The sequence below is a fragment of the Homo sapiens genome, chromosome 1 (assembly GCF_000001405.40).
Source record: "Homo sapiens chromosome 1, GRCh38.p14 Primary Assembly".
Lineage (NCBI taxonomy): Eukaryota > Metazoa > Chordata > Mammalia > Primates > Hominidae > Homo > Homo sapiens.
In genome coordinates this window covers 116,094,971-116,145,484 of record NC_000001.11, presented here as the reverse complement: position 1 = coordinate 116,145,484, position 50,514 = coordinate 116,094,971, and the positions used below count along the sequence as shown (strand labels likewise).

At 40.9% G+C, this 50,514-nt stretch overlaps 1 protein-coding gene and 1 long non-coding RNA gene across 4 annotated transcripts, besides 4 other annotated features; one reads left to right on the top strand and one right to left on the bottom strand.

Moving 5' to 3' along the window:
• Positions 6,083 to 6,377: an enhancer, noted in NCBI's record as "tiled region #11424; K562 Activating DNase unmatched - State 5:Enh". NCBI's record gives its function as "activates a minimal TATA promoter and a strong SV40 promoter by Sharpr-MPRA in K562 cells {active_cell/tissue: K562}" and the evidence as "EXISTENCE:reporter gene assay evidence [ECO:0000049][PMID:27701403]".
• Positions 6,476 to 6,525: an enhancer, noted in NCBI's record as "active region_1557". NCBI's record gives its function as "activates an Ori minimal core promoter by ATAC-STARR-seq in GM12878 lymphoblastoid cells {active_cell/tissue: GM12878}" and the evidence as "EXISTENCE:reporter gene assay evidence [ECO:0000049][PMID:35858748]".
• On the bottom strand, positions 7,336 to 34,086 carry MAB21L3 (mab-21 like 3). 2 transcript variants are annotated; one of them, NM_152367.3, is made up of 8 exons: positions 33,975 to 34,086; positions 33,675 to 33,856; positions 32,822 to 33,078; positions 24,413 to 24,553; positions 21,128 to 21,419; positions 17,841 to 18,019; positions 17,146 to 17,340; positions 7,336 to 12,353 (listed from the first exon to the last, which is right to left on the bottom strand). In NM_152367.3, exons 3-8 carry the CDS (start codon positions 32,867 to 32,869, stop codon positions 12,120 to 12,122), a joined length of 1,089 nt encoding a protein of 362 aa, NP_689580.2. In that variant the 5' UTR covers positions 32,870 to 33,078; positions 33,675 to 33,856; positions 33,975 to 34,086; the 3' UTR covers positions 7,336 to 12,119. The 2 variants fall into 2 exon arrangements, with proteins under 2 accessions (NP_689580.2, XP_047300779.1); XM_047444823.1 differs by having other exon boundaries at positions 33,675 to 34,086.
• On the top strand, positions 21,324 to 24,165 carry LOC105378918 (uncharacterized). 2 transcript variants are annotated; one of them, XR_947726.2, is made up of 3 exons: positions 21,324 to 21,811; positions 23,270 to 23,354; positions 24,127 to 24,165. It is a non-coding gene; the product is annotated as an uncharacterized LOC105378918 (long non-coding RNA). The 2 variants fall into 2 exon arrangements; XR_947725.2 differs by having other exon boundaries at positions 21,324 to 21,890.
• Positions 29,164 to 29,313: an enhancer, noted in NCBI's record as "active region_1556". NCBI's record gives its function as "activates an Ori minimal core promoter by ATAC-STARR-seq in GM12878 lymphoblastoid cells {active_cell/tissue: GM12878}" and the evidence as "EXISTENCE:reporter gene assay evidence [ECO:0000049][PMID:35858748]".
• Positions 40,620 to 40,679: a silencer, noted in NCBI's record as "silent region_1226". NCBI's record gives its function as "represses an Ori minimal core promoter by ATAC-STARR-seq in GM12878 lymphoblastoid cells {active_cell/tissue: GM12878}" and the evidence as "EXISTENCE:reporter gene assay evidence [ECO:0000049][PMID:35858748]".

The following is a 50,514-nucleotide window of genomic DNA, read 5'->3' as shown; positions in this document are numbered from 1 at the left end:
AGCACTTGATTTTGCATATAAGGTGGGAAGAGTTTATGTTTGAATGAAGTTTCTAGCTGGCTTGAGGTTTTGTTTGGATGAAATTTCCTGTGTACCCAGCAGTATAGCAGATTAGGCACTCTGGATGACCTCCGAACTGAAAGAGCTAAAATGCTATTAAATATATGGACTCCAAAACCTTTACAAATATGTCTCTGAGGTAGAAGGAAAAATATCAGAAGGAAAGAAATCCACAGACTCCAAAAATGAAATAAAACTAAGAACCCTAGATGAGGAGAGAGCAAAACTAGGTTTTGCTCTGACAGGTTTTCTGATCCTAGAAATCTGGAACTTTTCATGGTCAGCCGTACTAGTCTAGGGAACAGATGAGAATGCCTATGGCCTGCAAAGGGTAGGGAATCGACTAAGATTCCCCTGCCTGAATTTGGCTCAAATGCCCATGCTCTCAGAATAAGGGTTAATGAGGAATAAACCTGCTATAAAGAAGTCATCTTGCTTACCTTGACCTTAGCACTGGAAGGAGGGGGAAAAAAATCCCCTAAGGATTTTTAACCACAAGATAGCCTCAAATGTTTTCTATCTGGATTCATTTACCTATTGGCCTGAAAAACCACAAACATCAAGTTTAATTTAAATGGTCTCGAGTTGGTATGCTCTTGGGTAACTGGCAGAATTAAAAGCAAATCCTTTTAGATACCTCAACTTCAAATCAAATGTCAAACAAATTCCTACTGATAAAGTTTTAAGGAAAATAAACAGAATTTTCAGATATGGAATGTAGAACAATTGTATCTATTATGTTTAAACAGAAGATATATGTTTTATATCTTTTGTTTAGATATATGTAAAAGATATATGTAAAACATATATGTAAAAGATATATGTAAAACAATATGTTTTGTATTATGTTTAAACAAAACATAAACATCTATTATGTTTATGTACAAACATAAGCAGGAACATGAGACCTTAAAGAACAAATAGGCAGGTTTAAGAAATAACCAAACAGACTTCCTAAAAATGAGAACTGAAACGTTAGAAATTTAACATTCAGTGGACAGATTAAACAATAGATTAGAGGCAGCTGAAGAGAGAATTAGTCAATTGGAAGCTATATCCAAAGAAATTACTGAGAATGCAGGTCTGAGAGATAAAAAAAAGATGCCAATTCTAAAAAGAGAAGGTAAAAGAGAGGGTAGAATGATAGAATGTGTTATACATGTAAATTGAGTTTCCTTCTACAATGGAATACTGAGAGAATGAGGAAGAGACAATATTTAAAGTTAAGGGCTGATAATTCCCCAGAATTACTGGAAATAGTTCCCCAGATTCAGGAGGCCTAATAAATCCAAAAAAAAGAGAAAGAGGTACAGAGACAGAGAGAAAGAGTATTAAAAGAGCCCAGATAGAATAACGCAGGTACTCTACAAAGAAACAACAAATAGTCTAATGACTGACTTGTAAAAAGCAACAAAAGAAGCCAGAAGACAGTGAAAGAATTTTTAATATGCTGAAAAAATTGTTTTTCAACATAAAATTGAAATTACCTTTCAAGAATACAGGTGAATAAGAACAGTTTCAAACAAATAAAAACTGTTTACTTTTGTATACTGTTACTATAGAAAACGGTAGAGCATCTACTCCAGGCAGAAGGAAAATGATCCCTAATAGAAAATCCGAGATGCAAGAAAGAGTAGTGAGTTAACATAGTGGCTAATATGTGCATAAAATAAGAAATATAAAATAATGTAATAAAAATATCTATTTTATTTATGTGTATGTGTGTAGGGGTGTGGTAAATAGTCTAGAACCAAAATCCAGGATGACAACAGCAGAAAATGTGGTAGGGAGATTGATAGCAGCCAAAGCCTTTGAGTCCTTGTCAGAAAGGAAAATGAAGGTATTGATTAGCTTTAGATTTTAATCTACACAATTTAGTCGGTATGTGTAAATAGTCTTGGTAACCATTAAAAGGACAGAGATAGGGTATGGACTTTCCAAGCCAATAAGAAAAAAAAGAAATTTAAAAAGAAGAAACAAACCTCTTAATTTTAAAAAGATGAAAAGTGGGGGGCAGAGGATTTATAAAATAGGTCAAATAGAAAGTAAATAATAAAAGAATAGAAATGAATCCATATGTATTTTCAATTCGAATAAATATAAATGGACTAAACATAGAGTCAAAAGACCTCAACTATCAGATGGGATTTTTAAAAAATCAGCCATTTATAAAGAATGCAGTTATCAACAACATAAAGTATACAAACAGATAGAAAGTTAAAGGATGGAAAAATATATACCAGGCAACTACTAGCCAAAATAAAGTGATATTATTGTATTAATAACTGACAAAAATCAATATTTACGCAAAATGTTTACAAGAGTTTAAAAAGGTCACTTTATAGTGAAAAAGCTTCAATTAATTGGGAAGATATAAAAATTCTAAACCATACAGCCCTAATAATATAATTTCAATGTACATTAAACACAATTTTGACAAAACCATACACAAAAATTGAAAAGTCCATTATCATAATGAGAGATTTTAAAACAACTCTCTCAGTAAATGTTAGGAAATACAGCCCCCCCCAATAAATCTATAAAATATAGAAAATTTGAGCACTGTAGGATATAACTGACATTTATTAGACATTACATCTAAACTTGTGTATCTTCTTTGTATGTACATAGAACAATGAAGAAGTGCTAAGCTAAAAAGCTGGCCTCAATTAATGTCAAGGGATTGGGGTCATTCAGATCACTTGTTGTTATTACAGTGCAATTGAGTGATAAATCAATAACAAAAACATAACTAGGAAGCCCAACAGGTTTGGAAACAATTTTCTTAAAATTAGTGTAGAAACTAGAAAATAAATAGAACTTGAAGACAATAAAAATAAATTATAAAAAAAACCTGTGGAATTGCACTAAAATGGCGTTTAAAAATTTCTATACTTAGAAAAGAAGAAAGGGTAGGAATTTCTCTTTTTAAATTTTATTTATTTATTTTATTAATATAGAGATGAGGTCACACTACGTTGCCTAGGCTGGTCTCCAACTCCTGAGCTCAAGTGATCTTCCCACCTCAGCCTCCCAAAGTGTTGGGATTACAGGCGTGAGTGGGTAATTACAGGTGGGTGAATCACAAGGTCAGGAGTTTGAGACCAGCCTGACCAACATGGTGAAACCCCATCTCACTAAAAATATAAAAACTAGCTGGGCGTGGTGGCGTGCACCTGTAATCCCAGCTACTCAGGAGGCTGAGGCAGGAGAATCGCTTGAACCTGGGAGGCGGAGATTGCAGCGAGCCAAGACCACGCCACTGCACTCCAGCCTAGGCGACAGAGCGAGATTCCGTACCCTCCTCCGCCCCCCTACCACAAAAAAAAAAAGATTAATAGTAAAATATCTCCTGGCAATAAAACTGAAGGTCCAGCCAGTTCTTTACATGAGTTAAACCAAACTTTCCAGCAAAGAGATTACCCCAATATTATTGGAATAGAATAGGAAAAATAAGGAACAGCTACTTCTCCTAAAAGCCATAGCTATAAAATTCTAGAGAATATAGGAGCACTCCCATGACCTGAAAAGAGAGAAGGATTCCTTAAACAAGATGCAAAATGTGCTCCATTATAATGGAGAAAGTTGCTGAAAATCCACCCATATTAAAATGGAGAATTTAGATTGGCGTAATCACTTTGGAAATATTTTGACAATATTTAGTAAATTTAAACATTCATGTATTCTGTGAACCTACATTTTATTCTTATGTGTACACCCTTAAAAGACTTGTGTGCATCTGAAGATGTATAAGAATGAGCATAAAAACATCATTCAAATCACAAAAACTGGAAACAATGCAAATGTCCAATTACAGTAACAAGAATATATAAAGTGTAGCAGCAGATTCCCACAGTGGAATATTATTTATTGGTGAAAAGGAATAAACGACTGCTACATGAAGACACACATGGGAGTCTCAAAAGCATAAAAACAATCTCAAAAGATTGTTTCTCTGTGGCCATGAGAAACAATCACAGACGACTTTATACAGTATGATTTCATGTATGTAAAGCCTTTAGATAAATGAAACAGTCAAAACTAAAAACACAATTTGGGATGCATGCAGATCATATTTTGTTGATTCTAAGCCATGTCTCTTTTTTTGACATTTCAAACACTTCAAAATTGAGATTCATTTTGTAACCAAAATTTTGTAACCAAACCATTCATTTTGTGAGTCTCTTTCTTAGAGGTGAAATAATAATGCATCTTACAATGTCGGGAGCTTAAGTTCAATGAAATATGGTAGGAAGTAGAACTATAAAGAAAAACATGAGAATGATTAACATAAAATGTGGGATACCTACGATTACCTATGTCTGGGAGGAAGGAGGCTGCTGGAAGGAAGGGGAAGCAAGGAGAATTCCGTATACTGACAATGTGCTATTTTTCACCAAGGTACAGTATATTGGTGTATTATTATTATTATTATTATTATTATTATTATTATTATTATTATTTTGAGGCAGAGTCTCACTCTGTTGCCCAGGCTGGAGTGCCGTGGCACAATCTCGGCTCACTGCAACCTCTGCTTCCCAGATTCAAGCTATTCTTCCACCTCAGCCTCCCCGAGTAGCTGGGACTGCAGATGTGCACTACCACGCCTGGATAATTTTTTGTATTTTTGGTAGAGACGGGGCTTTGCCATGTTGGACAGGCTGGTCTCACACTCCTGGCCTCACGTGACTCCCCCCGCCTCAGCCTCCCAAAGTGCTGAGATTACAAGTGTGAGCCACCGCGCCCAGCCTGCTTTATTATTCTTCTTTAAATAGGTTAGATTCTCACATGTATAAATATATTTCACAATTTAAAAAAACAAAAAGAGTGAATGAGGCGAGTAGGTGGAGATACACGTATAGTAACTCAGGAAGCTGGACAGTAAAGGGGAGAAGAGAGTGAAGCGGCCATTGCGGGAGGATGTGGAGGAAACTACAAGAAATAAATGGAAAGACTGAAGAGCTGGGAGGCATCTGAGCTGTCACATGTGGAGAAATTGGCCTTTCAGGGAGATACCTTCTATATTTTAGCAAGAGGGACGAAGGGGAGAATGGGCTTGCAGAATTTGCAGTGAAATTTTCTCATGTTTCCTCTGTGATGGTTTATATTTTCTTTACAAAGAATTTATCTGTGGTCTGGTATAGTTATCAGGAATGGTAGAGATGGGCAAATAGCACGAGGGGTAGGCATCTAAAATGAAAACATTTGTTCAGCAGTTATCCCATGCCAGGTACTCAACTAAGAGCCTTTTACATCCATCATTCCATTCGTTGCTCTCATTAACACTATGAGGTATATATTCTTTCATGATGCCTGTAACAGTTTCCTAGGGCCATAGGAAAATAACCAAATACCACAGACTAGGTGACTTAAATAACAGAAATGTATTTTCTCCCAGTTCTGGAGGCTGGTGGTCCAAGAGCAGGTGTGGACAGGCTGGTTTCTCCTGAGGCCTTTCTCCTTGGTCTGTGGGTGGCTGCCCTCTGCGCATGCACATCCCTGGCATCTCTCTGTGTGCTTAATCTCCTCTCCTTTAAGGATACCCGTCAGACTGAATCAGCTAATCACCTCTTTATTATTAACTTAATCACCTCTTTAAATACAGTCACATTCTGAGGTGCTGGGGGTTGGAGCTTGAACTTATGAATTGTGGTGGACACAATTCTGGCCATCACAATGCCCATTTTGGAGAGAAGGAACTAGAGACACAGAAAGGCCAAACAGCTTGCCAAGGTCATGCAGCTCCTCGGCATCAGAACTGGGATGCAGACGCAGGCAGGTCAACTGCGGTGGCTGAAAACCAACCATTCCTCTACACGCCTAGTCTTGGGCCTGGAAGAGTGAAGAAGGATTGAACGGTCTTTTGGAGAATTAAAAAAAAAAAAGAACAGAATAAAGGAGTAATATTCTCTGGCTTTTCTTAGCTGTGCAATCTGTCCCAGGAAACAGAATGGAGCTGAATGCCCCGGGAGCCTGGATGGACGGTCCTCTCATAGGCTCCCTTTTAAAATCTGAGTTTTAAGGAGAAAGATGTAAATCTCGGCTAAAATGGCAGGAAAGGTCAACAATTTGGCATGAGCTGGAATCCACTCATCCTTGCTCTGGAGGGACCAGGTGTAAGTTACGGGCTGAGAAGTGTGACACCTGCTGGGCTCCGAGGACGAGAATGGGTGGGACCTGGCTCCTTTCATATGTGTTCCCTTGCTGCCCTCTGCTGGCAAGAATTGGGAATACGCAGGAAGCTGCTGGTAGCCCTGCTTCCTGCAAAACCCTCAGATCTCAGGGGAAAGACGGAAAGAATCTACCGGAATCAGACTGTGGCGCACGTCAGTTCCTCCCTTTCCACACACGTACACACATATTGAACCAATGTTACAGTCAATTTTCACTTTTTAGCATTCCGTGACTGTGTAGCTGTTTTAAAAGTTGCTTAAGATGGTTTTTGTTTTGTTTTGAGACAGAGTCCCGCTCTGTAGCCCAGCCCAGGCTGGAGAGCAGTGGCCAGATCTCAGCTCACTGCAAGCTCTGCCTCCCAGGTTCAAGCGATTCTCCTGCCTCAGCCTCCCAAGTAGCTGGGATTACAGGTGCCCACCACCATGCCTGGCTAATTTTTGCATTTTTAGTAGAGACGGGATTTCACCACGTTGGCCAGGCTGGTCTGGAACTCCTGGCCTCAAGGGATCCGCCCACCTAGGCCTCCCAAAGTTCTGGGATTACAGGCCTCAGCCACCCTGCCCGGCCGAAATTAAATTTAAAACCTTATTACATTTGCCACCTTTTCAAAAATGATGTTTCCTAAGATACAAGAATATGAGAATTAGAATACAAATTTTTGATGATTTAACAAAATGTTAGTTTGTTCACCATTTTATATGCTCTTTTTAAATTTTTTTTTTAGAGACAGGGTCTCCCTTCCGGTGACTCCGTCACCCAGGCTAGAGTGCAGTGGTACAATCAAAGCTCACTGCAGCCTCAGACTCCTGGTCTCAAGGAATCCTCTCATCTCAGCCTCCTGAGCACCACATCCGGCTAATTTTTAAATTTTTTGTAGAGACGGGGTGTCAGTGTCTGGCTATGTTGCCCAGGCTGGTCTTGAACTCCTGGTCTCAAGTGACCCTCCTGTCTCAGCCTCCCACAGTGCTGGGATTACAGGCATGAGCCACTGCACCAAGCCTTCATGTTTTCAAAAATTGTAAACTCATTGTTGGTTTGGAAATTTTTTTTTCAATATTTTAAAATCATTACTTATTAAACGATAGCCTAGGGACCCCACCATTTGGTTACAGTACTTTTTTTTTTTAATCATACTTTAAGTTTTAGGGTACATGTGCACAATGTGCAGGTTAGTTACATATGTATACATGTGCCATGCTGGTGCGCTGCACCCACTAACTCGTCATCTAGCATTAGGTATATCTCCCAATGCTATCCCTCCCCCCTCCCCCCACCCCACAACAGTCCCCAGAGTGTGATGTTACCCTTAATGTGTCCATGTGTTCTCATTGTTCAATTCCCACCTATGAGTGAGAATATGCAGTGTTTGGTTTTTTGTTCTTGCGATAGTTTACTGAGAATGATGATTTCCAATTTCACCCATGTCCCTACAAAGGACATGAACTCATCATTTTTTATGGCTGCATAGTATTCCATGGTGTATATGTGCCACATTTTCTTAATCCACTCTATCATTGTTGGATATTTGGGTTGGTTCCAAGTCTGCTATTGTGAATAATGCCGCAATAAACATACGTGTGCATGTGTCTTTATAGCAGCATGATTTATAGTCCTTTGGGTATATACCCAGTAATGGGATGGCTGGGTCAAATGGTATTTCTAGTTCTAGATCCCTGAGGAATCGCCACACTGACTTCCATAATGGTTGAACTAGTTTACAGTCCCACCAACAGTGTAAAAGTTTTCCTATTTCTCCACATCCTCTCCAGCACCTGTTGTTTCCTGACTTTTTAATGATTGCCATTCTAACTGGTGTGAGATGGTATCTCACTGTGGTTTTGATTTGCATTTCTCTGATGGCCAGTGATGATGAGCATTTTTCATGTGATTTTTGGCTGCATAAATGTCTTCTTTTGAGAAGTGTCTGTTCATGTCCTTCACCCACTTTTTGTTGGGGTTGTTTGTTTTTTTCTTGTAAATTTGTTTGAGTTCATTGTAGATTCTGGATATTAGCCCTTTGTCAGATGAGTAGGTTGTGAAAATTTTCTCCCATTTTGTAGGTTGCCTGTTCACTCTGATGGTAGTTTCTTTTGCTGTGCAGAAGCTCTTTAGTTTAATTAGATCCCATTTGTCAATTTTGGCTTTTGTTGCCATTGCTTTTGGTGTTTTAGACATGAAGTCCTTGCCCATGCCTATGTCCTGAATGGTAATGCCTAGGTTTTCTTCTAGGGTTTTTATGGTTTTAGGTCTAACGTTTAAGTCTTTAATCCATCTTGAATTAATTTTTGTATAAGGTGTAAGGAAGGGATCCAGTTTCAGCTTTCTACATATGGCTAGCCAGTTTTCCCAGCACCATTTATTAAATAGGGAATCCTTTCCCCATTGCTTGTTTTTCTCAGGTTTGTCAAAGATCAGATAGTTGTAGATATGCGGCGTTATTTCTGAGGGCTCTGTTCTGTTCCATTGATCTATATCCCTGTTTTGGTACCAGTACCATGCTGTTTTGGTTACTGTAGCCTTGTAGTATAGTTTGAAGTCAGGTAGTGTGATGCCTCCAGCTTTGTTCTTTTGGCTTAGAATTGACTTGGCAATGCAGGCTCTTTTTTGGTTCCATATGAACTTTAAAGTAGTTTTTTCCAATTCTGTGAAGAAAGTCATTGGTAGCTTGATGGGGATGGCATTGAATCTGTAAATTACCTTGGGCAGTCTGGCCATTTTGACGATATTGATTCTTCCTACCCATGAGCATGGAATGTTCTTCCATTTGTTTGTATCCTCTTTTATTTCATTGAGCAGTGGTTTGTAGTTCTCCTTGAAGAGGTCCTTCACGTCCCTTGTAAGTTGGATTCCTAAGTATTTTATTCTCTTTGAAGCAATTGTGAATGGGAGTTCACTCATGATTTGGCTCTCTGTCTGTTATTGGTGTATAAGAATGCTTGTGATTTTTGTACTTTGATTTTGTATCCTGAGACTTTGCTGAAGTTGCTTATCAGCTTAAGGAGATTTTGGGCTGAGACAATGGGGTTTTCTAGATATACAATCATGTTGTCTGCAAACAGGGACAATTTGACTTCCTCTTTTCCTAATTGAATACCCTTTATTTCCTTCTCCTGCCTAATTGCCCTGGCCAGAACTTCCAACACTATGTTGAATAGGAGTGGTGAGAGAGGGCATCCCTGTCTTGTGCCAGTTTTCAAAGGGAATGCTTCCAGTTTTTGCCCATTCAGTATGATATTGCCTGTGGGTTTGTCATAGATAGCTCTTATTATTTTGAAATACGTCCCATCAATACCTAATTTATTGAGAGTTTTTAGCATGAAGGTTGTTGAATTTTGTCAAAGGCCTTTTCTGCATCTATTGAGATAATCATGTGGTTTTTGTCTTTGGTTCTGTTTATATGCTGGATTACATTTATTGATTTGCGTATATTGAACCAGCCTTGCATCCCAGGGATGAAGCCCACTTGATCATGGTGGATAAGCTTTTTGATGTGCTGCTGGATTCGGTTTGCCAGAATTTTACTGAGGATTTTTGCATCAATGTTCAACAAGGATATTGGTCTAAAATTCTCTTTTTTAGTTGTGTCTCTGCCCGGCTTTGGTATCAGGATGATGCTGGCCTCATAAAATGAGTTAGGGAGGATTCCCTCTTTTTCAATTGATTGGAATAGTTTCAGAAGGAATGGTACTAGTTCCTCCTTGTACCTCTGGTAGAATTCGGCTGTGAATCCATCTGGTCCTGGACTCTTTTTGGTTGGTAAGCTATTGATTATTGCCACAATTTCAGATCCTGTTATTGGTCTATTCAGAGATTCAACTTCTTCCTGGTTTAGTCTTGGGAGAGTGTATGTGTTGAGGAATTTATCCATTTCTTCTAGATTTTCTAGTTTATTTGCGTAGAGGAGTTTGTAGTATTCTCTGATGGTAGTTTGTATTTCTGTGGGATCGGTGGTGATATCCCCTTTATCATTTTTTATTGCATCTATTTGATTCTTCTCTCTTTTTTTCTTTATTAGTCTTGCTAGCAGTCTATCAATTTTGTTGATCCTTTCAAAAAACCAGCTCCTGGATCTATTAATTTTTTGAAGGGTTTTTTGTGTCTCTATTTCCTTCAGTTCTGCTCTGATTTTAGTTATTTCTTGCCTTCTGCTAGCTTTTGAATGTGTTTGCTCTTGCTTTTCTAGTTCTTTTAATTGTGATGTTAGGGTGTCAATTTTGGATCTTTCCTGCCGTTTACAGTACTTTTGAAAAGTAATCATTTTCATTTTCAAATGTGAATTTTCATGAAAACAAAATCAGTAGTTCATGCTTTAGAAATTTATCTTTGGTATAGACATTTGGGCAAAAACATTCAAAAGTAATAAAGGAGCCCCTTGAGTTGAGAAGCATTACATAAACGCCAGAAAAAAACCATTGATCTCACCGAGAACTCCTAGAATTCCTGATCGGTTGTGCCACACAGAATATGTTGCCTTGTGGGCCTCTGTGAAATTCCAAATGGGTGGCTCAAGAGCACTCAGTGCCCAGCTCCTGTGTGAGTCCCCAGACCTTCTTCATGCAGTTACCAGAACAATTGTTTAAAATGCAGTCAGATCGTGATACTCTTCTGCTTCTGGAGAGGCCAAATGTCACACCTTTGATCTTAGAATAAAATACTGATTCCTTCCTGGCTTTACAAGGCCAGGTGCTCTGACTCATGCCAGCCCCACCATGCCTGCCTTTGGTCACTTTTCCTTCCCCTTCAGCTATTTGCATTTTCATCCTTCGGGGACCTTTCTGTGGACTCTACTTCAACATTCTGTTTATTTCCTTTGAAGCACTTGCTTCCATCTGTAATAACTGTGCGTGTTTATCTGTCGTTCATTTCTTGTCTCCACCATTAGGTGGCATCCCCAGGGGGAGGTCCTCATCCACTTTGCTCTTTGCTGTGTTCCCGGTGCCTAATGAGCATTATTTGTCAATGAGTGAGTGAGTGAATGAAGTGAGCAAAGGAACACACTGAGCAGTGACAGACACCTAAGGTCACTCCATGCAGATCATAGTACTAGGTTATTTACATAAATATATAAGGAAGTTCCATCCATGGCCCATGGCATGGGAAGCAAAGAGAGGGCTATGGTTGGGATCAGGCCAAGAGTTGTACTTTCATCTTTGACTTACACTTATCATCAAAACCATTCCCCTCCCTGCTTAGAGAATACCAGCGAAGCAGACAGAACATCAGGAGCCACTGACCCACATGCTAAGGAAGCTGGAGGGCAGCAAGGAAGCACAGGCTCACTAACTCATCAGGTGCAATTTTGCGTCAGTGCTGTGGGTACCGATCCAGGATGCAAACACCAGCTACTCAACCAACCAGGAACACTTTGTGTTGATCCAATGCCTTCCCCTTGAAAAGGCGCCAGCACAGTTTCATAGGCACACAGCCCTGCTCAGAGGTAGGCACGTTAACATTCCCATTTTACAAATGGCAGGAGAATGTGCCCATGATCAGTGGGCTGGGCACAGTATTGGCCAGCAGGCTCATGTCCAGACTTCCAGGGGTTCTGTCTCCATCTTCACTGTGAGACGATCACAGCCTGAACAAGGGAAACTAAGTTCAGAACTGTCACCAGTTCCAAATCTGTGCCTGGGGAAGCCTGATGAGAGCTGTCTCCAGGAGAATTAGCTAGGGCAGAAATGCTTGCTGGGCTCCAGGGAGGCCTGGGCCAGACATCCTGGGGCACAGTTTTCCCCCTGCTGAAGTGTTTCTGGTTTGATGTAATTTCCGCTGCCATTCGTGGCCTTTCTCCTAGGCAGGATCCTGGCACCTGACTGAGGAACCATCCAAAGAACAATGTTAAGCCAGAATAAAATGTCCAAGAGCCTCCCAGGCCGGGGCAACCATCAGGGCGGGCCGATCTGGGGGTTCTTCAGGAAGGTGGCCAGCTTTTGGGCCACAGTGTCCAGTTCAGTCGGGTTGGTGCACTGAAAGAGGTTGCTGTTCCGGACGAAATAGTGTTTCAGGAAGTGCTGGCTCACGCACTTGTGCAGTTTCCTCACCAGGCGCAGAAATGCTTTGCTGAAGACCTGCCAGTCTTTAAAGTGGGGATATTTCTCGCAGGTCCAAAAGAGCACAGTCTGTGGAAGGGAGAAGTGCTGTCAGACATTGTTTCGGGCAATTGAGGAGGATAGCTTGGAAACAATTATTGAGCTTATGTGGCCTTGGAAGGAGGGAGAAAAGAGTTGCCTGGGCAGACTGGATCTACCATGAATTCACAATCCCCAACTTCAGGTGGGCCTTCAGTTTACCAGCTGGTCTCCCGCACCTCTTCCCTAATCTATTCCCTCACTCTCCTCCAACATTTCCAATGTTCACTAATCCAGGCAATGTCTTTGCCTCCTACTTTACGGGGAAAATGGAACCCCTCATCCTCCCAAACCAGACAGATCTTGCCTACTGCGGCACCCACCTCTCTTCCTCCCTGCTTCTGCCTCTTCTGCCTGTGGGGCTGATCCCTCCACAGGGCCCTGGATCCCATCTTCCAGGAACTGTATATGACTGATTACCCTCTTCCTCAACTGCTTTTCACAAGTTGAGAGCTCTCCTGCAACCCCAACCCCACATCTGCCTCCTGCCCTCACTCTTCCCTCTGCAAATCCAGGCTTCTCTGGAGAGTCGGCTCTATTATTTGTGGTCATTTCCTCTCCTCCCATTTCTTGCCTCAGTCTGCTCCAATATGGATTCTTCTCTCATTAATCCTCAAAGGCTCCTCTCGTCAAGGCCCAGTGATCTCCACTTTTCTAAATCTAATAGGCCTTTGTCAGCCTGCACCTTACCTGACCTTTCAGCAGACCTGGTTCTCTCGCCCACACCCTCCCTCCTGAGCCATCCTTCACTTGACTTCCAAGCAATCTGCTCTCTGGGTTTTTTCTCCTAGCATTACAGCGCCTCCCTGGCAGGCTTTTACTCCTTGGCCTGCCTTTGAGAAGTGGAGTTTCTGGAGGCTCAATTCTAGGCCCTCTTCTCCTCTCAGTCTACATTCATTCCTCAGCTCTATGTTGCCTCCACCACAGCAGCTCTAATTCTCACTACATATGAATGACTTGCAAATTTGTGTCTCCAGCCCAGACTTCTCCTCTGACCTGCTTATCGTGTATCTCTTGAGTATCTGAAAGTTATCTCAGTCCCAACATGCCCAAACTGAACCCCTGCTCTTCCTGCACAAACCTGATCTGCCTCCAGAGTTGCTTAACTAGCTAGTTGTGCAACACGAAAACCTAGGAGTCGCCCTTCTCCCTTACCGTCCCCAGTCAAGTCCTGTAATCCTCTTGTCTAAGTATTTCTCGAGTCTACCCATTTACCTTCACCTCCAGTATTATTCTACCATCCCCCTCCACACTGCCTCCACATCTCACTGGACCTCTGCAGTAGCGATCTCATCAGCCCATCCCTGTTCTTGCCACCATCCAAATTATCACCATCCATACTGCTGCCAATATACATCTACTTCCCTTCTCATCTAAAATACTTCAAGGTCCCATCCTGGCTAACACGGTGAAACCCCATCTCTACTAAAAATACAAAAAATTAGCCAGGCGTGGTGGCGGGTGCCTGTAGTCCCAGCTACTTGGGAGGCTAAGGCAGGAGAATGGCGTGAACCCAGAAGGTGGAGCTTGCAGTGAGCCAAGATCATGCCGCTGCACTCCAGCCTGGGCAACAAAGCGAGACTCCGTCTCAAAAACAAAAAAAAAATTAATAAAATAAAATACTTCAAGGTCTTCCCATTGTTTGTTAGCTAAAAACATCATCCTTAATGTGGTGTGGTTTATAAGGTTTGGTCCCTGCCTTCCTTTCCAGACTCATCTTGACCTGTGTCCTCCCTTGCTCTCTTCATGTAGCCACACCAGCCATTTCATGCTCCCTTCTACCACAGAGCCTTTGCACATCCTGCTTCGGCTGCATAGGGCACACTTCTTTCCCTTCTTTGTCCATCAGATCAAATTTCCCTAGTACACCCATTGCACACTCTCTTAGTCATGTACTTCTCATAAGAAGCAGCGACAACAGTAGTAGTTTTTATATTTATGTGATTAATTTTATCATTTCCCCTACTGGATTATAAACTTTATGAGAGCAGTGAATGATGCCTATTTTTATTCACTATTAAGCTACCCAGTACCCAGCAAAGGCTAGCCCATGAGAGGAAGTTAATAAACATTTATTGAATAAGTGAATTAATGAATTATCCATTAATGTTATGGTTTAGATATTGGGTTATTTTTATACAGTCTTTATTTTTTAGAGCAGTTGTAAGTTCATAGCAACTATGTATTTAGATTACGTTATTATGAATAAATGAGTTAGAGATAATTTCATGCAAGCGAAGATAACCTAGATACCAGAAAAAATGTTAATTCCTCTTGTTAATTAAGCTTTTATCTCCCTAAGCAAACTGGGGCAGTTAAGCTCATTATAAGCAAGCCAATGTATTTTGAGTGGGTTTTAGGAATAAATAAGGCAATAAAAGATAAGCTTTTGCTTCACATGAAATAGTCTTGGGGCAGAGCCTTTTTGGGGAGAAGGTGAGGGCCTTGTAAGAGAGTGTCAGACTTAAGGTGAGGCAAGGCTGAGTGCCACAGCTTCCTAATGCTGTTTTGCAACCCAACCTCTTCCACTTTCCTCAAAATGAAGATTTGGCAAGGATCCAGCACACTCAAGTCATCATCTGGGATGGTGTCTAGCACCACATTTATCACCAGCCACATTCATTTCAAGGGCAGGGATGCCTAAATGGGAGATAATTCTGTCTGTGGACTAAGGATGGAAGACCAGAGAAAAAGGCAGTTAGCACTTTCTGTTTATCTTACTCCAGAAATAGCCCACTTAAAAAAAATGCCCATCCTTGAGGATGCCCTATTGTGCCACACAGGTGGGTCAGGGAGGATTGAAACAGAGAATCCTTAAGGAGTTGCCTTAAAATCCACCAGGTGACTTAGGAGCCATCAGAATAGAAGTCAGCCCTTGTGGGGAGTACAGATTTGCAAGCAGCCATGGCTGGGAGATCCATGGTGGCCCCATTCAATCCTGCCTGAAATATTCATGTCACCGAATGGTATTTCCATCCATCTTAATTGAGAGGTAATGAAGTCAATCGTTAAGGTTATGAGGTTTTGATATGAGATAGACTTGAGTTTGCGTCTCAGCTCTGCCTCTTCTAGTGTGGCCTGTATAAAGGAAAGCAAGAGAAGCTAAATCCACAGAAAGAATCAAAGTATCTTCTGCAAGCACATGCCCTCCATCCAGGAGAACAGCCTGCGTGTTTTTAGGGAAGTGTGCTTGGGACACGTTGAGAATGTTGGAACTCCAGAGAAAAGCCCCAGTGCATGTGAATGAGATGTTAACAGATTCTTCCGCAGGTCAAAATGGACAGGTTATTGGAAAGATAAGAAGGTGAAGCAAGGTTAGTGATTTTGTGCGAAAAAAAGAGAAAAGTTGAGTAAGATGTGAAGCCACTCATTCATTTGCTCAACAAATATTTAATGCGCTACTATGTACAAAGCATTGGGAGAGATAATGGGGGTTTTGTTCACCTTCTCCCAATGAATAAGAACATCGAGTTAGGTCAGCATGCCAGCTGGACAAGATCAATGTGGTATCTGTCCTTCAATAAGTTACTTTAGAGCAGACAGAGTAACATGGGGCTGGAAGACAGTTTTGTCCATCGAATGAGAGAAGGAAGAGGTATGTGAGGAAGGCACCTCACAGATAGGTGACTGCCCCAGGGACTTGTGCTTACCTGAGTAGAAAGGGAGTCCATCCTTTCTGGGGCCAGGGAGGAGGGCTGAAGCTAGGCTTCACAGCCCACACTAGCTAGGCTGGGCTGGGGTGTCCTGCAAGAGTCTCCTACCTCCCTACTCCAGCAGGCTGCACAGAGCTGCTACATGAGAGTACACTTCACTCTGTGTGGTTCACAATTTGAGAAAGAGGGAGTCGGGAGGGTGGTCAAAGGCCCCCTCTCCAGGGAGGCCCCCTGACTGCCCAGTCCAGGTCAGGCTCTGCTGCTCTGAGCCTTCACAGAGCCATACTCCTCCCTTTCCAGTGCTTCCTCACTGTGTGATTGTACACGCACCCACTGGCTTGCCTGACCCATGTCTATCTCCCATGCTAGACCAGAAGTGCCATGAGTGAGGAAACACATCTGTGTCTGTTCACCTTTGTGCCTGCAGAGGTTGAGCCCACAGCAGGTACTGGGGCAGGCCTCTGGCCCAGAGTAATCTCAATAAACACTTGCTGAATGAGTGAGTGAAGGCATGAATGAATGTGTACTGTTGGGTTTAGGGCAAGGAGAGGCAGGGGCTGGCAGAGCAAGGGAAGATCCTTGCCTGGTGATTTGGACCCTGGAAAGAAGTGTGTGGCACTACGTGTGTGGTAACCTCTGTGTTGCATTTCCTGGTCCCCTCTGTGTTAGTGGGTCTGTGTGCATGAGGAGGTGTGCGTAGGCTGCAGTGGGTTTAAAGACTGGCGCAAACATAAAGCCATCAAAGTGTGAGGCACAAACCACATTTTGTGATTCATTTCTGAACCTCAGCAGGGTTTCTGGCACCTAGTGAGCACTCAGGTTGGTTTGGTGGGTAAAATAAAAGTGAGAGGGGAGGAAAAGTGGGATAGAAGAGAATTGGAAAAGGGAAGGGAGGGAGGAAATTTTACCCTGGGCAGGGGTGTTGTGGACTCCCATATGGTGCTAGTTTACATATTTCCATAATACGTAGTAATTTGTTGGATGGCAAATATAGATACTAGAACCTCATCCTGAATTTTTCACACATGCTACCCCTTCTGAGTGGCTCTGGCCAGGCCCTACAGAGGCCACAGGAAGAATGACCTATCCAAAGCTGCCCCTGGGTCTTCTCCAACCTGCCCCACACTCACCTGCAGATGGTGGGACGTGATAACCGGCCTGTTCCCTGGGCACCAGATGTCCTCCTTCAGGTGCCTCATGACCTGAAAACACTTCCTACGGCAGCCCCCATCTTCATCCAGCTGTTCCAGTAACACCTGCTCAGCACGGAGGAAGCTCAGCTGCCAGTGATAATTTGAACAGGCCAACAAGTTAAATCCAAACGACTGGAAGAAAGAGAAAAATATTGGGAAATAAGAAGAACAATGCTCACTGGTGTAGAAAGCCATTTCTGAAGCAGTCTGCTGGTCTGGGGAACTTGTCACCAGGCAGACAGCACATCCTACGTGGGGATGAGAAGGGGGTGCCAGGGAGACCACAAGCCACCTTGGATGTGGACAGTTAGAAGATGGTGCCCACTTCCTCTCCTACAGCAGTTCTCCAACTTGAGCATACATCAGAATCACATCACCCAGAGGGCTTCTTAAAACACAGATTGCTGGGCCCTGTTCACAGGGTCTCATTCAGCAGGTCCAGAGTGGGGGCTCGGGAAGCTGCATTTCTAACAAGTTCTCAGGTGACGCTGCTGCAGGGCCCACACTTTGAGAACTGCTGATCTAGTAACACCTCAACTTTCCTTCGGAAACTCATTGGCAGTCAGTAATGCTGTGACTGGTTAAGCTGTTGGCATCACTGCTCTGGCAAGCTGGGTCCCGCCCACTGATACCTTGATGCACTCCACTCTCTCTTGGGAAGGCCAGCGCTGCAGACATCGAGGCCACCGGGCTTTCTTGGACCAGGTGGTGGGGATCTCCACTGCGGGGACCAGCTCCAGTTCCACCTGATATGCAGATGTTTCCACAGCAACCCAAACTGCAGAGCGGTTTCCTAGCAGGCTGACCTTACCTGGTGGGAAATGACCAAATGGATAAGGAGAAGAGAAAGGTTTGCACATTACAAGCGTTCAAACAAGAAATTTGTGAGCAGTTGCTCTGACCAGCACCTTGCAACTGGTGTGGCAACTTTCACAATGTCTGTAGCACGTGAAGGATCACAATGCCTGTAGCACGTCAAGGTTTTGACATCAAAACCAGATGGTTAGTCAGCTAGCCAGCATCGGAACATTACTAAGAAGTCTCATTGCTGGTGAGTTTTTCTTTCTCCCCCAACCCCAAGGCATTTGGGGTACCTTTTCTTTTAAATTAATAGATTCTTTTCAGGAGGATCAACTGAAAGTAAAAGCCATAGAATAAAAAGAAAAAGTGTAGTATAGATGCTCCTTGACTTACGATGAGGTCACATCCTGATGAAGCTGAAAATATTCTAAGTTGAAAATGTATTAATACACCGAACCTACCAAACATCATAGCTTAGCCTACCCTACCTTAAAAGTGCTCAGAACACTTACATTAACTTACAGTTGGGCAAAATCATCTAACACAAAGCCTATTTTATAATAAAGTGTTGAATATCTCATGGAATTCATTGAATGGTTGTATGGGTACTCGAAGTATGGGTTCTACTAAACATGTATCACTTTCGCACCCTTGTAAAGTAAAAAAATCATATGTTGAGCCATGGCAAGTTGGGGAACTTCTGTATTTGCTACTGTAAAAATGAAACCTAACTATTTTTCTATATCCTTCTCCATTCCACCCAAATATCTAAATGTTGGTTTTCAGAGTAATGCAAACATAGGGAAGGCTAATGCCATTTTTTTTCCCTCTTCACCTAGATATTCTGACACTGGTTAGGGACAGCATCAGCCTCCTTATTTATGCATATGCCTTTGGTGAAATTTGGCTTCACCTTTCTTTTATCTGAGCCTCAGTCTCTTAGATGGTATTTGTTTTTACCATCCATTCAGCCAGCCGAGCCTCAGAGGTATCTATCATCAGAAACCCCTGTAACCACAAAATACATCAAAGCACGTCACAGCCACTGTTTCAGAGGATTGAGTGATTTGAAAGAAGTCTCCATTGCCTCGTTTTCCAACCAGGCAAAGAGAAGAAGAGAAAACTAACGCATCTAGTAGTTTTCCAGCTCACATACTATAATTTCCTCATTTCCAATTTGCTCCTTCTTCTTTCAAAAGGTACAGTTTTTGTTTGTTTGCCTTCATTGCAGATAAAGATAAGCAGTCTTGAATAGATCAGGATCTATTCATCCTTATTTGCTCATCCCAATTCTTGAAATAGATTGGAATCTATTATTTTGCATTTCCTTGCACAGAGAAGAAAATGGAAGCACATTAATTGTGTTAGGCTGTTCAAAAGGGAAACATTCCCTGGCCAGGGTGGGATAAAGGGCTTGTCTGCATCTCATCAGAGCTGCCCAGACAGGAACATGACAACTGGCACTTTAGCATTATTTACTAAAAGCGCCTCATAAACCTTGCCCATTCTGAATCTCTGCTTTGCACTTTCACCATGAATAATGTCGCACAGCATAAGAGGTGAGCCGATGCTGCAGCCAGCCTGCCGGCCCACACCCTGCCGGCCCACACCCTGCCCTGCAGCTGGCTCTGCTTATGAGGTGTGTGAACTTCAGAAGTGACTTAATCTCTCTAAGTCTCAGTTTCCTCATCTCTAAAACAGGTAGGAAAAGAATTCTTACTGTATTGTGTGGTTATGAGGATTAAATTAAATAACCCATGAAACTTATTCTACTTAGTAAAAAAATCTATTAAACATAAACTATTACCATTATGGAAATTTTCAGAACTATTCTGTCTAGACAAACAAATGTATGTATGAATACATCCTTTTATTTTCACACAGATGGAATCTCATATTGTTTAGCAGTTTGGTTTTTCACTTAACTATTTAGCACATGCATTTTTCATAGCTCTGTATGTATGCATGGGCATATGCCTGTTCTTTTTAAAGGCTGCATAGTAGTCCAGTAGGCAGAGATAGCATAATTTAATTTAGCCAATTTTCCTTTGTTAGCCATTTAGATTACTTCTAGCTATTTACTATTATAAAACCTATGGCAGAGAATATCCTGGTGCACAATTCTTTGTGTATTTGTAGAAATATATTTCTAGAACTGGAATTGTTGAATTGTCAAGTAAGCACATTATAAAAATAAAATATAGACAACTTGCCCTTTAAAAAGGAGACACCAATTTACACTTCTAATAACAACATGAGAATACCCATTTCACCATGCCCACTCGACACTAAGCATGATCAAACTTTTCATTTCTTTTAGCTTGCTAGGTATTTTAATGCACCCAACATTAGGTATATTCTAATATACGTTGAAATATACATTAGATGGAATGCCTTTTCTTATTTTTGCAAGCCATTTGTATTCTTTTTCTGTGATTCCTTTTTTTTTTTTGGTAATTATCTCTATTGGTCAGCTCATCTTTTTTCTTATTGATTTATAAATTAAGAAAATTAGCCATTTCTTTCCAGTTTGAAATTCACCTTTTCGCTTTGTGTGAACAAAAAGGGAGTGTGTGTGTGTGTGTATGTGTGTGTGTGTGTGTGTATGCATATGCTGTACAGTAGCTTAAGACTTTGGAGTTGTCAAACTTAGTCAGTTCTTTATGGCTCCTGGATTTTGTGCTTTGGTACAAGTTAGTGGTTTCCAAATGTGGAATCTCAGCACCCTGTGGTACTGCAGTCAGATGGAGGTGCTGCAGTAGAAATGTGCTAATAAAGAAGACCTGGGGTTTGTGAATAATTTGCTTTTTTAAAAAACAATACGCTTAAGTTTTTAAGCCTGGTTAAGGTGCATAATCCACAGCATTTTATATCTATGCCAGCACAGTAACTTTCTTAAAGCCACAAGACTATTTTGTTAGTATGAATTCCAATCTTCTGTGCATCAACAGCAGGAAAAAAAGCTGATTCATATTATGAAGATTAAATAAATGTGAAGAGCACATGATTATTTTCTCAAATGTAGGCTGTGAGCTGCAGGTAACACCCAAACAGAGGTTTTATAGAGTGAAAGGGGAATGCCAGCAATTACCCTTGCACTTGTTCCTGATCAGCTCACCTGAGAGGTGACAGGTTCTAACTGCATTTTCCACCAGCTTCCGGAACACTAGGAGGACCTTGGCAGGCACAATGTCTCCGTCGATGTTCACATCTGTCTCATGCCACTGCCACAGGCTCTTCATAAACTGTTCCACCTCCAGCCACTGCTGCAGACCCTCAGGGTCCCGCAACGGGCAGGGCAGCCTGGTGCCCTGCAGTGTGTAGTACCGCCAGTGCTGCTCCCTGGCCTCCCTGTACCCGGCCAGGCCTTTTATTGGGACTGTGACGAGGAACTGACTGGGAGCCAAAACCTAGGGTCAGGAAAGGATTGAAAACAAGCATGAATTCACAGATTCGGGAGGTAACGGAAGTCCTGGGAACCAACCTGTCTCGTCAGGCAGCTCTGTTAACCACTCCACCCTCAGCAGAGTGACCAGATACACGGAGACCTCGACCTGGGTGTTACAAGTGGATTACCTCTTTGTTCTGCTACTGAATCATTGTAAATACTTCGGGCAAGTAAATTAACCTGCTGAGTTTATTATCTCATGAATATACAAGTAAAGACAGTGAACTAAACCAGGAACTCCAGAGGAGACCTAAGGTTTGAGAAAGAAGAATGAGTATGCATTCAGTTCCATGCAGACGCAACACCGTAATTCTAATGCATTTGACCATTTCAACTTCACAGTCACACAGTAAGGTGAGCTTTCTTGCCATTTTCCAGATAAGGAATTCAAGATGCAGAGGGGCTTGGAGATCTCCTCAGGGACACACAACCAGTAAGTAGAAGAGTCAGAATTTGAATTTAGGTCTTTGGACAGCTTGTTCAGTTATTATTTCTCTACCCTGGGCTGGCACTCAGCCAACAATGAATGACATGGAATGGTGAATGTTTTGACACAAATTAAAGGTGGGAAGTAACAGGAGGGGACGTAACAGATTTTGTAAAATATCTCCTTTTTTTTTTGGCCTGTACTGATGACCTATGGTCAGTGTTCATGACTAACCCTTCCAAAATAAAGGCAAAATGAAAGCTTATTTGTTGAGACAATGTGAGCTGTTGAGATGATTCTAAGCTTAAAGAAAAAAGCAAACAATCAGAATTTACCTAGCCCCTTTCTCCAGGAACCAGTGAAGCAACGACTGGGGGAAAGCAGGCAGACCGGCAGCCGAGAGGTAGAACAAGTGGGTAAACAGAGCAGCCAAAGGAGCTTGAACTATGACCATGTCCCACTGCATGCACGCCTTCGGCTGTGAGTCAGCTGCCTCCTCCTCCTGGAAAGCTCTGACCATGGAATTTGGTTAACTCTTGCCCAGGGCCAGTCATTGACCCATTGAGTGGGGAAAGCCCTAATCAGCTCCAGCTGGTTCTGTCTAACTCTAAGAAAACAATAGTTTGATGTTTTAGATGATGTATCCACATGACTTCTGGTACCCATAGAAAGGCAGCTGGATTTAAAAAGAGGAAAAACATCTAAAGTCCCTGGAATTTCAGATCTGTACATTATTTCAATTCACTTTCATGTGAATTCAAAAGCACAACTATCATGTTATTAGTCATATAAGTGGTGCTTAGTAGATATTTGTTGAGCAGCTTGGGCAATATGATGAAATCCATCTCTACAAAAAATAAAAATAAAAAAATTAACCAGGCATGGTGGCATTTGCACTTGTAGTCCCAGCTGCTCAGGTGGCTGAGGTGGGAAAATCACTTAAGCCTGGGAGGTTGAGGCTGCAGTGAGCCATGATCGCAGCACTGCACTCCGGCCTGGGTGACAGAATGAGACCCTATCTTTAAAAAACAGGCAAAAAAGCAAAACAAACAAAAACTTGTTGATTTTGATCTAAGTTAAAAGCAATTTTATATGCTATGCTGTAGCTATTTTCAAAACTTAATATGTGAGACATGACATATATAAATGCAAGATATATTTTAAGCTATGAATTCTAAGTGGGACCACTGAAGGAAATTTCCTTGGGTATAGTGCTAAGAAAAGTAATGTAATATCTCTATTTCTAGTCACTGGTCTATGTGTGTCCAAGTTAGATTGGCTTGGGTGGTAGAGTTGGGCAAGTGATATTCTAGCATTCCAGGATTCAGTCTGGTTTTATAATTTTCACCCTGGGATTAATTTCCTACAATCTGAGTCTGTTTCAGAATCCACAAATCCCAGAATCTCTTAGGTGGTTCCTGCGTCCACCAACCTTGAGATGTAATGGGCCAGCAATGGTCTTTTGCTCAGGTACTAATTCTTTTACTCATTCATTTATTCATTCATTCCACATATGTTAAGTGTCTACCATGTGCCACATACCATGCTGGGTGCTAGGAACAAAACGAATAGTAAACTTGGTCCTTACAATCGAGGGATGTGCAGTCTGTTGTGAGAAATGGGCCATGAATACATACAAATTTAATACAAAGTGAAAGAGGTAGGTGGCATAATAAAAATCGAGATAAAGAATAATGGAGATTCAGAATGATTCAGGATCTCACTTCTCTTACCTCTAAAATGGAAATGAACAGATTGTCTTTTCCACAAGGTGGTTTACAGGTTTAAGTAAGGTCGTTTCTCTGTGTACAGCTCTGCCCTCACTACTGTGTTGCCTGAATGCTGGTGTTACCCATTGGCTTACACTGGGTGGGATTCTTTAGCAGGGAGAGGGGTTGCCAGTCTGCTCCTGCAGCTTCTCAGTGGCACCTCTTCTACTTTCTTCCTTCCCCATCTGCAACCCACAGACTGACTTTCAACTGTCTTCTTATGGATGCCCTCAGTTCCCTCCACCCCACCCCCAATCTATTAAGTAGGTGCTTAATAAATGAATGTGTATTTAACTGAGCTTTGATTGTGACAGCGGAATGTGCTTTGGAATCAAAAGCCTCTGTGTGAGTTCTGGCTTTAGTGCCTGATATGACTTGATCAAGTCATTTGACTTCTCTGAGCCTAGTTTTTCTCATCTAGGAATGTGGGGGCTCAAAGGAAATAACATCTATCTTTTTTTCTTTTTCTATAGAGACAGAATCTCACTACATTGCCCAGGCTGGTCTCAAACTCTTGGCCTCAAGCCATCCTCCCACCTTGGCCTCCCAAAGAGCTGGGATTATAGGCATAAGGCACCCTGCTGGCTGAAATGACATGTATAAAATGAGACTGTAAATAGTAAAAACTAAGAATACCTATGAAAACAAGAATTGTTATGAGTATTCTGAGTGAGGCAAGCATCTGTCACACACTGAGATTCACCTGCCCAAGTGTCCTGGCTCTGTTGGTGGCACTTAGAGACAGCAAGACTTGCTTACCTTAATATTTTCATTGTACGTGTCAGAGTAAGGCACAGCTTGAAATCTAATGTCTTGGTTGCTGATGTTTGTGGTCAAATGATGAACGACTTTCTGCACCTCCTCCACAGCCTGGGAAATCTGCTGGCGCCTCAAGTCCACCTGGGTGTGAGAGGGACCAGCAATGGTGGTTATTTCCTCTGTGGGCCCCAAGATACCAGCATAAGAGAGTGAGGAGACAAGGGTACAGCAAGGGGTGACTGAGGGAGTTCAGCTCAAAAATCCTGCCTTCCCAAGATGCCGGGGAGATGAATTTAGGTCTGACTCCATTGAGAAGACACTTGGTGGTGCCTCAATGTTCTTTTCTGTAACAGATGCATTCATTTGATATTTATCTAGGACCTACTATGTAGCAGGTGCCAGGCTGGGTGCTGGGGACACAACAGTGATTAAGACAACAGTGAACAATGTAGATACTTGCCCTCTAGCTGAAAATATAGGAATAAATGTAGATATAATACATACTATATTATATATAATTGTAATGTATAATATCAATATTATAATATATAGTGTCATATCTGATATTATACACACAGACACACATATAAATGTGTATATATATGTATTCCTGTATATATATATGTGTGTGTGTGTGTGTTTGTGTGTGTGTGTGTGTGTGTGTGTGTGTATAATGTAATATCAAGTATGATAAGTCCCATGAAGAAAAATAAAATATGATAAGGGACTAGAGAATAAAGGGGCAGCTATTTTAGTTAGGGTGGGCAATGGACAAAGAAGACTTCTCTAAAGAGGTGACATTTGAGTGAGGCTGAAGACAGCTTAGGAGAGCAGATTCCATGTTCCTCCTCTGACGTAGGCAATGCTCTAAGGCTAGCAGTGAGGCCATTGTGGTTGGATCTGGCAAAAGGAAAGTGATAGGAGGTGAGTTTGGAAAGGAAAGCAGGGACCAGATCATCACACAGGGTTTTGTGAACCATGGTGAGACTCTACCATGGTATTGTCACGCCTGCTGCCCATGGTGTGAATATTAAACCACTTAACTTGTATCAGCACCCAGCAGCCTGCTTCCCACTGATGTCATCAGTAAATGATGGTTCTCTTTGCCTCCGTACTCACCCCTGCCTTTTGCTTCTAGACCCTTAAGAAAAGGCATGTTTCTGCTGACAGAAAGTTACCACAGTGAGTTATGAAGAATTGGGAAATTCTCATAGAAAACTCAACACTAATCAGATACTTAAAGTTTAGGGAAATAGATGTTTGTGGGAAACACAAAGGAACTTTTAGTAAACTCCAGAAGAGACACAGAAAAATCCAAATAAGATACGGAAGGGTCTGCAAGTTTTTTCTGAAATGGAGGGGGCACTTTGTCATCTTGCTCAGGAGGCACCTACAAGCTGCTGTCATGACAGCAAGACTCTCCTTCAGAGGCTCCTTCAGCCAGGGGCCAGTTTCAAGCAATATCTGATACATCTCAATCTAATGCCCATCTATGAATCTTTATACTCTCTCTGAATTTGGTATAATGGCTGTTTCTACATATTCTAGAGTCATTTTGAGACACCCATAAACTGATCACGACAGCCAGAAAAAAAAAGTCCAAGTCAAAGAGATTCCTGTTTTCCTAAACTAAGTCATCAACTAGGCCAGTCACCTGAGACCTCACTCATACTTCTCATCAACCAGCAAGCCAACTTCATATGTTCATAGTATAAGAATGTGACTGTGCACCTATTGTTAGACACGTTGTATATCACATATAGGGTCAGTTCATCAGTAAGTATTTGTTTAGCATGTCCTCTGTGGTGGGCACTGTTACATGCTGGAACACAGCAATGCACAAGATAGACCCGGCCATGCATTCACAGTAGTGAGGAAGACAAATGTAAGCACAGAATACAATTGTGGGATGCTATTATGGGAAAAATAACAAATGACAAAAATAAAGGTTTTAGAAGCCAAAACTTAAGGGTCCTCTCCAGCATAGGACTTCCCATCTGTGTTGTGATTCAATTCCATTTGAGTAATTTGAGTGGAACATCCATTTTATGCTGTGCTTTGTGCATACATGTTGCCACGAGGTTTATAGATAACTTGACAAAGCAAGACAGATGACCTGGAAATTAAAATCACTGCAATCTAGTGCAAGGTAGAGGTTTGCACAGATGCTATGGATACATAGAAAACGGATACTTCATCCAGTTTGGAGGTTGGGAGGCCTTTCTGGAGGCACAGTGTGTTGGAGTTGTATCTTGAAAGCTTACTAGGCGTTAGCTAGGAAAAAGGGGGCATGAAAGTTGTTCTAGAATGAGAAAATAGCAGGTATTGAGCCAGGCCTGAGGCGCACAAAGAGAGAATTTGTGCTCCTCATGCCTGTGCAATTGTTCCTGTGATATTTTTAGAACACAATTGCCCTAGAAGAGGTGGTGAAGTGGGAGAATAAACCGTGAGAGGTCCTGAAAGTAAAGGAAGAATTTCAAGAACAAAGTCAACAGTAAGTGCTTGAGTGAGTTAAGGCCCCCAAATGTCCATGGAGTCTGACAGCTAGAATAGGATTGCTGCATTGGGGGAACACTGGGCACTAGCATTAATGGTGGGGAAGAGGTGCACATTAAATGTGGATTAAGGGTGAATGGAAGAAAACCAAGTGAAGACAGAGGTAAGCAACTCCTCCAAGAATTTTTTTTTTTTTTTGATGGATTCTCGCTCTGTCGCCAGGCTGGAGTGCAGTGGTGTGACCTTGGCTCACTGCAAACTCTGCCTCCTCGGTTCAAGTGATTGTCCTGCCTCAGCCTCCCGAGTAGCTGGGACTACAGGCACGTGCCACCACACCTGGCTAATTTTTGTATTTTTAGTAGAGACGGGGTTTCACCATGTTAGCTAGGATGGTGTCAATCTCCTGACCTCTTGCTGTGCCCACCTTGGCCTCCCAAAGTGCTGGGATTACAGGTGTGAGCCACCGTGCCTGGCCCCAAGAACTTTTACCATGGGGAAAACCAAAACAACAGGGATGCGAACAGTTTTTTTTTTCCTTGCAAAATGACACACAGGTGTAAACATGTTTAAATGCTGAGAGAAAAGAGTCAGTGGTGAAAGAAGAGGTAGCAGAGAGCAAAACCAGTTTGTAAGGATTTCCCACCCAAAAGGAGTCATGCACATCCAGAGGCCTGAGTGAGGAATTCATCTTGGTGTGGCAGAAAGAAAGAAGGGGAAAAGGGTGCATGCAGATACAGATAAAAGGGTAGGGGGCAGTGAAAATCAGAGAGATTTCCAGTCTGACGTCTATGTTCTTTATAGAGTGGGAGATGTTAATGAGCTAAGAGTGAAGTGGAAGGCAAGAGATTTCAGGCGATAGACTGCTGAGATAGCTGCTATAAGGAATGAGAGACTGTTTAGGTGCATGAGTAAAGATAACCAGACAGTGTCAAGACTTGGCTGAGGCTGAGTCCCTGAGGCTGTGGGATATCAGTAAGTTCAGTTAGTGAGATCTGCTCCACCACCTCTTAGCCCTCCAAAGGTAAGAGTTGAGGTGCTAAGATTGGAGTTTGCTGGGCAAGAGATGGATAAAGATAAAAAAGCAACAGAGGGTTTCAGCAGTGGGCTATATCTTCCAGCCGGAATAAAGAACGGATAAAGCTAGTGGTAGAATAGGGAACATTAGGCCACTTCAGGGACCTGAAGTCTGAGCAGGTACAGTGGAGAAAAGTAATAAAAGTGTTAATTAGATAGAACATTGCAGGCAGAGTGGTTGAGAAATAGTATTCTCTAATAGTTAAGTTCTCAGAACGTGTTGAAGGCCAAGACTAGCCTCCTGAATCTGCCAGCCCCACGGATGTAATTCCATAGAACTTGAATGTTAGTAACATAGCAGTGACTATACATATATATATATATATATATATATATATATGTATGTATATTTTGATTCCTGAGTTAATAAACTAATGAAAAATTCATCACCATCAAATCATTTTTAAATAGAAGCTTAAGAGTGTGTGTGCATGTGTGTATGTATGTACATGTGTGTATGTATGCACATAACACACGTGAAGAGTAGCCTATTGGAAAAAGTACTTCATTGTAAATCTATTCTACAAATTGTGCCCTCATTTGATGGTGAAATTCTTACCGAGCAGGACAAGATCACGCACTCCTGGAAAACAACTATAATCTCTCACTTGTTACACAGGTTATTAGTTCACCCTTATGACCTGTTTTGATTACCAAAGGTGAAAGTCAGAATAAGATAATGCTTTTTGAGACCTAGAACCACAAATTCCAGTTTTAATTTTCTTCCTCCATCACTTCTGCTGCAACTTAGATTCAGGATCTTAGAAATGGAAGAGACCTCAGAAATTGCCTCGTCTGGTGTGACTTTATGGAGGACCAGAGTGACAAGGCAGCTTTCCTAACATCACACCGGCAGTTAGATGTAGAATTAGACAGGCTCTCCAACACTTCTTTCCATCACACTTTGCCACACCCTTAAGTACTGATGTACCAGAAGTACGGCCTACCCTTTATCCTCTTCCTGAACCTAAAAATGCCTTCAATTTAAAGTCAAGACTCATGAAATAAGGAGTCCTAGGTCTCCATGTATTTAGGCATCAGCAACTGTTCTGGCATCTAACAAGCACAAAGGGTCATGCAGCAAGGGCCAGACAGTGATGCTCCTGCTGTGGGACCTGAGCAGAAGCCTCTTTCTCTAGGTGGCGGGCAGCCTTGTCCCTCCCCACATCTCTGGCTACACTTCCTGCAATAAGTTCTTACCCACACAGCATCACCGTGCTATTTGGTAGCCCCAGAAGTGATTTGTGCTGGGGGTTTCCAGGCTTAGTGCCAGACACCTCTTGTCACCCTCATGGTGTGACAACACAGAACCCCCAGACTGTTTCTCTCCACTTATTCTGGCCACACCCTAGACAGATACAGCAAGAAGTTCATTTCAGGGTGTGGAAAAGCAGGCAGTGGGGTTGGGGCAGCTGTACAGTGATCTAAAGAAGGAGGCTCTAACACAAGTAGACACCCATTGCAAGCCCAACCCTGGAAATCCTTTACTGCCTCTCAAACTTTAGGAAGCCAGCAAGATACCAGTTGCAGCTTCAAGGCAGCCTTGAGGCAACCTTGTCACCAAACTTAGTTCATGGCAAAACATGGAAACAAATGTTGTTTGGGCCTTGCTCTTCCCAGGCATGTCTCCATGCTGTCAAGGTCCTTGTCCCATCTTGGGCTGCTTTCCCCTCCTCCTCCTTAACCACAGCATCAGGTTCATTGTTGCCCCACAAGTCATTTGCTGCTATTAATAGCTCAAGTTCATGAATAATTTACTGCTTCAAATATAAATTATGGGGATTTAAGGTTATCCCCTATAATAATATCACTCTGACTCACTTGCATTCCGATACGCTTCCTTGCAATGGAGACAGAGTGGTGGTGCTAAGTAGCATGCCAGGAATGTCACACAGGCCTGATCACACCCATGACCATGCAGACTATGTGTATGTCATTCCCAATGAGTGTTACTGAGAAGAAAAGGCTGAGGACTTCCTTCCAGAAAACAAGAAGTCAGACCTTTAATTCCAGAATTGCATGAAATCCAATCATCAGTTAGAAAAATTTCAACAAAACAAAAACTGGCATCATCTCTGTCTTTCAGGGGCTAATAATGTAAAGAAATGGAAAGTTAAATCCAGTGATAGATACGCACGAGACCATAGGCTTTCCACCATCATATCCCTTCCTTTGTAGACTAATTCTTCCATGAATCAAATGCTTGGGTCACGCAGAATATTTGCAGCCCCCAAATGTAGCAGAAGCTGTAGCAGCAGCATTACCGTGAAACTAAGATTATTTAGTCCTTCCTGTGTGCAAGGCATTTTATAAGAGTAGGCTCATTCCTGCCTACCCATCATTCTTTAAGGTGGATGCTATGATTATCCCCATTTTATAGATGAGGAAACCAAAGTTCAGAATATTTAAGTAATTTGCCCAGGTTCCCAAAGTTAGTAAGTTACAGAACACAGGTAGCAGCCTTCCAAAGCCCATATTTGTAACCACTGCCCTGTTCTGCTCCCCAAAAGAAAAAGGTGACTGGGAATGAAATACACCTTGAATGTTTGAACGGGGTTCCCTTAGCCTGGAAGACCTTTCCTATACTTCTCCACTTATTAAAACCCTACACTTCCTCCAAGGCTTTGTCTCTACTCTTCTTTCTGTAAGACACCTTTCCCATCACAACTAATGCACCGTGCTCCTCCAGCAATCTGTTGAAATCTCTACTGCATCCCTTACGGTCTACCATGCATTCTATTAAGCACTTGCCTGACTGCATGTGAAATTCCCTCCTTCTTCCTTTGGGGTTATGTACAAAATCTGCAGATGGGACAGGGCTATCCTAGAGACCAAAACCAAAATTTCTCTTTCATTTAGCAGGCCACATCTCAGGCCTTGGTCTACCCTCAAACCGTAGCACAGTATTTTGCACAAAGCAGGTGCTTAGTATGTGTTTGCAGAGATATAGAGGAGTTTGGCAGAGGACGTTCGGCCTTTGGAGTAAAGAAGACAAGGCTGAAACTTCAGTACCCTCTCAATTTAGCTGTGTAACTTTGGACAAGTTATTTAATCTCCACAAGCCTCTGTTTCCTCCTCTAAAAATGGAGGCAATATGTACATCACATAGTTGTTGATTAGGTTAAATGAGATCCTGTATGCACCTTGACCTGTCGCCTTCCACACCACTCTTGCCTTTAACGAACTCTAAAGATATTTCTGATCATATATGTGCAAGATACTCTGAATGTCAAAGGAAAGAAAGGTATGCAAGACACTGTTCTTCCCTCCAGAAACTTATAAAGAATGAAATGATATGACATGTAAGTTGCCAACCAAGATGATAATAGAAAAGTGTCAGGAGTTAATATACAAACTCATGATCAAATAAATGGTGCCAGTAATACTAATTATAACGGGAGTGAATATGTGGGCAAAATCATTTTGTGCTGGGGTGTCAGGGACTCTTTCTTGAGAAAGTGGACTCTGAGTTTGAAGGATGAATATGAGCCAGAAAAGTGGCGAGGAGGAGCTGGGGCCCTTGGCCTGCTCAGGGCCCAGTTCTTGTTGGGCAGAAATGGGAGACTCAACCACCTACAGGAATGGAGTAGGGGACACACGTGAGAGAGGCAGCGGGGACCAGGAGCAAGTGTCAGACACAGGATCAGCCTCCTGAGAATTGGCCAGCACGTGCTCTGGCTAGCAAACACTCAGCCCCAGCACACAGTTTCCAGGCAAGAAACTGGGACCTGTAGTTGCGAAATATTCTGATTTTTTTCCCCTGGAAAGACAGAAATCTGGATTTCTATGCAAAATCTATTTTGAAATGTTTGTGAAAAACATTAGAAATAATCTACAGGCCAAACAAAACATGAGCACACACTGGATTCAACGTGTCGAACACTGTTTAGGATTTCTGCTATTGGAAATGCAGGGGGAGCGGAGGGTAGAAAGATAGAGCAGTTGAAGTTACTTGAACACCACACTAAAAAGTTTGGAGTTTTTTCTTACAAAAAATACAGGACCCACGAAAAAAATGCCAGCCAATATCTCTTCCACTTAGAGCCCTCAAAGGGAGGAATTAATGGGAAATCACTTTGTTTACTCTAGTTTTTATCATCCCAGGTTTTCCTTATTTATCTCTCTTAATGGTTTTGCCTAAGAAATACATTTTACTTATCACTATGATAATGATCTTCTCTTTCGAACTTGTAAAGGCATGAAAACTGCAGACCAGTGCCTACTTCTTAGTCAATTTAAATATTTTGGTTTTAACATTAACATCATGCCTTAGTAGCTTCATCCGTAAATGAAAAGGCTTAAACTAGGTAATATTTAAGTTTCCTTCAAGTTCTAACATTTGACATGACCATCTAGACCATCTAGAAGAAATTAAGTTCTTAACTGATGTGTACTAAAAATATAATAATATTTAAAAACCTAGTACTTTCACAGTCTTTAAAAAGCTTTGTTTTAATTTCATTAGCTCTTTTTCCATTACCCCATGAAGCTCCTATTATTATTCCCATTTTACAGAGAAGAAGGCCAAGGCTCAGGCAGGTTAAGTGACTCACAACCACACGAGTGTCAGTGGCAGAGCTGGAGTTCCCCCTCATTCCCCAGATTCCTACTCTCCATTCTATATTCTATACTCAGCATGTCTCTGGGTACCAGACCCTCAAAGAGAAGTAAGGCTGATATATGTTAAGCCCCCAAACATTGTTATAGGTGACAGTCTGTTTTCTGAGGAGCATTTTATGTGTCTTTAGAAAGAGCCTGAGATCCTTTCTGGACGAAGGTTTGTTTGGAAGTAGTGTGAATGGGGAGGGGGTTCATGGGAGAGACCGGGTCTGTCCTTACCTTATTCAGTAGGCAATCTTCTAAGTCTCCCACAGTAAGGTATTTCATGGCTTCTTGGTCAGTCCTCAGTAGAACAGCAACTTCCTGGTTTTTTTTTTTTTCTCAATGGAGTGCAACACTTGTGAGTAGATAGCACTCCCAGTAATGTGAGTCTCTGGGTACTAAGTTTTTCTGGAAGTGTGTAATGGACCAGAGACTTGCCTTCCGAACCCTTCACTCATGTTTTTATTTCCAAATTGTGAAAATCCATCTGTCATCTTTTGGGAAATTAAAAAAAAAAGAATTTAAAAAGAAGAGTTGATAAAATTGAATTTGAGTCCAACCTAATCATACCTTAGTTAGCTACATTGACTGGTGCTTTCACCAGAGAGCAATTTTCCAAATTGTATTTCCCACCCAAGTACTTAAAAGTTCCATCCAAGTCAGAAATACCCTGTAGTTGGCTTCTCCCCACCTTTTATGCTCCTGTCCCAACACTAGATGCACCGTGGAACTCAGTATCTTATATCTCCTGGTCCTTATCCTGTTGACAGTAAACACCCCTTGCTCTCCAAGCCAGAAAATCCCACGGATTGATTTACCTTCTTTACAATAAACAAATAGGAAACTGCCCAACAACCAGCCTGACACCCATCATTATGCCCGCAAACAAGTGATCAGGTCTTGTCAGCCAGCGCAGAGCACAACGGTTGGCATTTAGAAAAGCATGCACACACGTACACACAGGCACACACATATACACAGGCACACACGTACACACAGGCACACACATATACACAGGCACACACACGTACACAGAGTGCACACGGGCACACACCCACAGGAATGGCTGGTCAGGAATCCTTCTGCTCACCTGCTGACCTTTAAACGTAATTTCCCTCTTCCAACTTGAAAGCTGGCAGTAAAAATAAAGTCAGTGTAAACAGGTCCCTTTAGAGTCGAGGGAACACTCACGTCTGGTTTTGCCAGCAAAACTTATGTTGGAAAACAGCTCAGGCAGTAAATTCCCAGTTGGGCTGGCTGGGGCTAGTTTTACTACAGAAAAAAAAAAAAAATTTCACAATGGTCTGATCTCCTTGAAGCTGGTAAACATCACGGAGTCTGCTATCAGATAATCTAAAGAAATTACAGCCCTTCTGGGAGCACTACTTACTTTTAAACAATGTTCCAAAGGCAAGTGTTTCCAAGCCCACCTGTAAGTGCTGCCCACAAAGGCCACTGCACTATTTGGGGCCTCAGCGTTTGCATATCTTCCCATACTCTGCCCCAAGCAAAAGCCGCATCAGAGCTCCCTAGCTGCTCTGTGCCCCACCCACGTCATTACCTCCAGCTTTCAGTCCAACTTCTACAGAACTCCTGCCAATGCACAGCCTGATATAAATATTGTAAAGCTACATCCTCTCCAATGACCCTCTGATAGCACCCCTCAAAACAGCCTTGATTTTCCATTTGTTTCTATATGTAATTCTAAATCTCCTTCTTTTGATATCAAGTGCTCCCAAATTTTTCAGAATCTTATTCCCTGGGCTTTTCTTATCATAGTAGTGCCAAACTATTTGTTTTTCACAGACAGCAAGAGCCTCTTTCTCTGAACTTGCAATTTAGAATTCTCTCTCCACCTCATTTTCAACATTACGAAAGTCCCACTGTTTCTCTCATGTGCTCATTTTTGTTGTTACTTCTGCTTTCACTGTAATCATTAACTTGTGAGTCCCTTTCCTCCGGTGGGGTCTTTCCTAATGTTCGAGGGTTACCCCAGACACCTGTCATCAGATGCACAAACTTTCATTATTTTTGCACCTGTGGCTGCCCTATCTTGATTGCTCCAGTACCGCAGCTGATCAAAATGTTATAACTGGAATATTCTCTTGCCCTACGATCCAGCGACAATTGCCGGCTGTGAGCAGGGAAAGCAACCAACAGGGCCAACTGAGCAATCAGGAAACGAAGAAATAATCATGTGCTCAGGGAAGCTACACAGTCCGATTTTACCAGGATGTCATATCCAGGGAATAGGTGTGTTGTGGGGGCACAACCCAATTCCCTACTCCATGATTTAGCTCCTTATGGGCAAATGCTCTGAAATACAGGGCAGTCCCACAAATAGACTCTCTGACAGCTCCTGTCTGACAGTTTGATGAAGACAAGCTTTTTTTAGATGTAGATATCTGGGTAATTGGATATAGGATTCGCAAAAGGATTGAATTACAGTAAGCCTAAGGCACTTGTATGCTAGGCCACTGAGGAAATTCAAAGTTAGCTCAGGTTCTCTTCCTTCCTCAGAAAATAAATATTCTCCTTTCTCATGACTCACACCAAATGCAAGTACGGAAATGTAAACCTGCTTTGGCTCAGTTTCCATTGTGAAGACTAAGAACTTATTACAAGTCAGGTTAACAAGGCATGCAAAACCCTACGCTGCCAATCTGAGAAGTCCCGGGGAGATAATGCTAGCCCTGGTTTACCAGCAGAAGTGTTTGTTACTGATTTACTTAGTGTCTGAGATTTTAATTCCAAGAAGGAGGAAGGTTAGCTTGATCAAAATCAACCTTAAATATACAAATTTGTTAAAGTTTGCAGGATTACAAACTCTGACTTTTTTTTTTTTTTTGAGACGGAGTCTCGCTCTGTCGCCCAGGCTGGAGTGCAGTGGCGCAATCTCGGCTCACTGCAAGCTCCGCCTCCCAGGTTCATGCCATTCTCCTGCCTCAGCCTCGCCAGTAGCTAGGACTACAGGCGCCCGCCACCACGCCTTGCCAATTTTTTTGTATTTTCAGTAGAGACGGGATTTCACCATATTAGCCAGGAACAAACTCTGACTTTTTAAAAGATTTCCTGTAATCCCAAGATGACTCAGACTGAATCTGACAATGCAGAATACCAGGCAGAGATAATCGTCTGTGATGTGCTGAAGTCCACAGTAGTGAACAACCCGAGGCAGGGGCCAGTCTGTTCTGTATCTCCAGAGAAGCCTCAGTACCTAACGCACAACTGGCCCTCAATAAACATTACTGAATGCTTATTTGTTTGCATTAAACATTATGCAAAATGACATTATTTATTAGAATGTCACATTATAAAGTGACATTCTAGTAAATAAAATATATTTTAAGATGTGTAAAATCACCTTACAAATTATAAATTTAATTATATACATGCATCTGTGACTGCTTAAATTGCTATCTTCTTTTATAGAAAGGCCTGATATAAAAAAAAATTTAGCATAGTACTTGGCACATGATAAGACCTCAATAAATATTTGTGTTTATACTCCATTTCACTCCCTGAGGAAAAAGATCTATTTTTTAAGGCTTGTTTGGTTTTTTGTTTTTAAATTTTTATTTCAATAGCTTTTTACGTACAAGTGGTTTCTGGTTATGTGGATGAATTGTATAGTACTAAAGTCTGAGATTTTGGTGCATTCATCACCCACATAGTGTACATTGTACCCAATATGTAGTTTTTTATTCCTTAGTCCCCTCCCACGTCCCCCTTCTGAGTCTCCAAAGTCCATTATACCACTTTGTATGCCTTTGCATACCCATAGCTTAGCTCCCAGCTATAAGTGAGAAGATAAGGTATTTGGTTTTTCCATTCCTGAGTAACTTCACTTAAAATAGTGGCCTCCAGCTCCATCTAAATTGCTGCAAAAGACATAATTTTATTATTTTTATGGCTGAGTAGTATTCCATGGTGTATATGTACCACATTTTCTTCATCCACTCATTGATCGATGGACAATTAGGTTGGTTCCATATGAAAGATCCTTCTTTTAATGTATGTGAGTAATTCTCCTGGTCTTACCTGGTGGGTAGGATTGTTCACTGGGTTGGTCTTCACAGTTCCATCAAAAAGCTGGTCTTCTTTCCTTTCACACCTGACATGGTAACTGAGATAGTTTGAATTTGATCTTTGGTCTGGGTTCAGAGGTAGGGAATCCCAAACACAAATGCCTACATAGGCCAGGTGGTTAATAAAATAAATCAGGATAGAGTAGAACAATGGAAAGCGATAGGGGTCTGCGGTGGATGCAAGAGTATATATCCTATCTGGGATATTCTAACTTGTTTGGGTTATTTGTTTATTTAATTTATCTTTTTTAAGCAACACTGTACTACACACAAGATTCACCCCTGCACTCTGCACTCCTGCAATACTAAAATAGTTACAGTTCCCTGCAAGACCCCCTCCCTCACCATCTTCTCTGGACCCTTGCACCGACAATGCTCACTGCTTGGACTCTCCCCTTACCTTCCACCCCTTCACTGGGCTTCTATTTGTTCTCCAAGATTTGTCTTAGCTGCTACCTGCTCCAGGGCCTTCTCTGATTCTCAAGACTGGGTGGGGGACTCTACACGATGCTTCTAGGCCACCCAGTGCTAAACTCCTACTTTAGCTCTTATCATACTGCATTTTGTTACTTTGCTTGTATCTAGCTCCTGTGGTACCAAAAGCTCCTTAAAGGAAAAGATTTACCTTGTTGGAAACAGTATTTGACATATAGTAGCTGCTTAATAAATGAATGAATGCATGCATGAATTAATGACTAAATGACGGTGGCCCCTTTTCTTATTCTACAATGTAATCCCATTCTATCTCCCATCTGCAGGCATAAGATAAAGTGAGAAAAGTAAAGTTAAATAATGAGTAAGCTCCCATTAGTTCATTTAGGAACACAACAAAAGTAGAAAAGGAATAAGGAAATTTTCCTTGGAAAGGCTGATTTCAACTCAGAAAGTGCAAAACAACAGGATAAGATGTTGTGTACTTGAAGGAAGCCACTATTCACAGCCGAAAGGTGTCAGGAATGTTGAAAAACTGCCCAATAATTAGAACATGCCGTGTAGAACTTAGAAGCCAAAAACCCATGTCTTTGAAAAAGTCATGGCTCCATCTGGCCATTTCAATTAAAAGTACATTATTTCTTAGCTGCAATTATTATCACAATACATATAGAAAGGACTAGTTCCCCAATATTAGACTGAAGGAAGAAAATAAAAGTTTATTTAACACCAACAACTCTACCACTGTAGAGCCTGTGGTCAACAAGAAAGAATGAGAAATAACCAGTGCTGTCAACGCCAGCTCTCTATGCAGCAAAGATGACCTGTTCTAGTTAAAAAATCGTACATCATAGAAGATCCTGGTTTGGGCCGGGTGCAGTGGCTCATGCCTTAATCCCAGCACTTTGGGAGGCCAAGGTGGGTTGATCACGAGGTCAGGAGTTTGAGGCCAGCCTGACCAACATGATGAAACCCCATTTCTAATAAAAATACAAAAATTAGCTGGGCATGGTGGTGGGTGCCTGTAATCCCAGCTACTCAGGAGGCTGAGGCAGGAGAATCGCTTGAACCCGGGAGGTGGAGGTTGCAGTGAGCTGAGATTGTGCCACTGCACTCCAGCCTGGGTGACAGAGCGACACCCTGTCTAAAAAAAAAAAAAGAAAAAAAATCTCGGTTTGTCGGTTTGGGCTGGGGGGAGACTATATCTGTTTCCATCTCTCTGCATGTCCACCTATCTATATTTTTACGCACTAGAATGTCGTTCTGGATCTTCCTCATTCAAATGGTGCAAGCTGGAGGGCAACCTGGAAACTTATTTTTAACAGAGACCAGTTGTCAAAATAATGAAGCTTCTGCTATGGCTTGGATGACACTTTATTTTCAAATCAAATAGTAAAAGGTGTTTCCATTTTCACATTTTCCTTCCTGGTTTAAAAAAAAAAAAGAGTTGTATTTTTATCTGAAACTTTTCCTTAAGTCTATGTGAAACTCCTTTTCCTCTGCCCTGAGCTGTGTGAGGCTGGCATATTTTTCAGTTGACACCACCAGAAAAACACTGACAGTGAGAAAGGCATTTAAGAAAGAAGACAAAGCCGAGTACAGTGGTTCATGCCTGTAATCCCGGCACTTCGGGAGGCCAAGGCAGGCAGATCATCTGAGATCAGGAGTTCAACACCAGCCTGGCCAACATGGTGAAATCCCGTCTCTACTGAAAACACAAAATTAGCTGGGCATGGTTGGGGGCACCTGTAATCCCAGCTGCTCGGGAGGCTGAGGCAGGCAGAATTGCTTGAACCCAGGAGGCAGAGGTTACAATGAGCCGAGATGGTGCAACTGCATTCCAGCCTGGGTAACAGAGTGAGATTCCTTCTCAAAGAAAAAAAAAAAAAAGCAGACATTTGGTTTTATTAATGTGTTATGCCATGGATCTAAGTGGTAACTTTATTGAGCTGTTCACCTCAGTTTCTGTGTTGTCTGAGTCAGGAGGTGGCAGGGACTAGCTGGTTGGAGGAAGTAATTGTTGCCCATTCTTGGGCACATATGGGACCGTTTTCTCCTCCTGGCCTCTATTGCTCATGACACATGACAAATATGTCTGTGTTTTAATTTAAAAAGACCCATAGCAAAGATATAGACCCAGAGATCAATGAAACAAAAGAGGAAGTACAATAATAGACTCATACAAATACAGCCATTTGATCTTTGACAACGTGTAAACACAGTTCAGTGGAGGCAACTTATCCTTTCCAGCTGGTGGTGTTGGAACAATTGGTCATCCACAGGAAAAGAAATAAACCTTAATATAGAGTTCACACCTCAGAATTATATGAAGTTAATAAAGATTAACTCAAAATAGCCCATAGATCTAAATGAATAACATAAAACTATAAAAGGTTTTAGAGGAAAAACCTTTATACAGAGAGGAACACAAAGAAATCAATAATTGTTATCTTTGGATGGTGGAATAATTATGGCTATGTGTGTGTGAATTTGTTTCGATACATGTTCTACAATGAGCATATGCTATTTACAACCAGAAAAAGGTATAAATGCTACAAATGCCATTAAAAATAAAATAAAATGAACTCGTTTCTTGATGCTTTTTATTTGCTTTTCAGTTTTGTCAACATTCGTCTGCATAATTAGAAAACAGACCCAGTCTCAATGCATTGATGTCTGAAAGCAGAAAAGTGTTATTAGCATGATTGTAAAGCATGTATTTCTGTGTTGGCTTTCTTTATTAGGATGTATCATGCTGAGGAAGAAAATATATAAATAAAAAAGAAAAATATATGTAGGTCAGAGGCAGTAATAGAACACTCATAAATCATTTTACATTACACATCTATCTTTTCAAGGTAGCTACACAATTTCAAGGGCAAGCATTTAACAGAAATATTTGAAAGTACATTGGAAAATGTTTATAGAATCTTCAGACTAGACACCAAATTCATTTCAATCCTGCTTGGTACAAGTCCTGTGGTGGGTGCCGAAAATGCAATGATACTATTGATTCCGTAGGTTCCTACTTTAGGTAAAATTAGAGAGTCAAGGCCAAAGCATAAAGATTGGGTGTCCTCAGCCTTGTAATGATGGGTCGAGTCCCAACTGGCCCAAGCCATAATTGCTTCAGGGAGGCATGGGCGGGAAGGCTGAGTGCACACTGGGGAGGTGACTGCCCAGAGAGGTGGGTGGGAGGGGTGTCCTAAGCCAGAAATAACAGCTGGGCAAAGGCATAGAGGCTTGCTCAGGGACAGGGGTCAAAGTAGAGGATGCCAGATTAGCTTGGAGAGATTACACAAAGTTCTGAATTCCAGCCTAAGGAAGGCAATAGAGAGCCTTTGGAGCATTTTGAAAGAAGATTGATATGATAGCAATCGTTCTTTAAAGTATTTGCTTTGAAGATAGTTGTCTCTGAAATTATCCATCTCTACTAACCTGTCAATCTTGAGGGCAGAGACTGTGTCTAGTTCATTGTTGCCATGGGACTCAGGGCTGCTACTAGCCACTTCAACATCACTGTGCCAATAGTGAAAGCAACCCCTCTGAGTGAACCTAGCCATGCAGGGTCAAGGCTCCATGAGCTTGCCACGCCCCTGTGAGAAAAATTATCCAGGAAGCAACAGGCCTACATAAGCACCCATGGGTTGGCCGGGAGAATATGTTAGATTTCAGCCCCACTTGCCCATCACTCAGACATCCTTGTGCTGTATGCAACCTGCATAACATTAGGTTGAGACCCTAAGGAACCACAGGGAGGGGACTGGTTTAGAGGTGAGCAGATTAGGCACTGAATTAGGCTAATGGCAGTGGGAAACGAGGGGAGAAAAGTAAGACAAGTGTCTAAGAGACATGTATATTCTCCTTGCATTTTAACAGGAATCACTGCTGTAAAGGATGCTGGGTACTGTCTATAATAAACACAGGCCTCTCTAACAAATTGCTCCATTCAGTTCCTCAATGATGTCTCTGCTAGAAAATTCTCTTCTCAAAGTCTTGTCCATAGGCATTGGCTTCTCCATAGATTGGCTCCAGTTTCTTCCATTCCCAGTTGATGATGTTTAAGCCTAAGAGCTAATAGTACATATAAATAACTGCCCTCATGCTGTCTTAAAAACAAGCTATGAAAAGTGCTAATTTTCTCTAGTGGTGGAAAGGAAATGAAGGCCGAGGGTGTTTATTTCTCTTACAGCCTTCTGAGACATCTATGGAGACCACTTCTAGCAAGGTGAGGTTCATTTTAGCCCTGGACCACTTAACATCTATTGTCCCAGAAACACTGATTTCCCCGTGGCATATCTGGTTGCTCCATCTCTTTCTCTTTCATTGGCTCTTCCTCCTCCACTGAACATTTCTCTGCTGGAGTTCCTGGTTTGGTCCTGAGTTTAACTTCACTCACCTACACATCCCACTTCGTGGTGCCATCCACTCCCACGACTTCAAATGCCCTGGGTGTGTGACTCCTTTGGATGACTCTAGTCCACACCTCTTTTCCAAACATCAGACCTTACAGCATCTTCACCACTCAGCATTTCTATTTAACTATCTTGAAGATTTCTCAAAATCAACATGGCTAAAGCCTCACGGATTGCTTTTTATTCTTATCATTAAAAAACTCTCATAGTAACAAGTACTGTGGCTCATGCCTGTAATCCCAGAACTTTGGGAGGCTGAGGCGGGCAGATCAGCTGAGATCAGGAGTTCAAGACCAGCCTGGCCAACATGGCGAAACCCTGTCTCTACTAAAAAATACAAAAATTATCCGGGTGTGGTTGCAGGCACCTGTAATCCCAGCTACTTGGGAGGCTGACACAAGAGAATCACTTGAACCTGGGAGGCAGAGGTTGCAGTGAGATGGAACCACTGCACTCCAGCCTGGGCAACAGAGTGAGACTCTGTTTAAAAAAAAAAAAAAAAGCTACTCAAAGATATAAAAATATAAGTTGAAAATTCAAAATTCAGCACCACCACATTCCATTTAGGTTTCCTTTTTGTTGTTTCGTTTTACAAAAATAGGATAATATTATATATATACTCTCTCTGTTCTCACGTCCTAAAAATATAGCATGGAAATTCCCACCCCTTCAGCCAGCCATGTCTACAGCTATAGATAGAATTCATTCTTTAAATAGGTATATAATAGTCTATAGTATGAATGTGCCATAACTTAACTCTGCTTCTGATCAGCATGCTCTTTGCCTCTGGGTTTCTGCCTGGAAACAAACAATGCTGCCATTACTCTATGCTTTTCAATCATCCAGAATAGCGTAAATAACTTAAGAAATGTCTTTTCTTTACAGGTTAGATGCAACTCAGCTGCTAAAGCATTTTGGCCTTTTTTTTTTTTAAATCAAAACTCTCAACTATTTTGGAACATCCTCATGGCTAATGATATGTTTAAGTTTTATATCTCTTCTAGGATCAATGTTGTCAGTTTATATTTGACTCAGAAATCATCCATTTCCCATAAACTTTCGAATTTACTGCAATAGACTTTTCCACAATGTTCCTTTATGATTCTTTTCATCTCTTTTGTACTAAACTCTTGCTCTTTCCCCTAAGTCTGCTTTTACCTCCAGTTTTATGAAGATCAAGAAACCATCATTATCCCCAAATTAAAGTCATCTTTGGGTCCTTCTCAGGCCTCCCACGTTCGATCTTCCATTCAATCCTGTCCGCCTCTAAAATAGCTCTTAAGTCTATCTATTCCTCCTGACCACCACTGCCATTGTGTCTCGAAAGCAACGCCATCATCATATCTTTTCTGGACTATTGCAATGCCTTCTATGTATCCCTCCACTTCTTCACTTCTGTCTATGCAGCATTTTCACACTGGAATCAGAGTGGTCTTAAAATTTATATTGGATCATGTTATTCTCCTGCTGAAAACCTCTTAAATGGAATTACTCTGTTAAGTTCTGAAGTCCTTTTCTATGCTCCCGTCACCCTTCATGACTTGATTTCTGCCTGCCTTTCAACTCTCAACTCCCACTATTATCTTCCCCACACCTCTAAAGTTTTAGCCCTATTGACCTTTTTTAAAAAATTATTTCTCCAAAAGCATCAAGCTAGAAAGGATAGTGCTATAAAAACTGGCTGTCCATCTTGAAGCAAAGTTAGTTAAAATCTACCTCACACTATAGTTTTAATGTAAAATACATTTGAAAATTTTAAATCTTGAAATAAATTGTAAGATAATTTATGTATAATCTAGGGATTAGGATGAACTTCTTAATCAAGAAATCCAGAAGCTATGCATGAAAAGATAGATATGTTTGAAAATATAAACATTACAACTAATTATGTGAACAAGAGATAACACATAAGTGAAAAGATAAATAATATTTTGGGATAAAATATTCATAATGTAAATAAATAAAAAGGGTCACTATATGTGGCAATAAAGAGTTCTCACAAATGAGAAAAAAAGGGTAAATCTCCCATAGAAAATATAGGCAAAAGATCATAAGAGGAGAATCTCCAGCTTCATCAAGCTATTACAGGATCAGAAAACCAAACACCACATGTTCTCACTCATAAGTAGGAGTTGAACAATGAGAACACATGGACACAGGGAGGGGAACCTCACACACCAGGGCCTGCAGGGGGTGGGGGACTAAGGGAGGGATAGCATTAGCAGAAATACCTAATGTAGGTGACAGGTTGTTGGGTGCAGCAAACCACCATGACACGTGTATACCTATGTAACAAACCTGCACGTTCTGCACATGTAACCCAGAACTTAAAGTATAATAAAATATATATATATATATATATATAGACCAACCTAGGGATTGCTAAGAGAGATGAGTATCTACCTTCAATCAATGACTTACTAGCATTAAACCTGTACCAAATTACAAGCTGTTAACAAGGGAGATTAGCAGATTTGGACTGCTTATGTGTATATTTGACATTGTAGGGGATGACGAGAAAACAAGGACTAGTCAATGTCACGAACAGTGACTGCATATTTATGAGACTTTCCTGCTAGGCCTATTAAAAAAGAAACATCAAAGATTAAAAAAAGAAAAGAAAAAAAGGAGAATCTCTCTCACACACACACACAAACAAACACACACACACACAAACACACCCCTCAAAATGACCAATAAAATAGGAAAAATGTTCAGCTTATATTCCCTTATGGTATGGGAAATGCAAATTAAAGAAGTAATATCACTTCTCACCTATCTGACGGACAAATATTCAAGAGTAGAAAATTTTGCTGCTGGTAAGGATGTAGGGGAATTGGTGCAACTATTTAAAAGAATGATTTGGATTAGTGGTTCTCAACTTTGGCTACACATAGAATCATCTGGGGAGCTTCTGAAAACCACAGGTGCTTAGGCCCCACCCCAAACCAATTAAATCAGTGTTTAAGGGTCAGTTAGGACAGAAGTCATTGAGTTAGATATGTGGCAGTTAACTTGGAAGAATGTCCAAAGCAAACTGTCAAAGATCTCAAGAAGGTACATAATATAATCACATATTTAAAAACAATGACATATTTAAAAACTCATCTGTGCATGTATCTATCTATATCTATATATATACAATATATACTATATAATGTATATATAGTTTATATACAATATATACTATATAATGTATATATAGTTTATATACAATATATACTATATAATGTATATATAGTTTATATACATATTATATATTTTATGTATATATTATATATTTATACATTTAATATATCTGAATGTTTATAAAAATAATTTTCTATATTTATAAATTATTACATGTAAGACAAATATTTATATATAAATGTTATATATTTATAAATATATTTTATATTATATATAATAACAGAAAAGTATGGAAATATACACACATGGTTAATATTAGTAAGAAATGAGGCACAATTGGCTTATGAGTAGGAGACAGGGAGGAGGCAGGAAGGATGGGAAGAAACTGGAAAGAAGGCTTAAAGCTAATTGCCACATAAAACAACATATATTCTCATAGTAGTTATCTCAAGAAAATAGAATTTTGGGTAATTTTAAAATGCTTTCTTGTGTAAAAAAACATTTTCTATAAGTATGTCTCATTTATATAATCAGAAAAGCTTTCTCATCTTTTATTTAAAAGCTAGTTTTCACTTAATGCTTTAGCACATGTAACCCTGTCTGCTGGAACAGAGTGCCTTCAATTCTTGCCTGACTGACTATTCCTTATTTGTGAGGCCTCAACCTACATGTCAGTCCCTCAGAATTCCTCTGAGAGGGATCAGAATTCATTCTCTCTGACACACTCAACTCTGTCACACTGTCCTTTGCATTCAGAGCACTTGTCACCATTTGAAATAATCTGTGTGGCTGTTAGACAAAGGTCCGTTCCCATCCCTAGAGTGGAGGCCACAGAGGCCAGGAGCCAGGTCTGGTGGGCTCACCAGCGCACTTCCATGCCTGGCCCACTGCTGAGCACAAAGAGGGCTCAACAAAACATCGGTAATTATTTGGATCGTTTCTCTGCATTTAATAACTTTTCACATGTTCTCTCATTGTGCTGTGTGCTCTCTGATGTCTGTGTCCACGTCTTACACCTCTCAATACTTTCCTGAGCGCTCCACAGATCTCTGGCTAATTGGACACGTTGACGGGTTTCTCATTTCCATTAGCTTTTCTCCTTATATCATGTGCTCATTATTGCTGTCCCCTTCTCCTGCTGCATCAGGAGCAAGCTAAACTGGGATAAAGGTCCTAACCTACCTGCCCGGTTTCAGTTCTTTTGCCTACACTTGAGATCTCATGACTATACTTCAGTGGTCATTAGCTCCCATGTCAATCACAGCTCCTTTGTTGTGTGCTCCCTGCTTTCTCCTCCCAGTAGTGAAGTTTACTGTCTCTTCTTGTTATCAACTGAACTACGTCCCCACAAATTCATATGTTGAAGTCCTAACCTCCAGTACCTCAGAATGGGACTGTATTTGGTGACAAGGCCTTTAAAGAGGTAATTAAGGTTCAATGAGGTCATAAGAGCCCCAGTCCAATAAAACTGGTGTCCTTATAAGAGGAAGACAGACACACATGTACACAGAGGAAAGGTCACATGAGGACACAGCAAGAAGGCAGCCATCTTAAAGCCAAAAAAAGAGGTCTCAGGAGAAACCAAGCCTGAAATTACCCTGATTTTGGATTTCTAGCATCCAGAGCTGTAAGAAAATGAACTTCTGTTGTTTAAGTTATTCAGGCTATGGTATTTTGTTATGGCAGCCCACACAGACTACTATACCTCTGTTGAAGAATTCACTTGGGTTTCCCAGAGCTAGACAAAGACCGTTTAATGGTACCACCCTTTGTTGCACTCCTTACCACCCACCAATCAATTACCTCAGGCAGGGACAACAACCTTTCAGCTGGTATTTTCTGAAAGGTGAGTTTTTTGCTTTTTAAGGACATGTTTCTGCTACACTTCCCATGCCCACCAGAAGCTGGGGACAGATTTATCTTCCCTCTTTACTCAGGAGTCTCAATCCTAGTATCATAGGAAGCTAACTATTACCACCACCACTTCAATTCCTCCTTTATTATTTTTCTTTAGAAGACCTGGCAGGTACTCTTCAAATCAGTCTCCTGGTGATCAGTCATGATAACGTAAAGTTCCTGATTCAGGCATCCAAATTAGAATCAAAAGATTTCTTCTAAGCTTTCCCTCAGGACCTTGGGAAGCTAAAAAAGCTCACAAAATTTACCTTGGAGATAATACCCCGTCCTTCCTCGGAGAATAATAAAACCTCTCATAGTGAATGTTGGAGTCACTATCACCAAAAGGAACACTCAGATCCCACATTTTGGTTTCACTATTCAGAAACCACAATATTTGTTCTTGAAACATGATTGAGGAAACCAAATACCAAGAGAACATGGCTTTTTACCATAGGTTTATGGGAGTTTATAATCTACAATCAATGTTGAGAAAATAAAATTTGGCCTTTTGGGCAGGAGCTCCATCAATAAAAGTGGTCAAGTTCAACCTATCCAGACACAACAATAACAATGATAGGAAAGAATAGAAATGAATGATGTTTGATACCTAAACAGCAATTAGTCTGTATTGTTAAACGTTTCATAAAAATAACTCATGAAACAAAGTGCCAAATGACGGGCACCAATTGAAATAGCTGTTTTACATTTGGCTTTATTTTCTAAACGTATCATAAAAACATTACAATATTTCTCACTACCAAGTTTCTGCCCCAGTACCCAAGCCTCCTTGGGGTCATCAGAAAATGGCACAAAAATAGAGATAAGTTTGATTTGCAGAACTGTAGGATACTTTTACTGTCTTCATTTTTGTACTCTAGTATCAGAAGGGGCAACTTGACATTTCAAGCCCTATTCAAAGAAAGGCTATTAACAAAGTCCTACTAGATAATATGTAGGTTAAATTATCTTATTCCGTAATGCAATGCCTATCACAGCCACCTCCCAATTCATTCTCCCCTATCACCATGAGAAACCCTATCAGTCATAAGCAGCCAGGACACTACCAACCAGGAGTAAAGAGCAGGCATTTATCCCTAGATCATGTGGCTTTATTTCAAATAATCTTATCACTTGGTGAATTCTTGCCATATTACAACACTGAGTAGCCAGTCATTAGCACAGGAGGCTTCTAGGCTTTTGGCACCAAGGACTACTCAGATTCTGGTTTCTTCTGTAACATCCAATTAAGAGCAAGATTATACACATCCTCAGCTTCCAGCTGTTTAACTTTGCCTCAATCATTAAAAGAGATAAAAATGATTTAAGATTAAAAAGTAACATTGAATAACACTGTGCAGCAAATAAGTCATTTAAAGGCTATATCAAAAAGGAAATGAAAGACATGGCATATAAGTCAACCACATCTGCAGCTCTTTGTACCTTAGCTTGGTTGCCCAGTACAGCTCACCATAACTACTTTTGATTAACCACTTCTAGAAGTCTTCTCAACCAAACGTCTTCTCTAAATATTTCAGGCTGAGATTACACAGCCATAGCTGAAATTACTAGGGATTTATAGTAGTTTTTATCCCCAAGCTGGGCACACAGTGATTCTTCTTCACATAGTTTGTAACCCTGAATTGTCTAAGGCCCAACCACACCCAGAAAGACTCCTAGGTATGGTAGGCAGAAGAATATATCATTGACATATCTGTTTATTATGTAGAGGTTTATCAATAACTTAGTTTTATTCTTTTGGTAAGTGGAGTTTGCATTTTCTCCTTTAAAGCCTTAAGTGAAGTCTCCCAAGATAGGTGTGTGCATTTAAGTTAAGCTATAGAACATTGATAACACCTTTCTTTACATTAAACTTGGCATCACACTGAAGAGTTGCAAACTCATAAAATAGAAAGGGTTCATTTTAATGTTGAGAAAGACACAGACAAATAATTGAAATGTGGAAAGAATTCGTGCAGGAGTTTAGGAATGGAAGGGTGATCCAGGAAGAGAAAATGAGTTCAAAAGCACAAAGTGGGCTGTGTGCAGTGGCTCACACCTGTAATCCCAGCACTTTGGGAGGCCAAGACAGGTAGAATGCTTGAGCCGAGCAGCTTGAGACCAGCCTGGGCAACATGGCAAAACTCTGTCTCTACAAAAATTAAAAAAAATTAGCTGGACTCTGGTGGTAGGTGCCTGTAGTCCCAGCTACTCAGGAGGCTGAGGTGGGAGAATTACCTGAGCCCTGGAAATTGAAGCTGCAGTGAGCTGTGATTGCACCACTGCACCTCTAGCCTGGGTGTCAGAGTGAGACCCTGAAAAAAAAAAAAAAGCATACAGCAAGTAATGTCAGTGAAAATGGCAGAGTAAAAATCTCCAAAAATTCTCTAATCCATAAAATTAATGAGAAAACTGGCAAAAATTGGATTGCCAAAATCAACTTTCCCAGAAATCAGGATATTAACAAAAGACTTGCAGCAATCTGGGAGCATTTATTCAAGAAAAACAGCTGAATCTCGGTAAGAAGAGTGAGCTTTGTGGTGTTTTTAATTTGTCCCATAATTTACTCTTCAGCTCCACAGTAGCCTTGAAAATTTAACAGCACAAGCTCATGTTGAAAACTAGCACTTGGCAGTCACCAGAGGACAAAGAACAGGGCTAGAGTTCCTTTGAACCTCATTCCAGAGAATTATCATTTGACCTGGTTAGTGGTTCCCTGGGAGACCTCATTTGCTGTCTATTTCACCTAATTCATTGCTCCCCAAGTGCAAACAGCTTTTCCCCTGAGGGCATTTGTCTAAACAATTGTGGGCAATTGTTTAACTTCATGGCTGCCTGAAGAGGCAGTGGAATGACAAACACAAAGTGCTGCAACAAAAGAAAAAAAAAGCCTAAAAACCAATACCTGAAAACTTAATATAGTTTTCTTGGTTGACATTCAAACCAAGAATACTTAATATAGTAACAAGTTAACATATGTAAAACAATTTAATAATAATACATATAAAAATTTAACATATTTAACAATTATATATTCTTGGTTGTGAATGTCAACCAATAATACTATACTAAGCAGTGCTATCTTTCAAAAATGAAGAAATTAAGACATTCACAGAAAATAAAAAACAGAGAAGTTATCACTAGCAGGCTGGCCCTACTAGAAATGCTAAAATGAGTCCTTCAAGCTAAAATCAAAGAATACTAAACAGTAGCATAAATCCACATGAAAAAAAATCAAAAGCATCAATAAAGGTAGCTACATAGATAAATATAAGAATGGAGTACAAATGTATATTTTTTGTCCTTCTATCTGATTAAGAAAACAACTGTAAAGAGCAATTATTATAACTCTTTGTTGATGGGCAAATAAAGTACAAAGATGTAATTTGTATGACAATAACTGCATGAAAGCAGGATTCAGGAACAGAACTAGGAGAAAAGTTTTTATATCCAATTCAACTTAAGTTGGCATCAATCTGAATTAGATTGTTATGAGTTAAGAATGTTAACTGTAATCCCCATGTCAACAAAATAAGTAAAAATTACATAGAAAAGGAAATGACAAGAACTTTTAAATGGTATAATAGAAAATATCTATTTAATACAAAAGAAGCCAGTTAATGGCAGAATATAGGAACAAAAAGAAAATAAAACATATGGAAACCAAATAGCAAGATGACAAATGTACATTATACCTTATCAGCAATTACATTAAATGTAAGTGGTTTAAGCATGCCAATTAAAAGGCAGAGATTGACAGAATAGATTTTAAAAACTGTAAAACAACTACATGCTATTTACAAGAGGCATACTTGTTAGAGTCAGAAACAAATGGATTGAAAGTAAAAGAATTAAAAAACAAACAGTAAGCAAAAGAGAGCTAGAATGGATACACTAATATTGGGCAAAATATACTTTAAGATAAACATTGTTACTGAAATAAAAAAGGATATTTTAAAATAATAAAAGT

Excerpts from the sequence above, each read along its gene's own strand:
- MAB21L3 (XM_047444823.1), bottom strand. The coding sequence starts at position 32,869 with ATGAAATACCTTACTGTGGGAGACTTAGAAGATTGCCTACTGAATAAG. Across the intron at positions 24,554-32,821 it reads AAGATTGCCTACTGAATAAG|GTGGACTTGAGGCGCCAGCA; the intron begins GTAAGGACAGAC and ends TCTCACACCCAG. Across the intron at positions 21,420-24,412 it reads CGTACAATGAAAATATTAAG|GTTTTGGCTCCCAGTCAGTT; the intron begins GTAAGCAAGTCT and ends TCCTGACCCTAG.